The sequence below is a fragment of the Triticum urartu genome, chromosome 2, assembly GCF_003073215.2.
Source record: "Triticum urartu cultivar G1812 chromosome 2, Tu2.1, whole genome shotgun sequence".
Taxonomy (NCBI): Eukaryota; Viridiplantae; Streptophyta; class Magnoliopsida; order Poales; family Poaceae; genus Triticum; species Triticum urartu.
In genome coordinates, this window is record NC_053023.1 from 365,086,998 (window position 1) to 365,158,489 (window position 71,492).

The 71,492-nt window shown below is 47.5% G+C and overlaps 3 protein-coding genes and 1 pseudogene across 5 annotated transcripts; 1 reads left to right on the plus strand and 3 right to left on the minus strand.

Moving 5' to 3' along the window:
• The first annotated feature begins 16,912 nt into the window (after positions 1-16,912).
• LOC125537324 (vacuolar protein sorting-associated protein 32 homolog 1-like) lies at positions 16,913-25,419 on the plus strand. Of its 2 annotated transcripts, XM_048700622.1 has the most exons (3): positions 16,913-17,081; positions 18,318-18,544; positions 25,357-25,419. In XM_048700622.1, exons 1-2 carry the CDS (start codon positions 17,019-17,021, stop codon positions 18,537-18,539), a joined length of 285 nt encoding a protein of 94 aa, XP_048556579.1. In that variant the 5' UTR covers positions 16,913-17,018; the 3' UTR covers positions 18,540-18,544; positions 25,357-25,419. The 2 variants fall into 2 exon arrangements, with proteins under 2 accessions (XP_048556579.1, XP_048556578.1); XM_048700621.1 differs by lacking the exon at positions 25,357-25,419 and having other exon boundaries at positions 16,914-17,081; positions 18,318-18,750.
• On the minus strand, positions 22,766-23,977 carry LOC125536741 (formin-2-like). The gene is made up of 2 exons (XM_048699988.1): positions 23,433-23,977; positions 22,766-23,326 (listed from the first exon to the last, which is right to left on the minus strand). Exons 1-2 carry the CDS (start codon positions 23,975-23,977, stop codon positions 22,768-22,770), a joined length of 1,104 nt encoding a protein of 367 aa, XP_048555945.1. The 3' UTR covers positions 22,766-22,767.
• Positions 25,420-28,302: 2,883 nt separating the features above from the next.
• On the minus strand, positions 28,303-32,579 carry LOC125537325 (COP9 signalosome complex subunit 7-like). Of its 2 annotated transcripts, none has more exons than XM_048700624.1 (9): positions 32,256-32,579; positions 32,057-32,132; positions 31,534-31,622; positions 30,830-30,919; positions 30,487-30,531; positions 30,319-30,389; positions 29,802-29,934; positions 29,436-29,544; positions 28,303-28,604 (listed from the first exon to the last, which is right to left on the minus strand). In XM_048700624.1, the coding sequence occupies exons 1-8, from the start codon at positions 32,421-32,423 to the stop codon at positions 29,470-29,472; spliced, it is 747 nt and encodes a 248-aa protein (XP_048556581.1). In that variant the 5' UTR covers positions 32,424-32,579; the 3' UTR covers positions 28,303-28,604; positions 29,436-29,469. The 2 variants fall into 2 exon arrangements, with proteins under 2 accessions (XP_048556581.1, XP_048556580.1); XM_048700623.1 differs by having other exon boundaries at positions 29,436-29,524; positions 32,256-32,575.
• Positions 32,580-58,532: 25,953 nt separating this feature from the next.
• LOC125536743 overlaps positions 58,533-71,492 on the minus strand; it is an 88,275-nt pseudogene continuing 75,315 nt past the window's right edge.

A 71,492-nucleotide genomic window follows, 5' to 3' on the forward strand; every position in this document is an offset into this window, starting at 1 on the left:
ACCAACCCTACCTTTAGCTCCTTGTGGATTCGACACTCCATACTTATCACCTCCATCTTTAAAAAGTGCAGAGATTTGTGTTCCTTGTCAAGGACCGAGTCATCATATATATGTGGTATGGTTTTGGTTATTGGGGCCAAATGGCTAATATATGTCAAACTGGTCATATATCATGCATTGCCCGGTCTTAGGTGTTGGGATAAAAAATATGCTGCTAGTTATGGTTCATGTATGTTTGACCGTTTCGAACCCCTGATAAGTACTCCCTCCGTCCCAAAATTCTTGTCTTAGATTTTTCTACATATGGATGTATCTATTCATATTTTTAGTGTTAGATACATCTGTATCTAGATAAGTCTAAGACAAGAATTTTGGGACAGAGGGAGTATATATGAAACATAACAAGCGTTGTGTATAGGAAATTAATGGACATGACCATCCAATAATTACAGTTTGCCCTGAAATAATTTGGTTATCAGCTCCCATAGTGAAACCTTGCAATAAATTAAATAACACTGACTTAGATTTACAACCTAGTGCATATGCCATTGGAGATCAGTGTATAAAATTGACATGTGATTGTACAAAATACAAACTTAATCCACAAAACATTAACTTTTGAAGCGCATTATCTGATTATTAGCCCATAACCTGATTCCCATGTACTATTGTACATCTTCCCGGAATACTTCTACTAGTGATGGGAAGGCATGAATTTTGACCTACTTCCAAAATCAAAGCAGAATGAAATGAGGCTGAGATCATTTGCTTGAGCTTCCTTGCTATCGTGAGGAGAGTACCGACGTAAGAACAACATTGGTGTTGAGAGGTGGGGTGCGTGGAGGAGATAATGGAGAGATGGTGAGGGAATACCTAGCTTCCTGAAGGTTAGCTGTCTGAGAGATTCATCGGTGGACGGACGACGACGAGGGCGAGTGTATGCGGCAATTGCGGTGTTGCAATTACTTGGGCTAGACCACGTCACCCCGTGCAGATGGTATGCTTCCTTCTGGTATGGTTCCAATACATAGCAAGGAAGCGCCATCGGAAATGATAGTCGAGGCCCCGCAAGGATGGGAGACGGGGGTGATGGAGCTCGAGCCCTAGTGTGGCAGCGCAATTCATCTACATGGGAACCCTAATGAATGAGAGAAGAGAGGGGGTCGAGCGAGGAAGGGGCCAACCACGAAATCACGAAATAAATTGACCCACACTGTCTGACCTAGTCAAAATCAATGCCACAAACTAAATCCATCGCCTTGATCGCTCCTGGGAGCTCTTGTCCCAGGGAGTTTAGTTATTTAAAAGATTTTTTCTCAAGTTTTCATCAGGATGTTGTGTGCCTTTTGATGTGTCATGGTATATCCATGTCTGGCCAACTTTTAGGAGACCTTAATGTTGTTATTATGTATTCTATTCGTCCATGTGTGTTGGGCACCTAAAAGAATTCAGGAAATCCAAAAGTTAATATTCCTCGTGATCTATGCATCCCCTTGTTTGGCTCTCTCATGCAGCCTCCTTTATCTTCTTGGTTCCCTTTTTCATGCATTCACAACTCATTCCACCCATTCTCATGCATGTACAATTAAATGTTTCTGTCAAATGTATTTTTTAGGAAACACGATAGGCTCATTTCCAAAACATTAAACATAATGCTGACCTATCATGGTGCATCTTGGTCACAGTGCAACTCCTTAAACGCCATATGCACGTGGATTGATTGAGAATTGTAAGCGGCTAAAAACTTACACATGTTCGAATTTGTGTTAAGGTATATCATATAGAACTTGCAAATGACATTTGCTGTAGCCCCTTCACATCCTTCAGATTTTTCTGAACATCATTTCTGCAATATTGAAATCTTGTATGGTATGCATTCACACGACCTCACTATCGAAGCATCAAGTTTTGACGGTTTTATTCCTCCTAGTTTGTCAACATGATACTCATGGGAGATAGAGTAGAATCTTAGAGCATGTATAATTAGACCCCTCAAACCTTTCCTATATGTCCGGGCGGATAGGCCGGTCACTGTCCGATCACGAAAACAATGCGCAACTGGACCCCTTAAACATGCCTTATACGTGTGTCGGAGTGGCGGCGACCGACACTAGCCCAGCGTCGCATCGCATGCATGGCATATGGGGTTGTGTGGATCGCGAGTTTAGTATGGAGCGCATGAGATGGGAGGGAGACCGAACCAAGTCGCTTGCAGCGACGAGAAAGAAAAAACTGTGAGGACAAACCTGAAGGTAGGAGGCGAGAAAATTAAAACAGGGAGGTTGAATAAAGCACTCTGTCAGAAAAAAGTTATTTTTTGAAGTAGCAGAGAAAAGAAAAGAAAATGGAAAAAGTGGGAGGTGAGAAGAACCAAAATAGGGAAGTTGGATGAAATCGAGAGGTTGGACAAAGCACTCTGCTACAAGATAGAAAAAGAAATACTATTTGCTGGAATTTTGTCTATTTTGGGCCTAGCCCAATAGCAGTTTCAAAAATTCCTAATAAATCCTAGAGGCTCACGTAGCCCATTCGTGCAAGGCAAGAGGTGGAACAAAAGTTTAGTCCCACATTGCTAGTTTAGAGGGAGTTGGACCTCTTTATAAGGGAGGTTCTTTCCCCACATGTATGAGCATGAGAACAAGAGGGACATCCACACGCGCTCCTCCTCCACCGCCTGCCTTGCCACGCCATGCCACGCCTCGTCACGACGCGCCGTGGGTTGCGGGAATGAGCTGAGCCGATGTTTAAATTTTTGCCACGCACGACGGGTATACGAAAGGTCACGTGGACTTGAAACGTTTTCTATAGTGGACACTAAATTCGGACGGCGCGCCTCTTCGGTCGCTGCCTGTTTGCTTCGTCTCCCTTCGTTGCTTCACCTCCCGCCGCAGCCTCTTCACGTCCTTCTCCTGTGCCTATATAAGAGAGGTCGCTCCTCTCTAGAGAGACACAACAGAAGCTCCTCTTCCTCTCGCCACAAAGTTCCACCCACTGCGCTGCTACTACATTCTTCCCCATCCCATCTTGCGGCGTGCACCGCAGGTCAGGACAGTAGGCCTCCAGAACCACAACTTTTGAGTCTTGTACGGGAGAAGGGTGATAAGGTTTTTGGGGAGCGCTCCGCGCGACTACTGGCTTCTTCATCATGGACTCCGACGACTACTTCCCCGACGACGACTTCTTCCCCGACGTCCACGACCTCCTCGACGACATGACAGGCGAGGACACTGACCCCAAGTCCAGCGCTTCTGCTGCTATCCCGTACATGTTCTTCTCCTTTCTGTTAGAGGTCCTGCTACAGTTCCTTGTTCTAGTATTTTCCCTACATATGTTAGACTCTATTTCATATATGCAACTTGCTATACTGGTTGCTCTATATATGTTCAGTTACAGTTCATATGTTCAGTTACATTTCATGAAGGATGCTGGGTATGGTATATTTCCCACTATTATTTCAGTATGTCATTCTCCGGACTGGTTGATTGACACGGGTGCTAATGTGCATGTATGCGGTGATATTTCCATGTTTTCATCTTATCAGACCGCAGGGACTTCAACCGTGCTGATGGGCAATGGTTCAAGTGCTTCTGTTCGTGGTGTTGGCACGATCGATCTGAAGTTTACTTCGGGGAAGATCGTGCGGCTGAAGAACGTGCATTATGTCCCCTCCGTCAATAAAAATCTTGTTAGCGGATCTCTTCTGTGTAGAGATGGCTACAAGCTTGTCTTTGAGTCGAATAAATTTGTAATATCCAAGTATGGAACCTTTGTTGGTAAAGGCTATGAGTCAGGAGGCTTGTTTCGTTTATCCTTATCAGACGTTTGCAATAAAGTTGTTAATCATATTTGCAACCATAGTGAATCCAATGTGTGGCATTCACGTCTTTGTCATGTTAACTTTGGTTGCATGTCGCGACTAGCGAAGTTGAACTTAATCCCTAGTTTCACCACCGTCAAGGGATCTAAGTGTCAAGTGTGTGTGCAAGCTAAGCAACCTCGTAAGTCTCACACGACTGTGGAAATAAGAAATCTTGCACCACTAGAGCTCATACATTCAGATCTATGTGAAATGAATGGTGTGTTGAAAAAAGGTGGAAAGAAATATTTCATGGCGTTAATTGATGACTCCACTAGATACTGCCGCGTGTATCTTTTGAAATCTAAGGATGAGGCTTTGAACTTTTTCAAGATCTATAAAGCTGAAGTGGAAAACCAACTTGATCGAAAAATCAAGAGGCTTAGGTCCGACCGTGGTGGAGAGTATTTTTCCAATGAATTTGATGCTTTTTGTGCGGAACATGGTATAATCCATGAGAGGACGCCTCCCTATTCACCTCAGCCAAACGGGGTGGCCGAAAGAAAGAATCGTACTCTAACAGATTTGGTTAACGCCATGTTAGACACTTCGGGTCTCTCCAAGGCATGGTGGGGGGAGGCGATATTGACGGCATGTCATGTCCTAAACCGAGTTCCCACAAAGAACAAAGAGATAACTGCATTCGAGGAATGGGAGAAGAAAAGGTTAAAACTCTCTTATCTACGAACATGGGGTTGTTTGGCGAAAGTCAATGTTCCAATTCCAAAGAAGCAAAAGCTTGGACCAAAGACTGTGGATTGTGTTTTCCTGGGATATGCTTTTCATAGCATTGGATATAGATTCTTTGTTGTAAAATCTGAGGTACTTGACATGCATGTCAGTACGATCATGGAGTCGAATGATGCAACTTTCTTTGAAGATATCTTTCCCATGAAGGATATGGCTACCTCATCTAATCAGGAGATGCCTAGTTCATCGAATCAGGAACCAGTTACAATTACCAAACCTGCCATTTCGATAGAACAGTTTGAAAGTCTTGTGGAGGAAAACAATGAAGCTCCTACTAGGAGCAAGAGACAGAGGACTGCAAAGTCCTTTGGTGATGATTTTCTTGTGTATCTCATAGATGACACTCCCAGTTCTATTTCAGAGGTTTATGCATCTGAAGATGCTGACTACTAGAAGGAAGCGGTTCGTAGCGAGATGGATTCTATCTTAGCGAATGAAACTTGGGAGCTAACTGATCGTCCTTATGGGTGCAAACCTATAGGATGCAAATGGGTATTCAAGAAGAAGCTTAGGCCTGATGGTACTATTGGAAAGTACAAGGCTCGGCTCGTGGCTAAGGGTTATACCCAAAAGGAAGGTGAAGAATGTTGGGAAACATAGTAATTTCAAAAAAAATCCTACGCACATGCAATATCATGGTGATGCATAGCAACAAGAGGGGAGAGCGTGATCTACGTACCCTTGTAGACCGACAGCGGAAGCGTTGTGACAACGCGGTTGATGTAGTCGTACGTCTTCACGATCCGACCGATCCAAGCACCGTTACTCCGGCACCTCCGAGTTCTTGGCACATGTTCAGCTCGATGATGATCCCCGGGCTCTGATCCAGCAAAGCGTCGGGAAGGAGTTCCATCAGCACGACTGCGTGGTGACGATCTTGATGTTTTACCGTCGCAGGGCTTTGCCTAAGCACCGCTACAATATGATCGAGGTGGAATATGGTGGAGGGGGGCACCGCACACGGCTAAGGAACGATCACGAAGATCAACTTGTGTTCATGGGGTGCCCCTTGCCTCAGTATATAAAGGATGGAGGAGGAGGAGGAGGCCGGCCAAGGCAATTGGTGCGGCCAGGATGTGGAGTCCTACTAGGACTCCAAGTCCTAGTAGGAGTCCACCAAGAGGGGAGGAAGGGAGAAGGAAGTGGAGGAGAAGGAAAGGTGGTCGGCCCCTTTTCCCTAGTACAATTCGGACCAGAGGGGAGGGGGCGCAGCAGCCCCTTGGCCCTTTCTCCTCTTCCCACTAAAGCCCATCAAGGCCCATTGCTTCTCCCGTAACTACCCGGTACTCCGAAAAATACCCGAATCACTCGGAACCTTTCCGATGTCCGAATATAGTTGTCCAATATATCGATCTTTACGTCTCGACCATTTCGAGACTTCTCGTCATGTCCCCGATCTCATCCGGGACTCCGAACTCCTTTGGTACATCAAAACTCATAAACTCATAATATAACTGTCATCGAAACCTTAAGCGTGCGGACCCTATGGTTCGAGAACAATGTAGACATGACCGAGACATGTCTCCGGTCAATAACCAATAGCAGAACCTGGATGCTCATATTGGCTCCTACATATTCTATGAAGATCTTTATCAGTCAGACCGCATAACAACATACGTTGTTCCCTTTGTCATCGGTATGTTACTTGCCCGAGATTCGATCGTCGGTATCCAATACCTAGTTCAATCTCGTTACCGGCAAGTCTCTTTACTCGTTCCGTAATACATCATCTCACAACTAACTCATTAGTTGCAATGCTTGCAAGGCTTATGTGATGTGCATTACTGAGAGGGCCCAGAGATACCTCTCCGACAAGCGGAGTGACAAATCCTAATCTCGAAATATGCCAACCCAACATGTACCTTTGGAGACACCTGTAGAGCTCCTTTATAATCACCCAGTTACGTTGTGACGTTTGGTAGCACACAAAGTGTTCCTCCGGCAAACGGGAGTTGCATAATCTCATAGTCATAGGAACATGTATAAGTCATGAAGAAAGCAATAGCAACATACTAAACGATCGGGTGCTAAGCTAATGGAATGGGTCATGTCAATCAGATCATTCACCTAATGATGTGATCCCGTTAATCAAATAACAACTCTTTGTCCATGGTTAGGAAACATAACCATCTTTGATTAACGAGCTAGTCAAGTAGAGCCATACTAGTGACACTCTGTTTGTCTATGTATTCACACATGTATTATGTTTCCGATTAATACAATTCTAGCATGAATAATAAACATTTATCATGGTATAAGGAAATAAATAATAACTTTATTATTGCCTCTAGGGCATATTTCCTTCAGTATCCCACTTGCACTAGAGTCAATAATCTAGATCACATCGCCATGTGATTTAACATCAATAGTTCACATCATCATGTGATTAACACCCATAGTTCACATCATCATGTGACCAACACTCAAAGGGTTTACTAGAGTCAATAATCTAGTTCACATCTCTATGTGATTAACACCCAAATGGTACTAAGATGTGATCATGTTTTGCTTGTGAGAGAAGTTTAGTCAATGGGTCTGCCACATTCAGATCCGTATGTATTTTGCAAATTTCTATGTCAACAATGCTCTGCACAGAGCTACTCTAGCTAATTGCTCCCACTTTCAATATGTATCCAGATTGAGACTTAGAGTCATCTGGATTAGTGTCAAAACTTGCATCGACGTAACTCTTTACGACGAACCTTTTTGTCACCTCCATAATCGAGAAACATATCCTTATTCCACTAAGGATAATTTTGACCGCTGTCCAGTGATCTACTCCTAGATCACTATTGTACTCCCTTGCTAAATACAGTGTAGGGTATACAATAGATCTGGTACACAGCATGGCATACTTTATAGAACCTATGGCTGAGGCATAGGGAATGACTTTCATTCTCTTTCTATCTTCTGCCGTGGTCGGGCTTTGAGTCTTACTCAATTTCACACCTTGTAACACAGGCAAGAACTCTTTCTTTGACTGTTCCATTTTGAACTACTTCAAAATCTTGTCGAGGTATGTACTCATTGAAAAAACTTATCAAGCGTCTTGATCTATCTCTATATATCTTGATGCTCAATATGTAAGTAGCTTCACCGAGGTCTTTCTTTGAAAAAACTCCTTTCAAACACTCCTTTATGCTTTGCAGAATAATTCTACATTATTTCCGATCAACAATATGTCATTCACATATACTTATCAGAAATGATGTAGTGCTCCCACTCACTTTCTTGTAAATACAGGCTTCACCGCAAGTCTGTATAAAACTATATGCTTTGATCATACTATCAAAGAGTTTATTCCAACTCCGAGAGGCTTGCACTAGTCCATAAATGGATCGCTGGAGCTTGCACACTTTGTTAGCTCCTTTTGGATCGACAAAACCTTCCGGCTGCATCATATACAACTCTTCTTCCAGAAATCCATTCAGGAATGCAGTTTTGACATCCATTTGCCAAATTTCATAATCATAAAATGCGGCAATTGCTAACATGATTCGAACAGACTTAAGCATCGCTACGGGTGAGAAGGTCTCATCGTAGTCAACCCCTTGAACTTGTCGAAAACCTTTTGCGACAATTCTAGCTTTGTAGATAGTAACACTACTATCAGCGTCCGTCTTCCTCTTGAAGATCCATTTATTCTCAATTGCTTGCCGATCAGTGGGCAAGTCAACCAAAGTCCATACTTTGTTCTCATACATGGATCCCATCTCAGATTTCATGGCTTCAAGCCATTTTGCGGAATCTGGGCTCACCATCGCTTCTTCATAGTTCGTAGGTTCGTCATGGTCAAGTAGCATGACCTCCAGAACAGGATTACCGTACCACTCTGGTGCGGATCTCACTCTGGTTTACCTACGAGATTCGGTAGTAACTTGATCTGAAGTTACATGATCATCATCATTAGCTTCCTCACTAATTGGTGTAGTAGTCACAGGAACAGATTTTTGTGATGAACTACTTTCCAATAAGGGAGAAGGTACAATTACCTTATCAAGTTCTACTTTCCTCCCACTCACTTCTTTCGAGAGAACCTCCTTCTCTAGAAAGCATCCATTCTTAGCAACGAATGTCTTGCCTTCGGATCTGTGATAGAAGGTGTACCCAACAGTAACTTTTTGGGTATCCTATGAAGACACACTTTTCTGATTTGGGTTTGAGCATATCAGGATGAAACTTTTTCACATAAGCATTGCAACCCCAAACTTTAAGAAACGACAACTTTGGTTTCTTGCCAAACCACAGTTCATATAGTGTCGTCTCAACGGATTTAGATGGTGCCCTATTTAACGTGAATGCAGCTGTCTCTAATGCATAACCCCAAAACGATAGTGGTAAATCGCTAAGAAGCATCATAGATTGTACTATATCCAATAAAGTACGTTTATGACGTTCGGACACACCATTATGCTGTGGTGTTCCAGGTGGCATGAATTTGTGAAACTATTCCACATTGTTTAATTGAAGACCAAACTCGTAACTCAAATATTTGTCTCTGCGATCAGATCGTAGAAACCTTATTTTCTTGTCACGATGATTTTCCACTTCACTCTGAAATTCTTTGAACTTTTCAAATGTTTCAGACTTATGTTTCATCAAGTAGATATACCCATATCTGCTCAAATCATCTGTGAAGGTCAGAAAATAATGATACCCTCCGCGAGCCTTAACACTCATCGGATCGCATACATCAGTATGTATTTATTTCCAATAAGTCAGTTGCTCGCTCCATAGTTCCGAAGAACAGAGTCTTAGTCATCTTGCCCATGAGGCATGGTTCGCAAGCATCAACTGATTCATAATCAAGTGATTCCAAAAGCCCATCAGCATGGAGTTTCTTCATGCGCTTTACACCAATATGACCTAAACGGCAGTGCTACAAATAAGTTGCACTATCATTATTAACTTTGCATCTTTTGGTTTCAATATTATGGTTATGTGTATCACTACGATCGAGATCCAACGAACTATTTTCATTGGGTGTGTAACCATATAAGATTTTATTCATGTAAACAGAACAACAATTTATTCTCTTGCTTAAATGAATAACCGTATTACAATAAACATGATCTAATCATATTCATGCTCAACGCAAACACCAAATAACACTTATTCAGGTTCAACACTAATCCCGAAAGTATAGGGAGTGTGCGATGATGATCATATCAATCTTGGAACCACTTCCAACACACATCGTCACTTCACCCTTAACTAGTCTTTGTTTATTCTGCAACTCCCATTTCGAGTTACTAATCTTAGGAACTGAACTAGTATCAAATACTGAGGGGTTGCTATAAACACTAGTAAAGTACACATCAATAACATGTATATCAAATATACTTATGTTCACTTTGCCATCCTTCTTATCTGCCAATCACTTGGGGTAGTTCCGCTTCCAGTGACCAATCCCTTTGCAGTAGAAACACTTAGTCTCAGGCTTAGGACCAGACTTGGGCTTCTTCACTTGAGCAGCAACTTGCTTGCTGTTCTTCTTGAAGTTCCCCTTCTTCCCTCTGCCCTTTTCTTGAAACTAGTGGTCTTGTCTACCATCAACACTTGATGTTTTTCTCGATTTCTACCTTCGTCAATTTCCGCATTACGAAGAGCTTGGGAATCGTTTTCGTTATCCCTTGCATATCATAGTTCATCACGAAGTTCTACTAACTTGGTGATGGTGACTAGAGAATTCTGTCAATCACTATCTTATCTGGAAGATTAACTCCCACTTGATTCAATCGATTGTAGTACCCAGACAATCTGAGCACATGCTCACTAGTTGAGCGATTCTCCTCTCCATCTTTTAGCTATAGGACTTGTTGGAGACTTCATATCTCTCAACTCGGGTATTTGCTTGAAATATTAACTTCAACTCCTGGAACATCTCATATGCTCCATGACGTTCAAAACGTCTTTGAAGTCCCGATTCTAAGCCATTAAGCATGGTGCACTAAACTATCAAGTAGTCATCATATTGAGCTAGCCAAACATTCATAACGTCTGCATCTGCTCCTGCAATAGGTCCGTCACCTAGCGGTGCATCAAGGACATAATTCTTCTGTGCAGCAATGAGGATAAACCTCAGATCACGGATCCAATCCGCATCATTGCTACTAACATCTTTCAACACAATTTTCTCTAGGAACATATCAAAATAAACACAGGGAAGCAACAACGCGAGCTATTGATCTACAACATAATTTGCAAAATACTACCAGGACTAAGTTCATGATAAATTTAAGTTCAATTAATCATATTACTTAAGAACTCCCACTTAGATAGACATCCCTCTAATCCTCTAAGTGATTATGTGATCCAAATCAACTAAACCATGTCCGATCATCACGTGAGATGGAGTAGTTTCATTGGCGAACATCGCTATGTTGATCATATCTGCTATATGATTCACGCTTGACCTTTCGGTCTCCGTGTTCCGAGGCCATATCTGTATATGCTTGGCTCGTCAAGTATAACCTGAGTATTCTGCGTGTGCAACTGTTTTGCACCCGTTGTATTTGAACGTAGAGCCTATCACACCCGATCATCACATGGTGTCTCAGCACGAAGAACTTTCGCAACAGTGCATACTCAGGGAGAACACTTCTTGATAATTAGTGAGAGATCATCTTATAATGCTACCGTCAATCAAAGCAAGATAAGATGCATAAAAGATAAACATCACATGCAATCAATATAAGTGATATGATATGGCCACCATCATCTTGTGCTTATGATCTCCATCTTCGAAGCACCGTCATGATCACCATCGTCACCGGTGCGACACCTTGATCTCCATCGTAGCATCGTTGTCGTCTCGCCAATCTTATGCTTCCACGACTATCGCTACTGCTTAGTGATAAAGTAAAGCATTACAGCGCGATTGCATTGCATACAATAAAGCGACAACCATATGGCTCCTGCCAGTTGCCGATAACTCGGTTACAAAATATGATCATCTCATACAATAAAATTTAGCATCATGTCTTGACCATATCACATCACAACATGCCCTACAAAAACAAGTTAGACGTCCTCTACTTTGTTGTTGCAAGTTTTACGTGGCTGCTACGGGCTTAAGCAAGAACCAATCTTACCTATGCATCAAAACCACAATGATAGTTTGTCAAGTTGGTGCTGTTTTAACCTTCGCAAGGACCAGGCATAGCCACACTCGGTTCAACTAAAGTTGGAGAAACTGTCACCCGCTAGCCACCTTTGTGCAAAGCACGTCGGGAGAACCGGTCTCGCGTAAGCATACGCGTAATGTCGGTCCGGGCCGCTTCGTCCAACAATACCGCCAAACCAAAGTATGACATGCTGGTAAGCAGTATGACTTATATCGCCCACAACTCACTTGTGTTCTACTCGTGCATATAACATCAACACATAAAACCTAGGCTCGGATGCCACTGTTGGGAAACGTAGTAATTTCAAAAAAAATCCTACGCACATGCAAGATCATGGTGATGCATAGCAACGAGAGGGGAGAGTGTGATCTACGTACCCTTGTAGACCGATAGCGGAAGCGTTGTGACAACGCGGTTGATGTAGTCGTACGTCTTCACGATCCGACCGATCCAAGCACCGTTACTCCGGCACCTCCGAGTTCTTGGCACACGTTCAGCTCGATGACGATCCCCGGGCTCCGATCCAGCAAAGCGTCGGGGAGGAGTTCCGTCAGCACAACGGCGTGGTGACGATCTTGATGTTCTACCGTCGCAGGGCTTCGCCTAAGCACTGCTACAATATGACCGAGGTGGAATATGGTGGAGGGGGGCACCGCACACGGCTAAGGAACGATCACGAAGATCAACTTGTGTTCATGGGGTGCCCCTTGCCTCAGTATATAAAGGATGGAGGAGGAGGAGGCCAGCCAAGGCAATTGATGCGGCCAGGATGTGGAGTCCTACTAGGACTCCAAGTCCTAGTAGGAGTCCACCAAGAGGGGAGGAAGGGAGAAGGAAGTGGAGGAGAAGGAAAGGTGGCCGGCCCCTTTTCCCTAGTCCAATTCGGACCAGAGGGGAGGGGGGCGCAGCAGCCCCTTGGCCCTTTCTCCTCTTCCCACTAAAGCCCATCAAGGCCCATTGCTTCTCCCGTAACTACCCGGTACTCCGAAAAATACCCGAATCACTCGGAACCTTTCCGATGTCCGAATATAGTTGTCCAATATATCGATCTTTATGTCTCGACCATTTCGAGACTCCTCGTCACGTCCCCGATCTCATCCGGGACTCCGAACTCCTTCGGTACATCAAAACTCATAAACTCATAATATAACTGTCATCGAAACCTTAAGCGTGCGAACCCTACGGTTCGAGAACAATGTAGACATGACCGAGACATGTCTCCGGTCAATAACCAATAGCGGAACCTGGATGCTCATATTGGCTCCTACATATTCTATGAAGATCTTTATCGGTCAGACCGCATAACAACATACGTTGTTCCCTTTGTCATCGGTATGTTACTTGCCCGAGATTCGATCGTCGGTATCCAATACCTAGTTCAATCTCGTTACCGGCAAGTCTCTTTACTCGTTCCGTAATACATCATCTCACAACTAACTCATTAGTTGCAATTCTTGCAAGGCTTATGTGATGTGCATTATCGAGAGGGCCCAGAGATACCTCTCCGACAATCGGAGTGACAAATCCTAATCTCGAAATACGCCAACCCAACATGTACCTTTGGAGACACCTGTAGAGCTCCTTTATAATCACCCAGTTACGTTGTGATGTTTGGTAGCACACAAAGTGTTCCTCCGGCAAACGGGAGTTGCATAATCTCATAGTCATAGGAACATGTATAAGTCATGAAGAAAGCAATAGCAACATACTAAACGATCGGGTGCTAAGCTAATGGAATGGGTCATGTTAATCAGATCATTCACCTAATGATGTGATCCCGTTAATAAAATAACAACTCTTTGTCCATGATTAGGAAACATAACCATCTTTGATTAACGAGCTAGTCAAGTAGAGGCATACTAGTGACACTCTGTTTGTCTATGTATTCACACATGTATTATGTTTCCGGTTAATACAATTCTAGCATGAATAATAAACATTTATCATGGTATAAGGAAATAAATAATAACTTTATTATTGCCTCTAGGGCATATTTCCTTCAAAGACTTCTTTGATACTTACTCACCTGTGGCTCGACTGACCCCTATTCGAGTTCTACTTCCACTAGCTGCCTCGCATGGTCTTCTTGTTCATCAAATGGATGTTAAGACTGCTTTCCTAAATGGAGAGTTGGACGAGGAAATTTATATGGAACAAACAGATGGGTTTGTACTAGATGGTCAGGAAGGGAAAGTGTGCAAGTTGCTGAAGTCTTTGTACGGACTTAAGCAAGCACCCAAACAGTGGCATGAGAAGTTTGAAAGAACTTTAACAGCTGCAGGCTTTGTTGTGAACGAAGCTGACAAATGTGTGTACTATCACCATGGTGGGGGCGAGGGAGTTATTCTGTGCTTGTATGTTGATGACATACTGATTTTTGGAACAAATCTGAATTTTATTAAGGAGGTCAAGGATTTCCTATCTCATTGTTTTGAGATGAAGGATTTAGGAGTGGCTGATGTCATTCTGAACAACAAGTTGTTGAGAGACGATGATGGTGGGATTACATTGCTTCAATCTCACTATGTGGAAAAGATCTTGAGTCGCTTTGGCTATAGTGACTGCAAGCCCTCTCCAACACCATATGATGCGAGTGTGTTACTTCGAAAGAAACGAAGAATTGCTAGAGATCAATTGAAATATTCTCATATTATTGGCTCGCTTATGTACTTAGCAAGTGCTACAAGACCTGACATCTCTTCTGATGTTAGCAAACTGAGTCGGTTTGTCTCAAAACCAGGAGATGTGCATTGGAAAGCTCTAGAGAGAGTTTTGCATTACTTGAAAGGCACTGCAAATTATGAAATTCACTACACCGGGCATCCAAAGGTGCTTGAAGGGTATAGTGACTCAAACTGGATCTCAGATGCTGATGAGATAAAGGCCACGAGCGGTTATGTATTCACTCATGGAGGTGGCGCTGTTTCTTGGAAGTCTTGCAAGCAGACCATCTTAACAAGGCCAACAATGGAAGCAGAACTCACAGCACTAGATACAGCTACGGTCGAAGCAGATGGGCTTCGTCGGCTCTTGAATGACTTGCCGGTTGTTGAGAAACCTATACCGGGTGTCCTTATGAACTACGACAATCAAACTGTGATCACGAAAGTGAGCAGCTCAAAGGACAACATGAAGTCATCAAGACATGTTCAGAGAAGGTTAAAGTCTGTCAGGAAAATGAGAAACTCCGGAGTTATTACATTGGATTATATCCAAACGTCTAAGAATCTGGAAGATCCTTTTACTAAGGATCTATCACGTAATGTGATAGATAATGCATCGAGAGAGATGGGTATGAGACCCACAATATGAGTTGTTCACAGTGGTAACCTATTCTTTGTGATCGGAGATCCCGTGAATTAGATGTGGAAGACAAGTTGTTGGTCAACTGAGAGGAGAGTATCCTTACTATTCACAATACCACTCCATGAAGATGCAATACTCTCCTAATCTGCATGGCAGGTTGATGTATATCTTAATGTGTTCTAAGTGGCTTATTTAAGCAGAGATGTTATCCTGCAGAACATCTTTTGAAGAACACACCTATATGAGTCTGATTGTCAAACGTCGCAATCTATGAGAGTAGGGTTCTCTCTAGTAAATTCATGAAAGGTCACGGAGTATGACGCATAAGCTCCACCCGCGGGGAAGACCCACGGTAGCCACGTATCGGTCAAGGCTTTATGTGAAGCTAGATTCGCAGAAAACTTGCAGTTCAAGGCCCAGTCCACTGTTCAACTTGCTTACTAGTGTAGCATAGAGTTCTAGGTGGAAGTTCAACTTAACAGTCTCCACTGCAGTACCGGTATATAAAACAGTGTTTTGGAACCAAATGCAAATTTTGTGTGCCTCTGGGATCTGGTGGGGGATTGCTGGAATTTTGTCTATTTTGGGCCTAGCCCAATAGCAGTTTCAGAAATTTCTAATAAATCCTAGAGGCCCACGCAGCCCATTCGTGCAAGGCAAGAGGTGGAACAAAAATTTAGTCCCACATTGCTAGTTTAGAGGGAGTTGGACCTTTTTATAAGGGATGTTCTTTCCCCACATGTATGAGCATGAGAATAAGAGGGACATCCACGCGCGCTCCTCCGCCGCCGCCCGCCTCGCCACGCCACGCCTCGTCACGACGCGCCGCGGGTTGCGGGAATGAGCCGAGCCAATGTCTAAATTTTTGCACGCACGACGGGTATACGAAAGGTCACGTGGGAGTTGAAACGTTTTCTATAGTGGACACTGAATTCGGACGGCGCGCCTCTTCGGCCGCTACCTGTTCGCTTCGTCTCCCTTCGTTGCTTCACCTCCCGCCGCAGCCTCTTCGCGTCCTTCTCATGTGCCTATATAAGAGAGGTCGCTCCTCTCCAGAGAGACACAACAGAAGCTCCTCTTCCTCTCGCCACAAAGTTCCGCCCACTGCGCTGCTGCTACATTCTTCCCCATCCTGTCTTGCGGCGTGCACCGCAGGTCAGGACAGTAGGCCTCCGGAACCGCACCTTTTGAGTCCTGTGCGGGAGAAGGGTGATAAGGTTTTTTGGGAGCGCTCCGCGCGACTACTAGCTTCTTCATCACGGACTTCGACGGCTACTTTCCCGGCGACGACTTCTTCCCCGACGTCCACGACCTCCTCGACGACATGACAGGCGAGGACACTGACGCCAAGTCCAGCGCTTCTGCTGCTGCTGTCCCGTACGTGTTCTTCTCCTTTCTGTTAGAGGTCCTGCTGCAGTTCCTTGTTCTAGTATTTGCCCTACATATGTTAGACTCTATTTCATATATGCAACTTGCTATACTGGCTGCTCTATATATGTTCAGTTACAGTTCATATATGAAGATGTTGTTTACCTTCTCTTTATCAAATCGCATGGCTTGTTTTGTCACTGTTATATTAGTCATGTTTTATCTAATATTTCTGCTAATAAAATCATTTGATAAATTGCTCATATTTCCAACACTATTCTTTTTGCAATCTAAGTGTAAGAAGAAGAAAATAGAGATAGAGATTTTAAGATGCTTTCGGATATCTTTTTTGTAAAAAATAAAAATACAAGCTTTTTTGGGGAAGGCGCCAAGGTTCGAAGGCCCATACAAAGTGGCCCGCTGAGTCCATATCCAAAAATAATACCCCGTCGCCGTTGCCACCGCCGCTTTTTTTATACCTAATAAAATAATACTCCGTCAAAAAAACTGCCGCTTTATCATTTTCATTTTCATTTTCGGAAGGCGTTTTTACCTTTCCTCCGAGTAGCCGCTGCCGCCGCCGCTGACAGGGTAGAACCACCGCATCCGCGATGTTGTCGTGGATCCTCCGTGGCTGCCGCGACGAGTGCTCCGCCACTGACCAGCTCAAGCAGGTCTGACCACCGAATCCCTCTCCTTATTCCCAACAATTCGAAATTGGCAGGTGGACTGTATCATGCCTGTTAGCGAAAACGCATCAATCTGTGATTATTTTTCTCCTGTGCGGAAGAGTTCGCTGGTTGTGCGTATTTCCCCATAGATTGATGGGGCACAGAATTTTTCTTTTCTGATTTCCTGCTCTTTTTTGGTTTTGAATGTGGAGCAACCCATGTAAACTGGCAGCGGATTGGCTTTGTTTTGGTTCTCATCTTAGACTTGTTGCGGGATCGAGGCATATCAAGCTGTGGAAGGTCTAGATTTGCTAACTTAGAGGACTCAACAATGTCTCAGATGATGTGCATTTTCTCTGGGTGTGAATCTAGTCCATCTCGAGGCCTCTCTGTTGACATGGCGTGGAAGTACAGTGGTCAGTAGGTGGGGAGGACGCAGCGTGTGTGAACGTTGTTGTTTTGTTTGTCATTTTCTTCTTTTTGTTGATCAAATGTGGGTGCTTTCCTCCTGTTCTGTTTGACTATTTAAGCGAAGAAGACTTGTCATGTTTGATCCAGCACCCTGTTTGGAAGGGATGAAGATTGGCTACATTGCTAACCTAGTGCAAAACCAGTGAGGCATCGCCGTCATTGCATATCCTGATACCGACTTGGGGAATTGGCACGTCATCGTGATCTTATTTCTAATTGACTTTGGAACCTAAAAAAGGAAACTTTGGAGTGCTTCTGCGGTGATGGGAAATCACAGGGCAGATGTGAAGAAACTAAAGCTGTAGGGTTATTCAAGTAAAAAAATCTTGCATAGTTGCATGTTCAAGTAAAAACATTAAGAAAAGGAACACAGGGTTATTCTGCAGTATAAACAATGCATACCATGCAGGCACCTCAATACAGTTGTAGGGTTTCCCATGGTTGGGACAAGGCTTCTTCCAAATTATTTTCTCCTCCCTTTTTGAGTTACATAAATAAGTTGTTTTCCTTTTCTCTTTCAGTCTCTAGAAATAGGGAACTTAGTTAGAGCAAACTTCTGCACTTGTGGTTACTTATTTAGAACGCAACAATTTGGAGTTTCCCTGGCAGCTATTTTCCTTCTCATTTTTTGTCCTCTTGGCCTAATCACGAATTCGACAGTATTTAACTGAGTTTAAAGGTTGTATGATATGCAGGACTGTTGTTGCTAACTCGATTAGCATATCATGTTTCTTACCTACTGACTTGATTACCTACACTATACTCTAGGCTCGTGATGTCTTTGTGGCAAAAGAGGCAGTCTTGCAAAAGAAGATATCACAAGAGATGGAACGTGCCAAGTTGTTCACAAAATCAGGAAACAAGCAAGCAGCAATGCAGTGCTTGAAGAGGAAAAGGTACTACGAGAGCCAAATGAACCAGGTTGGAAGTGTCCGGTTACGCATTGATACCAAGGAAAAGATGATCGCTGATAACATGGTGAACAAATAAGACAAGTGAGACCATAGCTCTGCACTATATCTCTTTCCATAAAATATTTTTGCCTTGCTCAGATACGTAATCTTGTGAAAAGAGCATTGTTGTTGTCATCAGAGTAACATTATGATTCTCTATAATGTACATAACACTAACGGGCCATTTCTTAGTGTAAGAGATTATTGAATTAGATCTTGAAGAGTGCGTAATGTCACAAATTAGATAAGACCTGCGTTGTCTTTTTACTATATTTGGACATGACATATTTATTTCCTACGCAAACTTGCCGTCATCGATTGGTAGGACTAGGGTTCCTACCAGGCCTCCGGCGCAGGTTGTATGGGCAAGGAGGAGGGGGACGAGGGCTGGAGCGGGCGCGCCGGCGGACAGGCGCCGTCGCAGCTAGGGTTAGAGGCGGCGGCTAGGGTTCCGGCTCCTCAGGGAGCCGGGCAACAGAAGATTATAATATCTTTATTGCTTGATCTCAACGGTGTCTTACAACTAGTATTTATAACTTTAGCCTAAGATAACTTGCCTAAGATAATTTGTGGGCCAAGCCCCTAATACTAATGCCCGGTGGGCCTCTTCCTAGTACAGACCAAGCCGGTCATAACATCTCTCCCCGCCTGCGCAAACAGCTCGTCCTGGAGCTGAAAGTCTGGATAGTGTTGGCGAAAATCCTCACGCTGCTCCCAAGTAGCCTCCTCCTCCGGAAGGCCTGCCCACTGAACGAGGACGAACCAGACGCCACGACGGAGTTGTGCCTGCAACACCTTTGTTGGCTCTGGAAGAATGCGACCATCGGCGGTTGGCGGAAGCGCCGGAGGAGCCGCCGGTGGCTCGCCACGAAAAGGCTTGAGCAGCCCCACATGGAAGACGTCGTGGATGCGAGCGCGGGCTGGAAGCTGAAGACGATAGGCCACCTTCCCAATGCGCTCCAAGATAGGGAAGGGCCCGGCGTAGCGAGGCCCGAGCTTGCGCTTGGCGTGCGGGTCAAGCGACTACGTAGAGCGGTGGAGAAGACGCAGCCACACCCAGTCACCCACCGCGAATTCCGCCTCGCGGTGATGATCGTCGTAGTAATGCTTGGCCAGCTGCTGGGCCTGAAGGAGACGCTGACGGACCTCAGCAAGCATCTCGTCGCGGGTGCGGATAAGGTCACCTGCAACCGCTGTCCGAGCCGTCTCCGGGTCCACCGGTAGTATAGGCGGGGGTGGTCGACCATAGACCACCTCAAACGGCGTAGCGCGCAGGGCGAAGTGATAGGAGGTGTTGTAGCAGTACTCCGCCCAAGAGAGCCAGTCCACCCAAGCGCGAGGCCGATCACCTGTCACACAACGCAAATACATGGCAATGACCTTGTTAACCACCTCGGACTGACCGTCTGTCTGAGGATGGAACGCCGTACTCAGGCGGAGCTGGACACACGCCATCCTGAAGAGGTCGCGCCAGACATGGCTGGGTCCCGATCACTGACGATCGAAGCAAGGAACCCGTGTAGACGGACAATGTCGTCGAAGAAGGCCCGGGCCACGGACGCCGCCGTGTACGGATGGCCGAGCGCGATGAAGTGGGCGTACTTGGAGAAGCGGTCGACCATCGTGAGGATGACCGACTTGCCGCCCACCTTGGGGAGGCCCTCGATGAAGTCCATGGAGATATCCGCCCAGACCTGAGACGGCACCTCCAAGGGCTGAAGTAACCCAGCCGGCCGTAGGGTCTCCGTCTTGTTGCGCTGGCATGTCTGACAAGACCGAACCCAGTCGCGGACCAGGGCGCGATCGCCAGGGATGTAGAAGTCGACGCGAAGACGATGGAGGGTTTTCTGCACACCCTCATGACCTGCCGAGTGGGCGAGCTGTAACACCTGGTGACGGAGATCATCATGCGCCGGAACAAAGATCCGGCGCCCATGGAGAAGCAGTCCGTCAGAGAAGCGCCACGGCTCCTCCAGGTCGCCGGCCATGAGCTGCTGCCGAAGAAGGACGGCGTCGTCGGCCGTCGCAGTTGCGCGGCGGATGTCGGCGAAGAGACCGAACGTCGGCCCGGAGCGGATGCACAGGACCGCCCCGGCGGACTCGTCGACGGAGGCGATGTCGGAGTCGCGACGGGACAGCGCGTCGGCCACGGTGTTAAGGCGGCCCGGCCGATACTCGACGGAGAAGTCGAAGCCGAAGAGCTTGTTGATCCACTGGTGTTGTGGCACGGTCGACAGCCGTTGGTGCAGCAAGAACTTCAGGCTGTAGTGGTTTGTGCGAATGTGGAAGGACCGTCCCCACAAGTACGGCCGCCAATGACGAACGGCCTGCACAAGGCCAATGAGCTCCCGCTCGTATGCCGCCAACTTGAGATGGTGAGGAGCGAAAGGCCGGCTGAAGAAGGCGAGGGGTCCATCGCCCTGATGAAGCACGGCGCCGAAACCAGCGCCCGAGGCGTCACAGTCCACCACGAACGGGCGGTCGAAGTCGGGCATCTGGAGGACGGGGCCCGTCGTGAGGGCCCCCTTGAGGGCCTCGAACGCCGTCGTCGTCCCAAGCGAAAGCGTCGCGGCGAAGCAACCGCGTGAGGGGCGTCGCGATGAGCCCGAACTCCCGGATAAATTTCCGGTAGTAGCCGGCGAGGCCGAGGAACCCGCGGAGAGCCCGCGGCGAGCGAGGTGTCGGCCATGCGGAGACGGCCGCCACCTTGTCGGCGTCCATAGCCACCCCGTCGGCAGAGATGACATGGCCGAGGTAGGCGACGGTAGGTGTCCCGAACGAGCACTTCGAGCGCTTAAGGTGGAGGTGGTGCGCCCGAAGCTCGTTGAAGACGATGGCGACGTGCTGGAGGTGCTCAGCCCAGGTGACGCTGTAGATAAGAATGTCATCAAAGAAAACAAGCACAAATCGCCGTAAGTAGGGCCGGAGGACGTCGTTCATCAGGGCCTGGAAAGTCGCTGGGGCGTTGGCGAGGCCGAAGGGCATCACCAAGAACTCGAAATGGCCATGGTGGGTGCGAAACGCCTTCTTGGTGATGTCGTCTGGATGCATACGCACCTGATGATAGCCTGACCGGAGATCGAGCTTGGTGAAGAAGCGCGCCCCATGTAGCTCATCCAAGAGCTCGTCGACCACCGGTATAGGGAACTTGTCCTTGAGCGTGAGCGCGTTCAGGGCGCGGTAGTCGATGCAGAAACGCCAAGTGTCGTCCGACTTGCGGACGAGCAGCACCGGGGCGGTGAAGGGTGACGTGGAGATCCGGATGATGCCCGCGGCGAGCATCAGGGCACACTGGCGCTCCAACTCATCCTTCTGCAGCTGAGGGTAGCGGTAGGGCCGAACCGCCACAGGAGGGGTACCCGGCATGAGGTGGATATGATGGTCGTACACCCGGGCGGGCGGAAGACCCCATGGCTCGTCGAAGAGGTCGCTGTGCTGCTGCAGAAGGGAATCCAGCAGGGGTTGCTCGGCCTCCGAGGACGCGGCGACCAGCTGGAGATGGGGCACGGCCGGCGCAGCGCCCCCAAGGCCGTCCCACCGGACGCGGAGGCCCAGCCGCCATAACGTCATCGTGAGCGCGTCGAAGTCTCATAGGATGGGACCGAGGGTCCGTAGAAAATCCACCCCGAGGATGAGGTCGAAGCAGCCAAGGTCGATCCCTACACATGTAATGGAGAAGTGTTCGCCACCAATGGAGATGGGAACGTCACGGGCGAGCCCATGACACCGGAGGCGATCGCCGTTCGCCACCGTGATCCGCAGGCGCTCCCCGCCCGTCGTCGGAAGGGCTAGCCGACGCATGGTCGCCTCGGGCAAGAAGTTATGGGTGGAGCCAGTATCCAGCAGGGCCACCAGTCACTCGCCATGGATCGTCACCGGCAGCAGCATGGTCCGCTCGCCACGGATGCCGGCGAGGGCGTGGAGGGAGACGACGCACGCCGTCGCCGTGGGATCCGCGGGCGTGTCCGCGGTCGCCTCGGGTGGTGGTGTCGCATCGGTGTAGTCGACTGTCTCCAAGTAAAAGAGGCGGGGGCAGACATGGGTCGGCGTGTAGGGCTCATCGCAGTTGAAGCAGAGTCCCTGACGGCGACGCTCCTGCTGCTCGGCCGGTGACAACCGGCGGAAAGTCCGTGTGGTGGCCGGGGGCGTGGTCGTCACGGCTGGAGGAGGCCGGCCCGGTGCTGGAGGAGTCGGCGCTGGTCGACTGGGCTGGCGGCCGCCCCGTCCGGGCTGTTGCTGCAGTGCCTGGGCCCGCTGCTCGAAAGCTAGGGCGTAGTACATGGCCGTCTGGAGGCGGGGGGATCCCGGAGCTCGACGTCCGCGCGAATATGGTCCGGCAGACCGCCCACAAATAACTCGGCACGCTGAATCCCGGAGACGCTCGGCGCGTGGCATGCCAGGGCCTGGAAGCGGTCGGCGTAGTCCTGAACCGTGGAGGTGAACTGTAAGCGGCCGAGGGCCGCCAGGCGGCTCCCGCGGATAGGAGGCCCGAACCGGAGAAGACAGAGCTCCCGGAAGCGCTCCCATGGTGGCATGCCGCCCTCGTCCTGCTCGAGGGCGTAGTACCAGGTCTGCGCCGCGCCGCGGAGATGATAGGACGCGAGCCAGGTACGATCTGAAGCGAGCGTCCGCTGCCCGCGAAAGAACTGCTCGCACTGGTTGAGCCAGTTGAGAGGGTCCTCCGTGCCCTCGTAGGTGGCGAAGTCCAGTTTGGCGAAGCGAGGGGGTGTCGGACCATCGTGCCCGGGGTGGCTGCAGTCGGCGGCAGCGAGTGTGCCGGGTCGGGGATCTCCGGGGCATAGGTCGCCGAGCCGGAGGGACGGTCAAACCGGAGGGAGGGCGTCGGGTGCTCCGGCGTGGTATACACCCGGGCCGGCGACGAGCCGGCCGCCCACGCGGGAATTGGCGATGGCGATGGAGGAAACTGCACCTGGTGCAGGGGCCGACCCGTGGGCCTGGGCGCGGGTGGTGATGTAGTCGACGATGGCGGCGCCGGGAGGAGCTGCGGCGCCGCAGCCAGCGTCGAAGTAGCCGGCGGGGGCGCCTGAAGAAGCTGCTGGGAGGGTCCCCCAGCGGTGCGGTGGCGGCCGGCCACGCGGGCCAAGGGTTCCCCTTGGTTGGGTAGTGCTGCAGCAGCAGCGGCGGCGGGGGCAGCCCTCCGTAGGGCGACTGGAAGGTCGGGGCGGCCCATGGAAGAGGCGGCGGCCCGTAGGCGGTGGTGGTGGCGCTCGGCGGCGGGGGCTGGTTCCCGGCGAGGTAGAGGCTGATGCCTTTGACCGCCTGGACGAGCTTCCGAAGGGTGCCCGAGACCTCCTCGAGCGAGAGGATGGGGGGTGGCTCTGCCGCGGTGGCGATCGGCGCTGTCGGGGTGGCCGTCCCGGATGTGAGCGCCGGCATGGACGCGGACGGGGCTGGCGGCAGCGTAGGTGAGGCGTTGGTGTTTGGCAGCAGCGGCGGTGATGGAGGAAGCGACATGATCGAGTTGGTGTCTCTGAATACCAAATTGATAGGACTAGGGTTCCTACCAGGCCTCCAGCGCAGGTTGTACGGGCAAGGAGGAAGGGGACGAGGGCTGGAGCGGGCGCGCCGGCGGACAGGCGCCGTCGCGGCTAGGGTTAGAGGCGGCAGCGGCTAGGGTTCCGGCTCCTCAGGGAGTCGGGCAACAGAAGATTATAATATCTTTATTGCTTGATCTCAACGGTGTCTTACAACTAGTATTTATAATTTTAGCCTAAGATAACTTGTGAGCCAAGCCCCTAATACTAATGCTCGGTGGGCCTCTTCCTAGTATAGACCAAGCCGGTCATAACATCGATACCTTTTTTTTTCTCTCGAACAGCCATTGTCAATACTTATACTTGTTAGTTTCAGCTATTTGAGGCCTTGTACAATGCAAGACGTTTAGGGGAGGTGCTTAGAGAAATAAACTAGTCTTTCTTTAAGCACCGATGCTTATTTGTACAGGGTAGACGCTTATTAGGCGTCTTTTCTGTAGAAATAGGTATTAGTCTTTTTCAAAATAGGCTAGTCATTGGCAGTGTGTATGATGTGATCCATTATCATTAAATTACGCCCCCCCCCCCCCCCCCCCCCCTCTTGTACTCTTACTCACAGTGGTGGAGCTTCCCTATGACCAACGGGCCATCCTAATCTAGAAATATGCTTAGATTTCTCAAATTTTAAGCATACCTCATCAGTTTGGCCCCCTCAACATTTTCCTTCAACCTCTGTCACTGCTCTTACTGTAACTCAACTGGTAGAAAATTCATTTGACATTATAGCTTTGTGCACTTGATGTTGCATGACTCTCGAGTTGTAAAAAAAAACTTGAATTCGGATAAAGAGCATCTATCTTCTGTGTGATCTATCTTTCGGCAGCATGAAAATCTGTGTATATCACTAGAGTGAGGTGATTCTTCTCATAACCGAACTGATGACAGCCTTTGGATAGATATGGAGCATGTCAATGCGCATCTGAATGGATCAGTTACTGTCTTCCTTTTTCGTTCCTTTCTTTCTCTGTAATTATGTTATTGCTGTTTCTTAAGCATATAACTTAACTGTTTATAACTTGTGGCAATGTGGCCTTGATTTCTGCTTCACATGTTGATAATGTCTTAATGGCTCAAAATCTAGTTCTTTTTTGGCGAATAAAAATGTACGAAGTTAAATAGTAAGAAATGTGCAACACCGTTTTCTGTTTTGATATTGATTGCGCGTAAAAAATAGTATGTGCTGCACCCTGCATTTTTTGTTATTTGTTTGATTCCCAATTTGCATGTGCTTTTTAAACTTTTGTTGTTCTACTCTCTTTTCTAGAGCGATGACATGTCCGATTTTTATTTTATCTGCAGAGTGGAAGACAAGCTATTTTCAATCTGAGCAGCCACCTTAGGCCTCCTTTGGTTTGGACGAATTTTATAGGAATTCGCCCTATAGTGAGTCGTATTACAATTCACTGGCCGTCGTTTTACAACGTCGTGACTGGGAAAACCCTGGCGTTACCCAACTTAATCGCCTTGCAGCACATCCCCCTTTCATAGGAAATAAAAATAAGGCTAGACTTAATGAAAAAATTCCTTTGATGTCAACCAAATGACATCTTGTTCCCTATTCCTACTCATAGAATTTGAGATACATGTCATCTCATTTTCTATAAGATTCCTATTCCTATAATAATTCTATCCTATGAACCAAAAGAGGCCTTAACATCTGTAACAGCAAGGAAGGAATGGTGGCGACTTTTTAAGATATCTGCCATTTGTATATAATAGTGATAGCCTTGTTTGTTTTCTTTTGTCATCGTTGGTGAACACTCTGCAGTGATCATAGTAACTTCCCAGTCTCTTTTTGCATACTCTGGATTGTTTATCACATGTGTCACGTGGTGTAAGAGCAACACTAACGGGGCGACCCAAACGGACGTGTGTTTTGTCCGCTTTTTGTCTATTTGGGTCGGCCAGGCGGACGTGCGCGTCCGCATTTTAAAATAGGTCGGTTTGACCGCCCAACGGGGAGGCCGACCCAAATGTGCCGTCGTGGAAAAATAATAATTAGTTACATGAAATAAATATAAATAAACATAATTAAACATAATGCGTCGCGTTGGAGCATGACGTTGTAGCGCATCTGCTCCTCGCCGTCGGCCTACTCCTGGCAAAGCCAGTGCTCCTTCCATCGCTCGAGGTGGGCCGCCTCCTCCTCCGGCGTCGCGGCGAAGTGGACGGGAGGCGCGCTCACCCACTCGCGGTACTAACCCGTCCACGAGTAGGCCTCCTCCGGCCAAGTGGGTGGAGGTGGGGAGCGCTTATGCGTCGGCTCCGGCTCCGGCTCCGGCTTGGGCTGGACGGGCGGCGACGGTGGCGGCACGAAGAGCGGGGTGTGGACAGAGTCCCCCGCTGCCGACAGGGCAAGGGCTTGCTCCAGCCCATCCCAGTGCGCGTCCTCCTCGAGTCGGCTAGCCTTCAGCGCGTGCTGCAGGGCCTCCTCGAGGGCGGCTTGGTACTCCGCCTCCGCCTCCATGTCCTCCGGCTTTACCTGCGGGGGCGGCGGTGGGAACGGCGGCGGGACGGCGTCGACACCCGAGCGTCGTTGCTCCTCGTGTTCGAGGGCGAACCACGCCTCCCAGTTGGGGGAGTCGACGGCGTACTCTGGCAGCCGACGCCGCTCCGGCGTGAGCTGCGCGCGGCGCCTGCGCACCTCGTCGTCGTGCGCACGTTGGGTACGAGGAACCGCCGGCACCGGGATCCGCTGCGGATCCAGATGCCAACGGTGCGGCAGCGTGACATCGGGGTATGACAATGGCTGCATGTACTCCCAGCGCCACCGCGCTTGGTGCACCGGGATGTGCAGGCGCCGGCGACCAGGGCGGAAACGCGTCGCCGCCGGAGGAGGAGGAAGGGGGAAGGGGAGCACGGGAGGACGAGGCACCGGGGATGCCCTTGCCCTTGCCCTTGCCATTGCTGCTGCCGAAGAGGCCCATGGCTAGGGTTTGCGGTCGCCGGCAAGGAAGCAAAGGGAGTGGTGGGGGGAGGCAGATGTGGACGGGAGAAGTGGATGAGGTCGACCCCGCCGCACGCGTGGTTAAAAAAAGATGCTTCCACTGGCTGACGCGTGGGCCCGCTGTCGGTGGTCGTCATAAATAAGATGACCGGTGGCGGTTGGGTGGCCGCCAGGTGGGGACGCGGCGGACCAGGCGCAATTTTGGGCCGGAAATGAGTCGGCGCGAACGACAGGCATACACGATTTGAGTTTGGATCGGCGCGTTGGGCCGCTACTTTTGTCCGCGCCAATCCAAACAGACGCGGGCGGACGAAATGGGTCGCCCCATTGGAGTTGCTCTAACCTCCCAGTCTCTGATTTTGTGTGAATTACCTTTTGTGGATTGTTTCGGCATCCGTTTGAGTGTTTTTGTGCTGCCCACCACAACCCTGCAATCTTCTATATCTAAATAGCTAGTCCCACTAATAATTTTAAAGCACATACAGCTAGCTACCATCATCCCAATTGCAAACATGTGTGTGTCCTTCATACCCAATTTTCTTCTTCCACACTTTTGCCGGGTTTTTTTTTAATAAACCCCCTAACGATAATTGGGTGTACATATGATGTTTTCAAAGCTATGCAATATATTACTAATTCAAATATTCATCTTCATACAATCAAATATCAATGAAGATATATGGCAGCCAATTTCTGCAGAACACATGGGGTTTCACCTAGTTCCTTCAATTTTCCAGCCTCATTTTCTACATATTTAAGCTTTGGAAAAGGTAAAATCTGAACGTTTTTTTATGGCAATTTTAGTTGACACAAGGGTTGACAAGTTTAGTTGGCAAGCACAGCAATTTCGTGGCAAAAGCCAAATTGAGGGTGGATTTGTCATGCTTACCGACTAAACTTGTCATGGTTAACAAATAATTGCCACAAAAAACATTGGTCAAATCCCAAGCGGTTCAGGACTTATCAATGTCATTAACTTATCAGATCAGGGTCAACCCGTCAGAAAATGAGAAATTTGAGGTGCAGGTTAGGCCACTATCAGCTAGCATGTGATAGACGGAAGATAAGACGTCGCACAGGCTATAGCCGAGACTAGCTGAAACGCAGAGACAAAAGGCAACACGATGTCATATTCAAAATTAGAGAAATTAGCTTTAGCTAGGCTATAGTGGCGTTGTCAAACTTTCGCTTAACGTTCAAAATTACAGAAATTAGCTTTGGCTAGGTTGTAGTTGCGTCAGTTTGATTTGTACTATTGGCTATCAGTTTCAAAGGCCTTCGGGTCAGAGAGCGCAACAAAACCAAACCAAACTGAGCGATCACCTTAGGTCACCAACCTTTTCAGAACCATAATCTTTACAGTGCTAAGTCACCCATATGCCCTTTGTGCTACTTAATAAATGCGGCAGTAAATCATCTCCTTGTAACATCTCATACCAAAAACAAGCGTTTTCTCAACAGACTCGCTTCATGGGAAGCACCCTAATTGACGCTCCTAAACTCCGGTGACAAAATGTCTCAAGAACAGCATTCGGCACTTCTGCGAGCAGGGACCATAGGCGTGATACTTCAGTCAAACTATGCCATTGGTTGTCGCCTCCTGAAATACAAGATTATAACCAAGTTAATCATAATTTGATACTTGTAATTTCTAATAACATGGAAAAGCATCTTTCCTAGTAATTATAAATGCTGAACTTGGTGGTGAATTCGCATGTAGGCCTACTAGGTTTCACAATAAACAAATACACTCCTCCCCACAACCTTCAAAGAGACATAAATAATTGTACTTTGCTCACATGTGAGACCTAACACAAAAAAACAAATACCAGACCCATGGCCTTGTGACGCAATCAACTTACTAATGACTACTCCCTCCGTTCCGAATTACTTGTCGCAGATATGGATGTATCTAGATGTATTTTAGTTCTAGATACATCCATTTCTGCGACGAGTAATTTGGAACGGAGGGAGTACCTTGATAGGATTCAAATTTGCATATGATGTCTCACTTCAAATCTTGCAAAGTACCTACTACGGTCACTTAAAATCCTCTGACGCCTACCACTCCTTATCATATTTTTGCTTTATTTTAATCGTCAATCGTGTAACAGCCTTAGGACACTATCATCTTTTCACCGTCTCCTAAACAAGTGGCTTAACTCTTCGTTTTTTATGACTACGCATGGGCATTGTGCTAGTAGGCAATACAAACTGAGTGGAGCGAGTCCACATTCAGTTATCCAAAATGGATGGTTTCGCTAGAAATTTTTTTTAATAGTCCATAGACTGCATAGCTTTTTTCATAGTGTCAAAAAAGGATCTTAAAGTTTGGAACGGAGGGAGTATAATTTAGTTATTACTAGCCAAAATAGCAAGATACTAATGAAGAACAGATGCAAAAATTCCCAAGTGACCTCTGATGAAATACCTTTTTGGTCGGATGCGGTCCTCCTCAAAATCCATTATTCCTCCAGATTCAGAGAGAAAGTCGTCATGCCCCCGTAAGTCATTGTCTGCCTGCTTACATTGTTCAACTTCTGCTATCAAGTAAGAAAATGGTCCAGCAATTCCACTATTTAATAAAATTAGTTGCTACCATATGAACATTCAACAGTTGATAACTAAAATCAGAAAGCGAACAACTTTAGGTAAAAAATACAGCAGAATGAATATAATCAACAACTTATTGTCATATGAGATATGCAAGACTATATATTGCTACAGATAAAAGGAAAATATTTTATACCTACTAAAAACTATAAATAGTAGGAACTTTCAATTTTATCCAACTGACCTTGACTGACTTCTTGGCTTCTTCCACTCTGTCTTCAAATTCTTTCTGGTGCTTCTTGTTCGATTCACTTGTTGTATCCGCCCACTTGATTTTCTCCTGAATTTGGTGTAATAAATTATCTGATGTTCCCAACCTGTGAAATGTACACATTTGGATCATAATGGTAGCAATATACTTCTGTCGAGCCTCCTTGCGATAGTCACTTCATAATGCACAGTGGATATAAAACCAATATTTTAACTTCTTTAGTTTGTTATTGAAATGTCAGTCGTAGAAAAACAACATGCATACATGTCACAACAGCCAACTGACAGACACTTATCTCCTTCATAACTAATAAGGGGATTCAGACATAGCAGAGAGAAAAAAAAAACATGCCTAGACATGCTACCCACTACAGTTTCAGAACAGAACTGAAAATTACACTAACCAAATAATGGTTATTCAAAACAATATGAAAAGATTCACATTTCTTGAACAGATGGAGATAAACTTGTCGAAACATATAAATACACACCAGTCAGACAAGGTCTCAATCATGTTGGTTAGCTGATCATGTGTGAGGTCCCTTCCAGCTGCAAATTGTACCTGAAATACAAGGAAACAAATAATAAGGGAATATTGCTAGAAAGATGAAGAACAAATTCATCAATGATGTAACATATATAGGCTGCATATGTCTTACTTCAAAGCACCGCCGCAGTTGGTCCAACTTGCCTCTGACAATACCCTAATGAAACATGCAAAATGTTACAAAATTGAAGCAAATTAACTAAATGTTTTGGAAATCAAGAAACACAGTATATTAATCCTAAAGGGTAAAGACAAAACCACACAGCGAAGGCATATCACAATCTAAATCTCACAAATATGAAAAATACTCCCTCCGTCCCATAATATAAGTGCGTTTTTGACACTACACTAAATGATAAATAATAATTTCAAAAGAGCCATTTCTTGCTAATGAAGTTGAAGGATGAGAATATATAGAATGCAAGTGTGTAATAAAAGAGAACACAAGGACTCACTGAGTACATGCACTCATTGATGAGGAAATCTTCAAGTTCTCTCACATTGGAAACGTCTAGCTCTTGCATGAGCTGATCATATGGAAGTACCTAAGAAAGGAATGAGAAAAAAAGTATGTTTACGATTACCTGGCGTGAAACATAGCTCATATCAGAATTAAAAAGAATTACTGCCTACTCCCTCCGTTTCTAAATGTAAGCCTTTTTAGATATTTCAATACAGACTACATACAGATGTATATAGACATATTTTAGAGTGTAGATTCACTCATTTTGCTCCGTACGTAGTCCATATTGGAATCTCTAAAAAGTATTATATTTAGGAACGGAGGGAGTATATACGTTTAATCAAGCTAAAAGGATAAAGATAGGCCCAGAAATTTTGTAACCCTTGATTACACAAACATAATGAAGTTCCTGCAGCTATTGTTTATCAATTTATAAAGGAAAAATACCAGTAAACCTTGCAGACTTGGCTCCCAAACATACAGAAATACACAAACCATTTACAACTAGAGAACTAAGAGGCACTAGAAGATTCAAGAAATCCAGACAACAAATACGCCGTCCTAAAACGACAGGCAGCACTGGAACTACTGCTCGCATGATTACATGCGAGTTTATCAAGTTTCATTCTGTGTCCAAAGAAAGGGGAGCTGCACAGAAATGCTAGGCATATTAGACAAGATAGCTAGAATTTATACCTTGGTTGACTCAGCCAAAGTTAGCACACTGAGTTGCTTCAGCTTCCGGGCTTGATCAGGCAACAATGCAGGGAGGGCGCTAGAATTACCTACAGATAAAGAGTAATTACTCAAGCAATACATTTTCATATTTTCGTATGTTGCAGGGCATACTAATGGTGATGATAGATGAAACAAAGTTCTAGCAATCAAAGACATGCTAAACTAAGTTGTATCAAAGCGTAACACAGGTGGCTATTTGTATTAATTCAACTGAGCATCAAAGCGTAAACATCAACCGTTAATTAGATGAGTAAAATTATGTAGATTTAACGTCCCCAGCAAAGTTGCCCTGTTATGCGTTCATTAGGGCTTCAGGGCAAATGGCTAAATTAATAGCGTACTACACAAACACATGGCAGATCAGATAATGAGTCACAAAGCACAAAATACAACAAACTGGAATAAACAAAACACCGCCTACATATCAAATCAAAAGGGCAATGCATCATGTGTGCACATCAGGCCAAGGGAGATATCTTACTCTTGTAGTCCTTGAGGGTGCCGTAGGCGAAGAGGCGGAGCAGGTCCAGCGACGAGGCGTACTGCGTGCCCGTTAGCTGCACCAGAGGAGCCACACCACGGAACAATAGATCGACTCAGAAACCCCATCGGTGGGAACTGAAAACCCTAACACCTAACACCGCGTCGGCGCATAGACGGGCAGTGCAAGCAGCAGATACCTTGGAGAGGGCTGGAAGGGTGAGGAGCTCGGAGAAGGCAAAGAGCGCCGGGTGGGAGGTGGCCTCGAGCACGAGCGCCGCCAGCTGAGGAGCCGAGGAGAGCGCCGCCGCCTGCGCCGAAAACTGCTCGATCAGCTCCGCCTGCCGCCGCTCCGCGTCCATCGCCATCTCAGCCGGCGACGGGAGGTGCTGGTAGGGTTAGGGTTCGGGGGATCTCTGTCTCTCCTGCTAGTCCTGCGGTTTTGCTTTCGCTTCGCCTCCCTGTGGGCTTCTCGTGTAGTTTTTGGCTTCCGGTGGGGTTTTGGTTTGGATTTTTGTTTCGGGATGGAGTCGACTCGGTGCCGGTGGTGTCCGCCAGGTTGCCGCGTACTTTGCGTGGGTCGCTTCCGTTGAGATTAGTTGTATTTATTTATTTATTTATGTATTGACGAGAGAGATTAGTTATTTTCTTAGTCGCGTTGAGATTAGATTATAATTCTTTTAAACAAATTTATAAAATCTCAAAAATATGGTATCGATTTAGAAAATTTCAGTTATATATAAAAATCCCATCATCCTCCCCTGGACCGAAGAGTGGCTCTTCGTCACGTGGGCCAAAGAGAACTCTACGTTTCAAGAAAGACTGAAGAGAGAATTTTGATCCGTTGCCAAATTCTTACTCCAACTAAATTGTCTTGATGACAAAAATCGATTAAGACAAAGAATAGCTTAAATATAACACCCACAATGCGGCTATATCTCCCACGTGTCGAATCACGACTTAGAGACATAACCGCATTGTAGGTATGTCGCAAGAGGGTAATCTTTACACATCTCATGTACTAAATAAGTAAGAGATAAAGAGTTGACTTACAATCACCACTTCACACAATACATAAAAATAACATTACATCATCCAGATACAATTAAGGTCCGACTACGGAACTAAATAAAGAAAGACAACCCCTAATGCAAAAGATCTCCGATCGTCCCGACCGGGCTCCACTACTGATCAACTGGAAACGAAACAACACAACGAACACGATCTTCATTGAACTCCCACTTGAGCTCGGTTGCGTCACCTGCACTGATATCATCGGCACCTGCAAACTGTTTGGAAGTATCTGTGAGCCACGAGGACTCAGCAATCTCACACCCTCGCGATTAAGACTATTTAAGCTTAAATGTAGTAAAGGGTAGTGAGGTGGAGCTGCAGCAAGCACTAGCATATATGATGGCTAACTTAGGTAAATGAGAGCAAGAAGAGAAGCAAAGCACGGTCGAGAAACTAATAGTGATCAAGAAGTGATCCTGAAGCTACTTACGTTCAAGCATAACACGAGACCATGTTCTCTTCCCGGACTCCGAAAAAGAGACCATCACGGCAACACACGTGGTTGATGCATTTTAATTAAGTTAAGTGTCAAGTTTTCTATAACCGGATATTAACAAATTTCCATCTGCCCATAACCGTGGGCACGACTTTCCAAGGTTCAAAACCCTACAGGGGTGCCCCAGCTTAGCCCATCACAAGCTCTCACGGTCAACGAAGGATATTCCTTCTCCTAGGAAGACCCGATCAAACTCAGAATCCCGGTTACAAGACATTTCAACAATGGTAAAATAAGACCAGCAAAGCCACCCGATGTGCCGACAAATCCCGATAGGAGTCGCACATATCTCGTTCTTAGGGCACAACGGATGGGCAAGACGTCGGGTTGGCATAAACCCTGGTTGCCCAGGGGGCGCCGGACATCGCCCAGTTTGGACCAACACTCAGAGGAGCACTGGTCCGGGGGTTTAGAATAAGATGACCCTTGAGTTTGCAGAACCCAAGGGAAAAAGACTTAGGTGGCAAATGGTAAAATTAAGGTTGGGCCTTGCTGAAGGAGTTTTATTCCAAAGCGAACTGTCAAGGGGTTCCCATTATAACCCAACCGTGTAAGAAACGCAAAATTAAGGAACATAATATCGATATGACGGAAACTAGGGCGGCAAGATTGGAACAAAACACCAGGCATAAGGCCGAGCCTTCCACCCTTTACCAAGTATATAGATGCATTAAAGTAAATAAGATATAATAATGATATCCCAACAAATATCCAAGTTCCAACAAGGAACAAACTTCATCTCCACCTGCAACTAGCAACGCTGTAAGAGGGGCTGAGCAAAGCGGTAACATAGTCAATCAACGGTTTGCTAGGAAAGGTGGGTTAGAGGCTGACATGGCAAAATGGGAGGCATGATATAGTAAGTGATAGGTATCGCGGCATAGCAAAAGAGCGAGCAACTAGCAAGCAAAGATAGAAGTGATTTCGAGGGTATGGTCATCTTGCCTGCAAAGTTCTCTGAGTTGACGTAAGCTTGATCCTCGTAAACGTACTCAACGGTGAAAGGATCGATATGGTTGACTAGAGGGGGGTGAATAGGCAACTACCAATTTTTAGCTTTTCTTTACCAAATTAAACTTTGCATCAAAGTAGGTTGTCTAGATGTGCAACTAGGTGAACAACCTATATGATGCAATAACAACAAGCATACAAGCAAGCAAGAGAAGTAACACTACAAGGCTTGCACAAGTAAAGGTAAGAGATAACCAAGAGTGGATCCGGTGAAGACGAGGATGTGTTACCGAAGTTCCTTCCTTTTGAGGGGAAGTACGTCTCCGTTAGAGCGGTGTGGTGGCACAATGCTCCCCAAGAAGCCACTAGGGCCACCGTATTCTCCTCACGCCCTCACACAATGCGAGATGTCGTGATTCCACTATTGGTGCCCTTGAAGGCGGCGACCGAACCTTTACGAACAAGGTTCGGGTGAAAGTGCAACTATCCCTAGGTGGTTTTGGTAATTCATAACAACATATAGCTCATTGAGCTAATGCTATTCCAAGATGACTATTTCAGGAAAGCTCAATGATTGGCATGGCATGGATGTGAAAGTGGAACCCTCAAAATGCTAAGGACAAAGGATTGGCTCAAGCTCAAAAGCTCAAGACTCTTCATTTTATATTTTAGTGATCCAAGATCACATTGAGTCTTTAGGAAAAGCCAATACTATCAAGGAGGGATGAGGTGTTGCTTAATGAGCCTTTTGCTTCATGTGCTTAGTGATATGCTCCAAAACCCTCAACTACTTTCCCATATCCACATATGACCTAAACCCTAAGCCAAACTCGGTCCTACCGATTCTTTCTATCCGGCGCCACCGAGTTTCACTTGTCATAAGCCACTGCCAAACCCTAGCAATTCGGTTCTACCGATAGGGATCTCGGTCTCACCGAGATGGGATTGCAAACTCTCTGTTTCCCTTTCGTAACTTTTCGGTCTCACCGAAAGAGCGAATCGGTCCCACCGAGATTGCAATGTAAATACTCTAGTGTTTCCCTTTTGTAACTTTTCGGTCTCACCGAAAGAGCAAATCGGTCCCACCGAGTTTGCCTGACCAACTCTCTGGTTAGCTTATTACCAAAATCGGTCTCACCGAGTTTGTGTAATCGGTCTCACCGAGATTACGTTATGCCCAAACCCTAACCATATCGGTCCTACCGAGTTGCATGTCAGTCCCACCGAAAATCTCTAACGGTCACTAGGTTTACCTTTTCGGTCCGACCGAGTTTGTTGATTCGGTCCCACCGAGATTGGAAAACTGTGTGTAACGGTTGGATTTTGTGTGGAGGCTATATATACCCCTCCACCTCCTCTTCATTCGTGGAGAGAGCCATCAGAACACACACATCATTCCAACTCATATGTTCTTGAGAGAGAACCACCTACTCATGTGTTGAGACCAAGATATTCCATTCCTACCATATGAATCTTGATCTCTAGCCTTCCCCAAGTCGCTTACCACTCAAATCTTCTTTCCACAAAATCCAAATCCTATGAGAGAGAGTTGAGTGTTGGGGAGACTATCATTTGAAGCACAAGAGCAAGGAGTTCATTACCTACACACCATTTGTTACTTCTTGGAGAGTGGTGTCTCCTAGATTGGCTAGGTGTCACTTGGGAGCCTCCGACAAGATTGTGGAGTTGAACCAAGGAGTTTGTAAGGGCAAGGAGATCGCCTACTTCGTGAAGATCTACCGCTAGTGAGGCAAGTCCTTCGTGGGCGATGGCCATGGTGGGATAGACAAGGTTGCTTCTTCGTGGACCCTTCGTGGGTGGTTGCTTCTTCGTGGACCCTTCATGGGTGGAGTCCTCCGTGGACTCGCGCAACCATTACCCTTCGTGGGTGGAGCCCTCCGTGGACTCGCGCAACCGTTACCCTTCGTGGGTTGAAGTCTCCATCAACGTGGATGTAGGATAGCACCACCTATCCGAACCACGGGAAAAACATCCGTGTCTCCAATTGCGTTTGAATTCTCCAAACCCTTCCCTTTACATTCTTGCAAGTTGCATGCTTTACTTTCCGCTGCCAATATACTCTTTGCATGCTTGCTTGAATTGTGTGATGATTGCTTGACTTGTCCTATAATAGCTAAAATCTGCCAAGAACTAAAATTGGGAAAAGGTTAAGTTTTATTTGGTCAAGTAGTCTAATCACCCCCCTCTAGACATATTTTCAATCCTACAAGTGGTATCAGAGCTTTGGTCTCCATTTGCTTTGATCTCCATAGCTTTTGGTGGTCATAGTTTTGGTTTCACAACCTAGGAGAGTATGTCATCTAGCGAGGGAAATTATCACCATAGAGGTCCTTACTTTGATGGTACTAATTTTGCTAGTTGGAAGCATAAAATGAAAATGCATATTCTTGGACATAACCCCGCCGTTTGGGCTATTGTGTGTGTTGGTTTGCAAGGTGACTTCTTTGATGGGAAAGAACCAAACCGTGAAGCTACCGCGTATGAGTTGAAGATGTTGCAATACAATGCTCAAGCTTGTGATATTCTCTTCAACGGATTGTGCCCCGAAGAATTCAACAAAATCAGTCGTCTTGAGAATGCAAAGGAAATTTGGGACACTTTGATTGATATGCATGAAGGTACCGACTCCGTCAAGGAATCCAAGTTGGATGTGCTTCAAAGTCAACTTGACAAGTTCAAAATGAAGGATGGTGAAGGTGTCGCTGGAAAATATGATACCGTGTGCACATTGATCCAAATGATGCCCAATTACAAAGATCTCAAGCCAACGGAGGTGATTGGAAGAATTGTTGCTCATGAGATGTCACTTAAGGATAAAGAGGAACTTCACAACAAATCAAGCGGTGCCTACAAAGCCTCATGTGAAGCCCCTACATCATCAAGTGAGAAACAAAACTTCAATGAAGAATTGAGCTTAATGTTGAAGAATTTCAACAAGTTCTACAAGAGTAGAAGCAAAGATAGAAGCTTCAAGTCAAGGTCCTACAATGACAAAAGATCTTCTAGTCGAGAGTGAAACTGCTACAGTTGTGGAAGACCCGGACACTATTCCAATGAGTGTACGGCTCCCTACAAGAGAAGAGAAGATTCTCCAAAAAGAAGAAGCAAAGAATCACCACCAAGAGAGAGAAGGAGTAGAGATGATCGCTATGAATGAAGATACTCACGGAGAAGCAAGGATTCGGAAAGGAAGGAAAAATCATCAAGGAGCTACACAAAACGAAGACATCAAGCTCATGTTGGTGAATGGGTATCCGGCTCCGACTCCGACAGCCACTCCGAGAGAAGTTATCACTCCGACTCCGAAGATACTCAAGATGAAGGTGTTGCCGGTCTAGCACTTGTGTCAACCAACTCCTACGACATATTTGACTCACCAAATGAAGGAATTGGAAGATGCTTCATGGCCAAAGGTCCTAAGGTAACACACCCCGAGTATGTTGATTTCAATAGTGATGAAGATGACTTGTTAGGTGATGATTTGCTATTGACAACTCTAGTGATGAATACTATGATGAAACGTCAATTAATCATGCTAATCAAGATAAAATGAATGACAATGATAAGGAGAAGATTGAGGCTCTAACTAAAGAACTAAACACTCTTAAGTTAGCTCATGAAACTATCTTCGAAGATCATCGAGAACTTTTAAGAGTTCATGAGAAATTACGCTTTGCAAAGCTCAATCTTGAGCAAGAGCATGAGTTCTTAAAAGCAATCAATGATGATCTCCGCAAGAAAAGTTCTTCTTACATTGCCAAGCGTTTACTCTTATCCACTTACATGCCTCAAGTCAAGTCTAGTAACAAGAACAAGAAAGATTCTTCCTCTAGCAGTAACAATGATCATGCTAAATCCAATATTGTTGCTTCTAGTAGTTCTCTTGATTCCACTAATGATTCTCTTAGCCAAGTTACACTTGAGCAAGAAAATAGCTTATTGAAGGGAATTATAGAGAAAGGAGTGTACAAAAGCCTTGCCGGGAGTAAGCAATTCGAGGAAATTGTGCGCAAGCAAGGAATGCACCGGAAGAATCAAGGTGTTGGTTTTGAACGAAAATTCAATGCCAATGGAGTTGAGTGGGAAGAAAATCAATACCCCAAGACAAAGTTTGTTCCTCAACAAGAGAAGTCTGATACTTCTTTCAAGGGGACACAAGCTCAAGATGATCTTCCACCACAAGACTACAAGCAAAAAGGCAAGGACAAGCTTCAAAAGGAAATTGATGCATTTGAAGAAGCTCCTAAGACCTTAGTCAAGTGAATTTCCAAGACTACTTCAAGTTCCACTTCATCAAGTACGACTACAACTCCAAGGATTCCCATCAAGATGGTGTGGATCCAAAAGAAGAAGAATTAGAGAGTTCTTGAGGGTGACTCCGCCAACATACTTCACTCTTATCATTTTGGCAAGAACAAGTGCAATCAACTTCCACATCTTGCACTAGTTCAAGGAGTCACAAACCCTCTTGTTGGTAAGACAAGGGACAAGGTAACCTAAAAGTTTTCTTGGACATCATCTTGTGTGTGCATCACTCTATGTCTATGGATATCCTTGTTTGTTCCTTGTGGGACTAACCCATGTAGGTATTGAAAGTGCAATTCACTCAAATGGATAGCTCCAAGTGATCTACATCAACATTGAGCATCCACATCTTCAACATCTACATGAAGTCATCATCGACAAAAACCGAGGTTAGTTCATCCCTCTAAGGGGGGATATCACATCTAGGGGGAGCTTTACTCTAAGACTTGAGCTAAAGCAACTCTAAAGATGTGAACACAACAATGCTTTATGTAAAAGTGGTAACCCCACTTGAGCTTAAACGATGAGTATGACCTATGATCAAGTGTTCTCACTTGACTCCTAAGTCAATATACTCATGTATAGATGACCTTGTCATCGCAAATTGCTTGATAGATGCTAGAATTGGTTGTGCGTACCTTGTCACATATTTCATTTGCCATCTTATTGTGTGAGCATGCTGGTTGCATATTTTACTCATTCGAGGACATCCACTTGTTGTTTTGATTGTTTGGTTTTATTTCCTTTTGTCAAGTGGATGGACAAGAATGCCTAAGAACCTCCTCTAGCTATCTATACTTTTCTCGTCTCAAACTCTATTCATGCTACATCACAAAATTTGATCAAGTCAGATTCGAACCACTCTGTGTGAGGAGCGCTCGGAGTCCCCGATTCGTCATAGACTTAAACTTCCAAAACCTCTTTATGATTCTCGGTCTGACCGATACCCTACTTTCGGTCCTACCGAGATCATTAAGTTGATCTAGGTTTTCGATCTCGGTGCAACCGATTTGAACCATTCGGTCACACCGAGTTGCAACAACTGTATATAGTTTTGCATCTCGGTGCCACCGAGTTGTTCCACTCGGTCACACCGACAGGGTCGGGCTATATATAGTCACGGGTAAAAATTTGGAAATTTCTCCGAACCCCTTCGCCCGCGCGATAGCCTGCTCTGCCAACTTGGTCTCTGGATCGTCTCCTCGCCGCCAGCCGCCTCCAGTCGCTGGTCTCCGTCGCCGTCAACGGAAATTCAACCCCGCCGTTGCCGCCGTAGCGAGTCTCCGCCGAACTAGGGTATGGACTCGATCTTTGTGCTATTCCCCAATCCGATTCTTAGCACATTGTGATCATCATGATTCTTGCCACGTTTGTTAAACTTCTATCCAGTCAATGAACTCGTAGATTAGGTTTAATTCGAAAATTTTAGGGTTAGGTTTCCGCCGAAACCATCTTGGACCACCGAGTTGAAAAACTCGGTCCCACCGATTTGGCTCATGCCATTGCACAAGTGAGACTCGGTCTGACCGAGAATTACTTATCGGTGTGACCGATTTTGGAACTCTGTGAAACCCTAGCAGTCTCGGTGCCACCGAACTGTGACTCGGTCTGACCGAGTTCACTAGTTTAGGTGCCAAAACTGCTTCGGTATCACCGAGTTTAGAAATCGGTAGATCCGAGATGCTTTCAGTGGGAAACTAAAACTAAGTTTTTGAATTATTCTTTTGCAAAAATCTCTGCATTTTGTGATGCTCATCCACTCTATCTCATCTATAACCTATTCACAGGGTCAGCAGTCAGAGTTTGCATCATGTCAGACCAAAGTGATAGCCAGAACTTGTCAGAGCAGCAAGTGCAGATGAGTGAGGGCACTAGTCCCTCAAGTTCCTCAGATGATGGCAGCAGGAGCACCCCTAGCAATCTGCCTAAAGCTGCCACAAGATAGAGAAAGAAGAGAACCTCAGACTCAGAAGATGAGGATTATGTGGCAGAAGAGGAAGCAACTTCCAAGAGAGTTGAGCCAGCACAGGGCATAAAACCAGGGATGAAGATCAAAAGGCCAGCAGGTAGGCAGCCTATGCCAAAGGCCAGAGCCTCAACTCAGATTCCTGAAAAGCCTGCAACCATAGAGCCAGTTGCTGCTGAAGGAAAGAAAAGGAAGGAAAGGGTCAAGAAGACCGTAGCCAGAGTGCTTGGAAAGGCTTCCATCATGGAAGAAGAGGAGGAAGAAGAAGAGGTTACTGTACCAGCACCTAAGGCACCCAAGTTAATGGGTGATGCTATCAAATCAGGGGCTACTGCATCTAAGCCCAAGGAAGCACCCAAGGCTGCATCAAAGGTCAAGACAGCTCCAAAGAGAAATACGAGGAGCATACCTACAACTAAAAAGAACAAGGCCCCAGTGCCTGAAGCTGCAGAAGAAGAAGAAGAGAATGTTCTTAGAAAGCTCAAGCCCAAGATCCCAGACCACAATGATGCTCATCCTGTGGCTGAGGATATGAAACTTAGGAGAGATTCAGGGCTCCGGAAGTGGAGAGAAGCAGACCGTATGCTTCAAGGAGAAGGACTGCAGTTGACTACAGGTTTCACACCAAGGAGCAGCAAGACTTTTATGAGACAGTGCTGCTAGACAAGAAGCCAATTGTCTGTGATATGAGATGGGTTGATTGGCAATACATCAAGGACAACGAAGAGTACTACCCTGGAGTGCAGGACAGCTTCAAGGCATGTGGAGTAGAGGACTTTTTTGGGCAGAAGCTCACAAAGTGGAACGAGGAACTCATCATGCAGTTCTACTCCACAGCCCATTTCTATCCAGATGGCAGGATTGTATGGATGTCAGAGGGTACGAGGTACCAGTCTACAGTTGCTGAATGGGCTCAGCTGATTAATGCCCCAGAAGAGCATGAAGATGACTTGGACATTTATGCCAAGAAGAAGATGGACCACAACTCAATGTCAAACATGTACAAGGAGATTCCAAATGAAGCACTTGATACGTTCAAGTTTGGCTCAGTACACTATCTTCTGTCAGGGCTGCCAACCATCAACTGGATCCTTAGGCATACACTTTTGCCCAAGTCTGGAGATCACAGGATGATCAGAGGTCATTCCATTAACTTGCTACATATCTTTGATGTGCCTCAGAAATTCAAGGTCATGAGCCTCATAGTAGAGACTATCAAGAGGACTGAAGCAGATCAGAAGAGGAGCTGTGGATATGCCCCTCAGATCCAGATGTTGATTAACTCAAGAATGGGCACAGACACATACTTGTTGGACAAGGAACATTTGCCTATCTATCCAAAGTTCGAGGACAACCAAGTTGTGATGACCAAAGATGAACCATCTTCAGCCCATGCACAAGCCAAGAAGGAGAAGGCAATGAAGGAGAAAGCTGCCAAGATGCCTACTCAAGAGGAGGCATCTGAGTATTTCTTGAAAACCAAACAAGAGCAGCTTGGTTACTTGATTGCATCCACACTGAGGATTGAGCAAGGACTGGCCACCCTCACTCAGAATCAGCAGAGCTTAGAGAGGATCATGGAACAAAAGTTCTATGACTTGGATGTCAAAGTAACAGAGATTCAGTCTGCAGTGGAACAACTTCAGGATGACATGCAGGAGAGGAGAGGCAAGACTACAACTGATGCATTTGCCAGAGTGCCAAGAGCTCAGAGATCACATGCAGTGCCAGTTGCTGACACCAGAGCCACCACTTCTGCACCAGCTACAGCCTTAGTTCCACCAGCTCCAGCGTCCACTTCAGCCTCGACTCCGACCACGTCTACAGAAGGCTTCGTCCTTGGAGTGCTCCGGACTCCACCACCACCTGAAGATCAAGCCTGAGTGTCGACTTAGCACTATGCATTTTCTAGGAACTTTTTGGTAACTTGTTGCCAAAGGGGGAGAAAATGTATAGATCATAGGCTTCGAGAGAGAGTGTTGCTTTTATTCTCTCTTGTTTTATTTGATGGTTTTTTTCGAACTTTGTTTGCTTTTGTGTGAGATACTATGTCATTGCTCGTGAGACATTGATGATCATGTGTTTGATCATAAGCTACACTTAATGTTTGCTTAATATTATCATCTTATCTATCTTATGCGATCATTCACTATTCTTGGTGATGAGTGCATGTATTTCATTCTTATCATTTTAAGCGCTCCACCAAGATGTATGTGACATGGAAGAGTAACCCATGACTCTAACTCTTTGTGCATTTGCAGTCCAAAGCAAATTTTAAATATGCACAAATTTAGGGGGAGCTCTTACTTGTCACATACTTCTCAAAGCGACGATATATTTCATGCTTATTATCATTTGTCGAAGCTTTGATATATATGTTGTCATCAATTACCAAAAAGGGGGAGATTGAAAGTGCAACTATCCCTAGGTGGTTTTGGTAATTCATAACAACATATAGCTCATTGAGCTAATGCTATTCCAAGATGACTATTTCAGGAAAGCTCAATGATTGGCATGGCATGGATGTGAAAGTGGAACCCTCAAAATGCTAAGGACAAAGGATTGGCTCAAGCTCAAAAGCTCAAGACTCTTCATTTTATATTTTAGTGATCCAAGATCACATTGAGTCTTTAGGAAAAGCCAATACTATCAAGGAGGGATGAGGTGTTGCTTAATGAGCCTTTTGCTTCATGTGCTTAGTGATATGCTCCAAAACCCTCAACTACTTTCCCATATCCACATATGACCTAAACCCTAAGCCAAACTCGGTCCTACCGATTCTTTCTATCCGGCGCCACCGAGTTCCACTTGTCATAAGCCACTGCCAAACCCTAGCAATTCGGTTCTACCGATAGGGATCTCGGTCTCACCGACATGGGATTGCAAACTCTCTGTTTCCCTTTCGTAACTTTTCGGTCTCACCGAAAGAGCGAATCGGTCCCACCGAGATTGCAATGTAAACTCTATGTTTCCCTTTTGTAACTTTTCGGTCTCACCGAAAGAGCAAATCGGTCCCACCGAGTTTGCCTGACCAACTCTCTGGTTAGCTTATTACCAAACTCGGTCTCACCGAGTTTGTGTAATCGGTCTCACCGAGATTACGTTATGCCCAAACCCTAACCATATCGGTCCTACCGAGTTGCATGTCAGTCCCACCGAAAATCTCTAACGGTCACTAGGTTTACCTTTTCGGTCCGACTGAGTTTGTTGATTCGGTCCCACCGAGATTGGAAAACTGTGTGTAACGGCTGGATTTTGTGTGGAGGCTATATATACCCCTCCACCTCCTCTTCATTCGTGGAGAGAGCCATCAGAACACATACACAATTCCAACTCATATGTTCTGAGAGAGAACCACCTACTCATGTGTTGAGACCAAGATATTCCATTCCTACCATATGAATCTTGATCTCTAGCCTTCCCCAAGTCGCTTACCACTCAAATCTTCTTTCCACAAAATCCAAATCCTATGAGAGAGAGTTGAGTGTTGGGGAGACTATCATTTGAAGCACAAGAGCAAGGAGTTCATTACCTACACACCATTTGTTACTTCTTGGAGAGTGGTGTCTCCTAGATTGGCTAGGTGTCACTTGGGAGCCTCCGACAAGATTGTGGAGTTGAACCAAGGAGTTTGTAAGGGCAAGGAGATCGCCTACTTCGTGAAGATCTACCGCTAGTGAGGCAAGTCCTTCGTGGGCGATGGCCATGGTGGGATAGACAAGGTTGCTTCTTCGTGGACCCTTCATGGGTGGTTGCTTCTTCGTGGACCCTTCATGGGTGGAGCCCTCCGTGGACTCGCGCAACCATTACCCTTCGTGGGTGGAGCCCTCCGTGGACTCGCGCAACCGTTACCCTTCGTGGGTTGAAGTCTCCATCAACGTGGATGTAGGATAGCACCACCTATCCGAACCACGGGAAAAACATCCGTGTCTCCAATTGCGTTTGAATTCTCCAAACCCTTCCCTTTACATTCTTGCAAGTTGCATGCTTTACTTTCCGCTGCCAATATACTCTTTGCATGCTTGCTTGAATTGTGTGATGATTGCTTGACTTGTCCTACAATAGCTAAAATCTGCCAAGAACTAAAATTGGGAAAAGGTTAAGTTTTTATTTGGTCAAGTAGTCTAATCACCCCCCTCTAGACATACTTTCGATCCTACATGGGGCAATCTCCACAACTTAATCGGAGGCTCCCAACACAACCACGAAGCTTCACCACAATGGACTATGGCTCCGCGGTGACCTCAACCGTCTAGGGTGCTCAAACACCCAAGAGTAACAAGATCCGCTAGGGATGAGTGGGGGAATCGAAAATCCCTTGGTGGAAGTGTAAATCGGGGCCTTCTCAAGCACTCCCGAGCAAATCAACAAGTTTGATTGGCTAGAGAGATAGATCGGGCGAAAATGGAGCTTGGAGCATTTAATGGAGCTTGAGCAATAAATGGAGTTTGGGGGAGGAAGAGGTAGGTCAAAGAGAAGAAAGGGACTCCCTTGTATAGTGGGGGCAACAATCCAACCGTTGCCCCCCATCAACCAGTCCCGCACAGGGCGGTACTACCGCCAGGACAGCGGTACTGCCGCGCCAGCCAGCGGCACTGCCGCGCAGAGGAGACTAGAAGGAAAGGACCCAACCGCGGTACTACCGTGGTGGTAGGGGCGGTACTACCGCTCCAGGAACGGTACTACCGCCTCTACAACCACGACTAATGCCGCAAAACTCGACACGAGAAAAAAGACCTCTCGAATCGAGGCGGTAGGAGCCAGACTACTCAGCGGTACTACGACAGCGGGGTCACGGGCGGTGCTACCGCTGTGGAGCGGTACTGCCGCTTTGTGACCCTTCGGCCGTACTACCGCTGGTAGTGCGGTACTACCGCTGGGGCGCATAAGAGAGAGAGAGAGAATCTCTCAAAGATGCTGAGGACGAGGCGGAGGTGCCAGGCACCCCAGCGGTACTACTACTGTGGAGCCACGGGCGGTACTACCGCTGTGGAGCGGTACTACCGCTTGTGGCTCCTCGGCGGTACTACCGCTGGGTTGCGCGGTACTACCGCTTGGACCCAGACAGGACAAGGAAGAGAGGAGAGAACTCTACAATGAAATGGAAAAGCTCGCAGGGTGAGAAGCTGATGTGTACGTGATGATTCCACCCATGCAATACCCCAGCGGACCCCCTCTTGATAGTACGGTGCCCTCTATGCAACTAGTCCACCGAGAAAGAAACGAAAGAGCTACACCGTCTTGAAATACACTCCGAGGGGAAGAAAGCATCTCGTGCCAGGGGAGAATCTGTGAATTATTCAAAGCACAAGATTAGTCCGCAAACATGTTGTCATCAATCACCAAAACTATCTTGAGAGAGATATGTCGTAACAATCTCCCCCTTTTTGGTGGATTGATGACAACTAAGGATTTGTGCAAGGAAAAGAAATAAAACGAAGAAAACTAAGAACTACAAAATATAGACGGGCTCCCCCAGAATGTGTGCACCTAGATATGGCAAGACACACACATTTGGATCAACACCCCCCCGTATATTTTATAGTCCAACAATACTAAGCACAAGCATGCATCTCATAATAAACTACAGTACTCTGAATAGACATAAGTAATAAGGTAGCGATAGGGAGCATATGTCTCACACCATATGTCTAGAACTTAGGTCTCACACCAAACCAAACCAAATAAAGACACCGAGAGAACACACAAGAAGGGAGCATATGTCTCACACCATATGTCTAGAACTTAGGTCTCACACCAAACCAAACCAAATAAAGACACCGAGAGAACACACAAGAAACCATAAGACGACTCAAAGCACGGCAACAACACAAATCCCTACACTCTCTCCCCCTTTGACAGCGAGACACCAAAAAGGGCAAAGAGTGACGCTACGACTCTAGGTGATGGGAAGATGAAGATCTTGAACATCACATCTCTGCATCTTCATCGTGGGTCGAAAACTGCTCGGCATCGGAGTCGGTCCAAGGGCAGTGCTGATGAATCCACTCCTCCTCTTCAGTGATCTGTCCCTCAGAACCACTGGCAACTGTCGCTCCCAACTGACGCATGAGCTCCTTGTGGCGCATCCTGGCATGCTTCTCCACCACATGAGTCATGTACTGACCATGAGACTCCATGCAGAAAAGCTTCTTCAACTTGTTTTTAAGCTTCTTCGCCCATGAGGGTTCAGCACTAGAGGGGCCAATATCCTCCTCGTGATCATCAGTGGCTGCCCCACCCTCGGTCTCCATGGCAGCAGCAGCAGCAGACAGATCTCCCATGGCAGCAGCAGCAGACGGACCCCCTGTGGCAGCAGCAGCAGACGGGGTGGACCAATTATCCTTCTTCCTCAGGCGCTTGATCTCATGAGAAACCAAGTCTCCAGTTTCCAGCAACACTCTGGGATAAGTCTGTGCCCAGGCCCTCTCAATGAGCCTCATGATGAAGGGGCCATATATAGGGCACTTGCGCTCAGACACGACAGAGAGAAGTTCAGACCACATGACATGAGAAATATCCAGGCTCTGTCCAATGCTTGCTTCCTTCTCATGCTGACAGAAAAGGATCATGTCCACGAGGTAAGAGTGGACCATATCCAGATTCCCGATCCGAGGGAAGAGAGTCTCACGGAAGATGCGATGAAGAATGTCCAGATATGGAGATAGCTCATAGGTCTTCTTCTCAGTTACTGGGTGAACTTTCACAGTGCAGTAGGGCCAAAGGGCTTGCTTGTGGGTGGACATAGCATTGCGGTGAGGGCAGAAACCGACAGGAGTCTCAAGCCCGGTATCCACTACATCAAGTAACTCCATGAAAGCCTTCCATTTGACGGAAAGCAGCTTGCCATTGGTCATCCATGTCAGAGTCCTGTCGCCATCCGTCCCAAGATGGACGGTGGCATAGAATTGAGCCACCAAATCCGCATCAAAATCCTTGTTGAATTGCATGATCCTGAGAATGTTCAGCTGAGTGCACATCTGAAGGGATTCGCCAAAATACTTCGGGTCCTTCTCCATAGCATCAGTGTCAATGGAGCGAACATCAACAAACAGATTCTTCTTGGCCTTGATCACATCAAAGTAGATGGCAAACTGAAAATAGTTCCAGAACGGGCGGTTGACCAAAGTGGGTTCTTGGTCCACCGCATAGGGGTTGCGGCGACGCTTCTCCCAAAACTCCTTGTTGGTCATCTCAGTCACAGTCTTCCCTTTTGGCTTGTTAGCGGATCGCTTTGATTGCTGAGGAGGTGGAGGAACACTTGTAGATGCACTTGCTGGAGGTGGTTGGGTGCTCGAGGAACCACCGGCTGGCTCTGAGGTGCGGTAGCGTTTTGATGTAGCACGCCCGGGGTTGATACGACGACCTTGCTGCTCGGACTGGTCATCACCTGGAGCCAAACACAAGAACACGCAAAACAACCAAAAAGAACGAGCATAAGCCAACAAACACAACAAAAAGATCAAGGTAAGGCAGGAATATGATGGAATCTGCATGCAGCGGTAGTACCGTGGCATGCCCGTGGTAGTACCGCCCCAAGCGGTAGTACCGCCCCAAGGAGAGCGGTAGTACCGCTCGAGGTCAAGCGGTAGTACCGCTCCAACGAGAGCGGTAGTACTGCTCGAGGCGGAGAAACAACAGTTTCCTACAACACGAGGCGGAGAAACAACGGTTTCCTACTACGGTGGTCAGATCCGGCACTACCGGCCTGCCAAATTCAAAAATATTCCTACCAAACTCTAATCGAGATAGTCTAGTTGCCTTCTCCAACCAACTCAATCCTAGATTTAGCCAAAAATCTAGAGATGCAACCACCATTGCCCCTAAGAAACAAGATCTGAAAACGAGACAAAAGGAAAGAAGGAACGGGGGCAATACCGGCATCCATGGCAAGAGAACGGGGTGGGGATCGACTCCACCAAAGGAAATGGAGAGGGACGCCCCGGAGACGGAGATTCGCCGGAGCCCTCCCGCGGCGAGTGGAGGCTGGAGAGAGGAAGAGGAAAGAGGGGGCGAAGTGAATGGGTATGGGGGAGAAGAAACCTCCCCCTGCCCCGACTTATCCCCCTGGTCCCGTCCCTCAGCGGTAGTACCACTCATGAGCGGTAGTACCGCGCACCACCAGCGGTAGTACCGTCCAGCACGCCATGGCAACCAAACCAACACGGCTTTTGCTCGAAGGAACGACAAAAACGGCAAGAAAAAGAGCACGCCAGCAAAACGACCAAGACACACCTCTTCAAAAGAGGCGGTGGCCGAGGCCACCTATGTTTGAGTCAAAAGGTATGGCGCCGCGAAGATTTTAACCTTGGGCCCATGACCAAAACTCGTCTTTGAAGCACAAGTACCATCAACAATGGCTAAAGTGAAAGACTTGATCAATTTATGCATAATGGGGGGAGGGAGAGTTCATTGAGAGAACAACACTCCCTCTATGTCCATGCCTACACCTAAACTAGACAACAAAATGAGCGTGATGGGGTGTGCAAGGGTTCAAGCCACATTGCTCGAATCAATGATATTTAGCTCATGCCTTAACTCGCGAAATCTTGCTTCATCCAAGGGCTTCGTGAAAATATCTGCAAGGTTGTCATGAGTGTTGACATAGTTGAGCTCAATCTCTCCTCGCCTAATGTGATCCCGGATGAAGTGATACCGAATCTCAATATGCTTCGTCTTGAAGTGTTGCACCGGGTTGAGAGAGATCTTGATGGCACTTTCATTGTCACACCAAAGAGGCACTTTGTCACAAGTGACACCGTAATCCTTTAAAGTTTGCCTCATCCATAGGAGTTGAGCACAACAACTGCCGGCGGCAACATACTCCGCCTCAGTGGACGAGAGAGACACACAACTTTGCTTTTTGGAAGACTAACTTACCAAAGAGCAACCAAGGAATTGGCACCCTCCGGAAGTGGACTTCCTATCCACTTTGTCTCCCGCCCAATCGGAATCCAAGTACCCTACAAGCTTAAAGTTTGATCCTCTTGGGTACCACAAGCCAAAGTTTGGGGTATGAGCCAAATATCGAAAGATTCGCTTGACCGCCACATAGTGACTTTCCTTAGGTGCAGCTTGAAACCGTGCACAAATACCCACACTCAACATGATGTCCGGTCTAGATGCACAAAGGTAAAGCAAGGATCCAATCATGGAACGATATACCTTTTGATCCACCACTTTACCACTGGGATCTAAGTCAAGTTGGCACTTGGTGGGCATTGGAGTGGAAGCCGTCTTGACGTCACTTAGCTTGAATCTCTTGAGCATGTCTTGAGTGTATTTGGATTGATTGATGAAGGTTCCTTCTCTTCTTTACTTCACTTTGAACCCTAGAAAGAACTTTAACTCTCCCATGGAGGACATCTCGAACTTTGAGGTCATGAGAGCGGCAAATTCCTCATTGAAAGCTTTGTTAGAAGAACCAAAGATAATATCATCAACATATAATTGGCACACAAACAACTCCCCTTTGACCTTCTTAGTAAAAAGAGTGGGGTCGATTAGCCCGACTTCAAAACCACGGTCTTGTAACAACTCGGTAAGGTGGTCATACCACGCACGTGGGGCTTGTTTAAGGCCATAGAGTGCCTTATCGAGTTGATACACATGGTCGGGAAAGTAGGGATCCTCGAACCCGGGGGGTTGCTTGACGTAAACCAATTCATTAATAGGACCATTAAGAAAAGCACTCTTCACATCCATTTGTTGTAATTTAAAGTTATGATGAGAAGCATATGCAATCAACATGCGAATGGATTCAATACGAGCAACGGGAGCAAAGGTTTCACCGTAGTCGATACCCTCGACTTGGGAGTAGCCTTGTGCTACCAAACGAGCCTTGTTGCGAATGATAATCCCATGGGCGTCTTGCTTGTTCTTAAATATCCACTTGGTTCCTATGACATTGTGATTCCCGGTTGGTCTTGGCACTAATCTCCACACTTTGTTGCGCTCAAAGTTGTTGAGTTCTTCATGCATGGCGTTGAGCCAATCTGGATCTTCTAGCGCTTCATAGACCTTGTGGGGTTCCACACAAGAGACAAACGCGTGATGCTCACAATAATTTGCTAATTGTCTATGAGTGCTTACCCCCTTTCTTAAGCTTCCAAGCACATTCGTCATGAGATGATCCTTGGTGGAGAGCTTGGAAGCAACCTTGGCGGCACGACGCTCTAATTCCTCCTCGGGGGTGAGACGAGGAGTGGTCACTTGATCATCTTGAGCGTCGTCTTGGGCTTGTTCTTATTCTTGAACTCGCTCGGAGGAGAGAACTTGACCTTGGGCATCACTTGAAGTGTCAACACCGTCTTGAGCGTGATCTTGCCCTTGGTCATGTTCTTGAGGATGAGGGCCTTCATGTTGTTCTTCGGAAGCGTGTGGGCCTTGGGTTGGTGATGGCTCCACTTGAGTGGAGCTTTTTCCTTCTCCTTCGGTCACAAGGGGTTCCTCAATGGGTAGGATAAAGCCAACACCCATTCTTCTTATGGCTTGGGGAGGAATTTCATCACCTACATCACAAGTGCCACTTTGCTCCACTTGGGAGCCATTATTCTCATCAAACTCCAAGTTACACGTCTCCTCAATAAGTCCCGTGGATTTATTGAGGACACGGTAAGCATGAGAGTTTGTAGCATAGCCAACAAATATGCCCTCATAAGCTCTAGCCTCAAATTTAGACAACCGAACACCTTTCTTGAGAATGAAACACTTACACCCGAATACCCGGAAGTACTTGAGGTTGGGCTTGTTACCGGTGAGTATCTCGTATGGAGTCTTGTTCAAGCCCTTGCGGAGGTAGAGCCTATTGGATGCATGACACGCGGTGTTGATGGCTTCGGCCCAAAAGTTGTACGGAGACTTGAACTCCGCCATCATGGTCCTTGCCGCATCCATCAACGTCCGGTTCTTCCTCTCCGCAACACCGTTTTGTTGAGGGGTGTAGGGTGCGGAATATTGATGCTTGATTCCCTCATCACTAAGAAATTCATCCAAGGTGTAGTTCTTGAACTCGGTCCCGTTGTCACTCCTTATTGTCAAGATCTTTGCGTTGTGTTGACGTTGAGCTTCATTTGCAAAGTCAATGACGGTTTGTTGGGTCTCGCTCTTCCTCTTGAAGAAATACACCCACGTGTACCTTGAGTAGTCATCCACAATCACCAAGCAATACTTCCTACCTCCAAGACTATCGAAGGATGGAGGCCCAAAGAGATCCATGTGAAGGAGCTCCAAGGGCCTCTTTGAATAAATGATAGTCGTGGGAGGGTGAGCCTTCTCATGTAGCTTTCCTTCGATACAGGCACTGCAAGCACGATCTTTAGCAAAACTAACATTCGTTAGTCCACGGACATGGTCCCCCTTGAGGAGACTTTGCAAAGATCTCATATTGACATGGGCTAAACGGCGATGCCAAAGCCATCCCACATCAACTTTAGCCATTAGGCATGTCGCGGTCTTAGTGGGTCGCTCCGAAAAGTTAATCCCATATAGACCGTTCTCGACATGCCCAACAAAAGCTACTTTAAGAGTCTTGCTCCACAAGAGGGCCACGGTATCGATATCAAAGAAAGTGGCAAAGCCCATGATTGCAAGTTGACGAACGGAAAGTAAATTGTATGCAAGGGACTCAACAAGCATGACCTTCTCGATCATGAGATCATGAGAGATGACCACCTTGCCAAGTCCCAATACCTTAGAAGATGATGCGTCACCCCACTCGACATTGGTGGGCATAGATGGAACTTTGTGCACGTCCACCACCAAGTCCTTGCTTCCGGTCATATGATTTGTAGCTCCGCTATCCAGCAACCATGATCCACCACCGGAAGCAAACACCTACAAGAGATCAATGCTTGGTTTTAGGTACCCATTTTGTAATGGGTCCTTTGATGTTAGTAACAAGGGTCTTTGGAACCCAAATAGACCATTCAATGTACTCATGAAGAGAACCAACAAATTTGGCATAAACATGCCCATCACTAGCACGACATAACACATAAGAAGGATTAAAATCGCCGGCTTTGTTGGGAGGGGTGACATTGCCCTTCTTGACATTGTTCTTCTTCTTCTCGGAGGCACTCTCTCCCTCCCTCACAAAGGTTTGCATGAGAGGAGGAGGTCGTTTGGTCTTGTCATTCTTCTTCTTGTTCTTGGAGTCGGGCACGTACCCAACCCCTTCCTTGGCCACAACTCCCGTTTGGTTGATCAAGAGATCGTTGAGGTTCTTCTTGCCTTGTATGCAAGTTGCAAGACCTCTCTCAAGTTGCCCCTTTAACTTAGCGTTCTCCTCAACGAGATGCACATGCTCACAACACGGGTTAGTAGCATTTGCATTATCAATTAACATCATGCGAGGGAAAGTGGCTTTTTCCTTGGTTAGCTTTACTTGAAGTTGATCATGAGACTCTTTGAAGCTAGCATGAGTACCCTTCAAGACCTTGTGAGCCTTGTCAAGTAGATCAAACTCCTCTTTGAGTTTAGCAAGATCAACTTCAAGTTCGGCCTTCTCGGAGTTTAGCACATGAGAAACTATGAGGACATGATCATAATTTTTCTTTAACTTAGCATGATCAACGTTGTGTGACTCCTCAAGAGCCAAACGAAGACCACGCTCTTCCTCAAGAGCATTGGAAAGATCCAAAATCTCATCGACATAGTCATGACTATGCCCTTCCATCTTAGTGATGGTGTCTTCGTGAGCCTCGATCATGTCATTGGCTTCACCAAGTTGTTCCAAGAGAGCAACAAAGTGCTTCTTGGATTTTCCCTTGAGTTTGCCCATAAAGGCCTCAAACTCGTTAGCCTCCACATTAGCTCCCTCAAGTTCATTAATGCTATCCGTCGGAGAAGGATGATTAATGATGGTAGTTTTGATGTTGGGGGTTACCTTGTTGGTGGCTTTAGCCATGAGGCACTTGGCGGTGATGCTCTCATTGGGTGAGTCGAAGAGAGACACCCGTGAAGTCGTTGCAATGGCAACGGAGGCCATGGCAACCGACTCATCATCTTCATCATCGTCATCATCCTCATTGTACTCTTCTTGTACAACCAATGCCTTGGGAGGAGTCTTCTTGGTGAAGTTGTTCTTGTTGGGGAACGACTTGGCCTTGTCCTTTCGGATGAGCTTGCCAACATTGTCTTCCCTCTTCTCATACGGGCATTCCGCAACAAAATGACTCACGTTGCCGCAATTGTAGCAAGTCCTTACACGTTGCTTGCCCCTCGTGCCACTCAAGTTGTTTTTGCTAAAGTTTGGCCTCGAGTTTTTCTTGCTCCAAAATTGCCTTGAAGCAAGTGCCATGTGTTCATGATAAGCATACTTCGTATCTTCGGGGTTGCTCTCCTCTTCTTCCTCTTCTTCTTCTTCAACGGTGAGCTTGGCCTTCAATGCAAGGTTAGGCTTCTTTGCCCGTTGAGAACGGAGCACCGCATTGTCGGCGGTCTTGTCCAAAATGTTCATGGCCACAAACTCATCCAACACTTCGCTTGAGGTCAAAGTGTGGAAGTCCGGTCTTTGACGAATGACGGAGGACATGGCCTTGTGATAGGGCATCATTGCCTTGAGGAATTTGCGCTTGATCCAATTGTCATCCGTGTCCTTGCTCCCGTGATCTCGTAATGAGACCGCGAGTTTGGTTACTCTCCGATAAAGCTCACGAGGTTCTTCATCTTCTTTCATTGCAAACTCATCGGCCTCATCTTGTACCACTTCATAGTTGGAGCGTTGAATGCTTGCGCTTCCCCGGTAGAGAGAGACGACACAATGCCATGCATCTTTGGCCAAGGCGAAGGGACGAAGATGAGGTAGGTCTTCGGGTGGAATTGCATCTTGAATGATGAAGAGAGCATTCTCATTGAATTGATTGTCCGCGGCTTCTCGAGGAGTGAAGTTGCTTGGATCATGTGGATAGAAACCTTCTTCAATGATTCTCCAAAGGTTAGTGTTCACATGATTTAAATGACGTTTAAAGCGATAAACCCAAGAATCAAAATCCTCATTTTTCACAATCTTAGGGGGAGGACCGGCATGATTCAAATGAGTGGAAGGAACCGGTCCACCATAAACAAGTGGTGGTTCCACATGGGCAAAGATGCCGGTGCCATTCTTACCACTAGAAGAAGGAGCCTTTTCACTACTAGCTTCCCCCTTGTCGGGGATAGCATCTGTCACCTTGTTGGCGGGATCACCCACTTTCAACGGTGCGGTGGATAGTTTAAGCCCCTCAAGAAATTTAGTAAACATGCTTTCAACTTCGGTCGTCATGGAGGTTTTCAATGTCTCCAAGGCCACATTGAACTCCTCACGTGAGACCGAGGTTCCCCCATCGCTCGTAGACGAGAAAGGATTCACATCGGAGTGTTCCTCCACACCGTCTATGGTATCAACCATACTATTTGGACGGTAAAGTCCTTAATAAAGATACAAGGCTCTGATACCAATTGAAAGGATCTATATGGTTGACTAGAGGGGGGGTGAATAGGCAACTACCAATTTTTAGCTTTTCTTTACCAAATTAAACTTTGCATCAAAGTAGGTTGTCTAGATGTGCAACTAGGTGAACAACCTATATGATGCAATAACAACAAGCATACAAGCAAGCAAGAGAAGTAACACTACAAGGCTTGCACAAGTAAAGGTAAGAGATAACCAAGAGTGGATCCGGTGAAGACGAGGATGTGTTACCGAAGTTCCTTCCTTTTGAGGGGAAGTGCGTCTCCGTTAGAGCAGTGTGGAGGCACAATGCTCCCCAAGAAGCCACTAGGGCCACCGTATTCTCCTCACGCCTTCACACAATGCGAGATGCTGTGATTCCACTATTGGTGCCCTTGAAGGCGGCGACCGAACCTTTACAAACAAGGTTGGGGCAATCTCCACAACTTAATCGGAGGCTCCCAACACAACCACGAAGCTTCACCACAATGGACTATGGCTCCGCGGTGACCTCAACCGTCTAGGGTGCTCAAACACCCAAGAGTAACAATATCCGCTAGGGATGAGTGGGGGAATCAAAAATTCCTTGGTGGAAGTGTAAATCGGGGCCTTCTCAACCACTCCCGAGCAAATCAACAAGTTTGATTGGCTAGAGAGATAGATTGGGCGAAAATGGAGCTTGGAGCATTTAATGGAGCTTGAGCAATAAATGGAGCTTGGGGGAGGAAGAGGTAGGTCAAAGAGAAGAAGGGGACTCCCTTTTATAGTGGGGGCAACAATCCAACCGTTGCCCCCCACCAACCAGTCCCGCACAGGGCGGTAGTACCGCTGAGAGGGGGCGGTACTACCGCCAGGACATCGGTACTGCCGCGCCAGCCAGCGGCACTGCCGTGCAGAGGAGACTAGAAGGAAAGGACCCAACCGCGGTACTATCGTGGTGGTAGGGGCGGTACTACCGCTCCAGGAACGGTACTACCGCCTCTACAACCGCGACTAGTGCCGCAAAACCCGACACGAGAAAAAGACCTCGAATCGAGGCGGTAGGAGCCAGACTGCCCAGCGGTACTACGGCAGCGGGGTCACGGGCGGTACTACCGCTGTGGAGTGGTACTGCCGCTTATGACCGTTCGGCCGTACTACCACTGGTAGTGCGGTACTACCGCTGGCAATGCGGTACTACCGCTGGGGCGCATAAGAGAGAGAGAGAGAATCTCTCAAAGATGCTGAGGACGAGGCGGAGGTGCCAGGCACCCCAGCGGTACTACTGCTGTGGAGCCATGGGCGGTACTACCGCTGTGGAGCGGTACTGCCGCTTGTGGCTCCTCGGCGGTACTACCGCTGGGTTGCGCGGTACTACCGCTTGGACCCAGACAGGACAAGGAAGAGAGGAGAGAACTCTACAATGGAATGGAAAAGCTCGGAGGGTGAGAAGCTGATGTGTACGTGATGATTCCACCCATGCAATACCCCAGCGGACCCCCTCTTGATAGTACGGTGCCCTCTACACAACTAGTCCACCGAGAAAGAAATGAAAGAGCTACACCGTCTTGAAATACACTCCGAGGGGAAGAAAGCGTCTCGTGCCAGGGGAGAATCTGTGAGTTATTCAAAGCACAAGATTAGTCCGCAAACATGTTGTCATCAATCACCAAAACTACCTTGAGAGAGATATGCCGTAACAAACGGGTTCCTCGATCACGTAATCGTCTCCCGGCTCTACCCAAAGCAAGAACACAAGCAAAGGAAAACAACAATCAACAATGGTGCAATGCACAAGCAACATGATGCAAAACATGGCATGATATGCGGGATGTGATATGCAATGCATATGCGTGCTCCGGAAGGAAAAGATTGAACTAGGGCTCAACTTGGCAAACCAAGAGTGCCGCTGGAAATATGATTTGATTTCGGTCGAAATCGATATAAGGATCACCGGAATCGGATGCACGGTTTGCAAATGGCAAGCAAAATAAGAATGGCACAATTCTGCGATTAACAACACGATGCCATCTAAAATGCAACAAGAAACTAAGCTACGACACTCCAACATAACAACAAAGCACATGGCAGTGATCTACTCAAGATACTTGACAAAAGATGAACACTGAGCTACGGCTAAATCACACAAGAGCAGGTTCAAACAAGTATGGCAAAAGTGCAAAAGATATCAGCTTCACAGACTTAAGTGAAAATAACAACATGCCAGGAAATAACATCAGGAAGCCGTGTTTAGAGCAAGCAAACAACATGCTACAGGAACAGATCATAGCAATACAAGGCATGGCATGAATCTACTCAAGTCATAGAACAAAAGGCACTTACTGACCATAAGCCAAAAGGGCACAGAAAATATGATGGCACCCATGTAAACATAGCAAGTTTCGTTAACAGATTCAGACTTAGCAGAAAACTGTACATGGCAGAAACAGAATTATGAAGGCCTCTTTGCGAGCTCGATTCACTCACCATAAGGCATTGCATGACAATATAAGCATAGCCATAGCAAGAAGACATGTTCATGAAGCTAACCATGGCAAGAACAATCTCATAGCACACATGGATCAACTACAACCACCTTGGCAAAATTGATTAACACGTAAACAATCTGCCAGGAATATTTTATAGCAAAAGCAGAGCAAGATTGAGTCATGCTAGGGCACTCCATAAATTCAAACAGGGGCATGGATGGATAGAGCACAACCATATGCCCAAATCATCCTTACTGAACATACTCAAAAGAAGCATGAGTCTCGCTATAGCAACATGAATACATGGCATAAAAATAACAGCAGGGAAATGACTTAGTGAAATTCTAAGTCCCTGAAATCAGCAATATTACGAGAGCTACTTTGCATGCTTGTGCTAGTTACCATAAAGATCATAAAAAACATGGCATACACCCCTGTAAAGATGACATTGCATAGCCCAAAAAACATGTAGAGCTCATGCCCATATGCAACACATAACAAATGTAGCAAAAATGACAAATGCTCATACTCTGCTAAGAATCAGCACCTAACATTTTATAGCACTCTTGCATCAACGATTTGGGCATCAATATGGACTCAAACAAGCATGGCACAATGGAACATAATGAAGAGCACATCCTGATGAACATTTTGATATATCATGCGTGCAAAACGGATCTACGGATGAGGAGTTATGACGCAATGAACATGCCATAAAAATGTTACAGATCCGGGGACTTAGAAGAAAATCATCTCTGCGAAAAGTCAACGCGGGACGGGCTCGACCCGGGACGGAGGGATCCGGGATGGGAGCGCGCATTTGGATGAGATCCCGGTGGATCTCGTCCCGATCCACCGGATCTCGTCGGAGAAGACGACGACGGCCGGAGGGAGGGGCGCGGTCGCCGGGGCGCAGCACTGGTCGCCGGAGGCGGGCGCGCTGGCGAAGGGCGGCGCGGGGCCGACGCGGGTCGGGGCGCACAAGGCGGCGCGGAGGTGGAGGCGTGGGCGGAGCGGCGGCGGGGTCAGCGAGCGGCGCGGCGGCGCGGGGCTCCGCGGGGCGCGCGAGCCCGCGGGAGGCGGCGGGGTCCTGCAACGGCGCGGCGGCGGGGCAGCAGCTCGGGGCGAGGTCGGGCGCGGGCGGCAGCGGATCCGGGCTCGCGCGGGCCCCGGATGGACTCCGCGGGCCGCGGCACGGTGGGGAGCTGGCGCGGACGCGCGACAGCGCCTGATTGGACGAGGGCGGCGACGGGATGACGTGGTGCTCCCTGATTGGTCAGAGTGAAGTGGCCGGGCGCGGTGGACATGTCCGGCGGTGGAGGAAGAAATGTCCTGCGGCACGAGGAGAGGCTAGGTCAGGGTTCATCCGCGAATTTTCGGAGGGAGACACATATTTATAGCTAGAAGGAGGTAGGAGTGTCCAAATGAGGTGCGATTTTCAGCCACGCGATCGTGATCGAACGGCCGAGAGGATGGAGGGGGTTTGGATGGGTTATTGGGCCACTTTGGAGGGGTGTTGGGCTGCAACACACACGAGGCCTTTACGGTTCCCTGGTTAACCGTTGGAGTATCAAATGAACTCCAAATGGAACGAAACTTGACAGGCGGTCTACCAGTGGTGTACCAAGGCCGCTTGGCTAATCTCGGTCCATTCCGAGAAAGTTTAACACCCGCACATGAAAAGAGAAAAAAGGGGGCGCCGAAGGACGTTGGAGTGCCGGATTGCAAAACGGACAACGAGGAAAATGCCTGGATGCATGAGACGAACACGTATGCAAATGCAATGCACATGATGACATGATATGAAATGCATGACATGAACAAAATGCAAAATGAAGACAAACCCAACCACGAAAGAAATATAGTATCGCATCTCCGGAAAAGGCAAGAGTCGGAGTTACAAATATGGAAAGTTGCATCCGGGGCGTTACATTGAACCATGTATCATGGAGAATGAATTATGTCAAATTGGTCTAAACAAACCATCGCAAGATTACATCACGCTGGGTGAGAAATATTCCAATTACTCTCACACATTTACTCATCTAGATGATGCCAACTATTGGTATGGGGACCATTGGTTTTACTCGCCCAACTGTACACGAGTCACAGTAGCCTTCTTGTCAGGGAAGGACGCCAAGTGAACGCTTCGTCAAAATAATCTCCCTGAGATATGTGGTAGTATGCAGATCTTTGTCAAGGCCATCACCATGGAGTCCGTGATAACATCCAGATCTTTGTCAAGGCCATCACCATGGAGTCCGTGGTAGCATGCAGATCTTTGTCAAGATCAAATATACCTTCATTATAATTCCACATCAGCAACAAGGTGTGTATCAAGAAGTGTTGTCCAAGCAACATTGCAAGAAACCAAGGCATGGGATGCCCGAGAATCGACCATGGCGTGCTGCAATGTCGTTCCTACCCAATCCACGAAGGATCTGACCCACATTGGCAAGTGGTGGCAACAGGCCACCACATCAAGTACGTGGCGCACCAGTGCTACGCAAACATACCTTTTCCATTAAATGACGAGCGCACGTGTGCATTGGTGGAATTACAGTGATGCAAGTGATGTATCGTCACATGTTTACCATGCGATTGACACATGTACTGAACGTGTATGCGTGTCACACTAATATTAGCTAGATACTTTAAGCGGCGTAGATGTGACGGGTATTCGTTTCGAAGGCCAGAAGATGACGACACATCGCAGGTCATTTAATGCATCTGCCTACTCTATCAGAGCTATGTATAGACTACTGTAGCCCCTGTGGTACCCCTTGAGCTATAAAAGGAGGGCCTGACTACACATAAAAAGGTTGGACTTTAGTTAATACACAAGAGCACACAAATAATTATTACCTTCCTGGTAAAGACTTGTAGCTATCTTCCCACAACATAAAAACTAACACAAAGTAGGAGTACGTTTTTACACAATCATGGAGCCTGAATCTGGGTAGATCCTCATGTGTTCTACGATCTCATTAGGTGTTGATCCTCGTTTTGCGCCCTACACCACGAATCGGCAAAGGAGTCTTTCCGGTCCTTGGTGTCTCGTGTGTGTTCTGCACATGCACGACGACACCAACCTCATAGACACTATCCCTCGTACTATTCTTGTCACTGGCCGCGCACACCATGATCCATGGCATCCGCGGGTGTCGGTGTCAAAACCAGCGGATCTCGGGTAGGGGGTCCCGAACTGTGCGTCTAAGGCGGATGGTAACAGGAGGCAGGGGACACGATGTTTACCCAGGTTCGGGCCCTCTTGATGGAGGTAATACCCTACGTCCTTCTTGATTGTTCTTTGATAATATGAGTAGTACAAGAGTTGATCTACCACGAGATCAAAGAGGCTAAACCCTAGAAGCTAGCCTATGGTATGATTGTCTGTTGCCATACGGACTAAAACCCTCCGGTTTATATAGACACTGGAGGGGGCTAGGGTTACACAAGGTCAATTACAAAGGAGGAGATATACATATCCGTATTTCCTAGCTTGCCTTCCACACCAAGTAGAGTCCCATTCGGACACGGGACGAAGTCTTCAATCTTGTATCTTCATAGTCCAACAGTCCGGCCAAAGGATATAGTCCGGCTGTCCAGAGACCCCCTAATCCAGGACTCCCTCAGTAGCCCCTGAACCAGGCTTCAATGACGATGAGTCTGACGCGATGTATTGTGTTCGGCATTGCAAGGCGGGTTCCTCCTCCGCATATACCATGGAAGAGTTTTAAATACAAGGATAGTGTCCGACCCTGCAAAATAAGTTCCACATACCACTGTAGAGAGAATAATATTTCCACAAATCTAATCTGCTGACACGTTCTGACAACATGACATCACGCCATGGCCCGGTCATTATTCGAACCATTTTTCTCAACCAGCTCCGCACATAACGCGAGGCAGTTTTCTTGCCACGTCTTGTCAAAGCAGAGATCGTGTCCCCCTTATCACGGGATTCTCATCAATACAGACGTGGGTAACCCAACCGTGCCTGTTGGTATGACTCCTAGATCTTAGGCAAGTCCCAAACGGCCATGAGGAGGACGCTTGATATTCACCCTCTTTATAAAGGGGACAAAGCTTTTTCTTTTTTCCCTCCCGTGCTCAATCGAATCCTTCCCCCGCCTCGAGTTCTAACACCCAAAGCTCAGGTCAGGTGCTTCGGACCTTCAACTATGTCCGGATCCAACCTTCAAGGTCGGTGGATGCCTTCCTCCGTCACGGAGGAAGACATCAAGAAGTTGAGAGAGGCCAGATATCTGACCGCCGAAATTTCGCATAGGATGCCTGCCCGAGGGCAGGTCGTCCCTACTCCCGAACCCAGCGAGAGCATCGTGTTCATCTCCCACTTCCTCTGAGGACTAGGCCTCGCTCTGGATCCCTTTGTTAGGGGTCTTATGTTCTATTATGGGCTGGATTTTCACGATTTGGCCCCGGATTCCCTTCTTCACATCTCATCATTTATTGTCGTATGTGAGGCCTTCCTCCGCATTACCCCCCACTTTGGCATGTGGCTCAAGACCTTTGATGTAAAGCCGAAGATGATCGAGGGGCGGCACGCAGCGTGCGGAGGTGCTTTGATAAGCAAAATCGCCAACACTCCATGGCCAGAGGGTTCCTTCCCAGAGGTGTCCGGATTGTGGCAGCGGGAGTGGTTTTACATCACAGCTCCCCGAAGTGCCAAGTGGGTGGCTGCCCCCACCTTTCGCTCGGGCCCCCCATCGCAACTGATGTCATGGATCAGCAGGGGGCTGAGCTGGGGTCCAGCAAAGGATGTGCCAATACTACAGAGCCGTATCCGAGATCTCTTCGAGGGAGATTTCGGTCTGGTTATGGTAATGCAAGTTATGCTTGTTCGTCGAGTCCAACCTTACAAATGCCGCCCCCTCCGCATGTGGGAATTCAACCCGGAAGTTCCGCGAGCTATTCAGCATTTCCTCGGCATGACGCACGAAGAGATGTACAAATCATTCTTCGGACCCCAAATAGAGTGTCCGGACACCACCGAGGATGTGGGTCTGAGCTGCAACCGCCCCGCTGCCCAAGTAAGTAATCCCATGCCGAACCTACTGTCCTTTTATTTATCATGGCATCATTCTAAAGAGCCGCTCTTTCACCAGGACTGGATAACAAAGGCAATGATGATCAGGTGTTCGGCCCCCCTTCCTGAGGGCTTGGACAATCCGGTACTAGACAAGATGCTCGAGCCGGCGCCTTATCTAGTGCCCTCAAAGGAAGATGATGGGGGGAATAGAGAGGGCGAAAGCGGGCCTCACTCGCTACTTATTCCAGCCGGGGGAATGAGCGCCTCCGCGAGGGAGGACAACCAAAGTGAAGAATCTGACATTCTTTCTCCCCGGGGAAGGAAGAGGACTACCTCTGAAGATCTGGAAACTAAGGTTTCCAAACGGGAGAAGAAATCTTCATCAGAGGGTCCTGCCTCGGAGGGTATTCTTGCCGCACAATGTCCGCGCGGGGTTCAGCCCTCTACCGAGCTGTAAGTAATCGGAAAGTACTTAATAGGGGAAACATCCTACCTCACTTCCAAAGACAATAACCGATCCTTATAAATTGTAGTTCGGATCGTAGCCCTTCTCGACAGAGCTCGTCTTCAGGGGATCTTCTTCCAGAGATGATGGAGAGCGAAACGCCTCCCCCTGACACCCCGCCTCATGAAGCGGGCGACCTTGAAGTGTCGTCGCGAAGGGTATCTCCGGATACGCTAAGGCCAGAGGATAACCCTTTGGCTACCCGGGATCCCCAGTATCCGGCTCCTAGGAGAGCGACAACAAGGGTCTGTACAATGTGCGGTCAGATGCGCTGAAGGATCTTCTGGGGCAAGCGGCCGTCTCCGAAGCGCATCGTACAGTAATGGGTACGGTAATTGAAAGGATTTCATCCGCTGAAAGCGGTTTGCATGAAGCCTTCATGAGTCTGCTGAAAGGCTTTGAGGTACGTGAAATAGTGTATGTTTTTGACAGTACCACACACGTTAGGTGTGCCCTATGCAGATAGTAGCCCCTGAGACTCTGGTTGTCGTTGAAAACAACGGCAAACAGAGGATCATAGTCCCAGGTAATAACCAGACCGCCTTTATGTGCAGGTGGCTGAAGCTCCAGTGGCTAGCCGGACTGATGGGTTTGCCGAGCTAAAGCGGCAACTTGATGTGGCAGATGCCGACATCGTGCTTGTCAACAAGCGGCTTGACGAGGCACAGGGTAAGTGATTTTTCCGGTAATCAACACATAGTAAGAGGAGCATGATGCCAGTATCTTTAATATGTTGTGACTACAGATGGAGCTGCCACCGTGGAGATCCTTCGGGCGGAGCTTGCCCGAGCCAAGGAGGAAGCAAGGAGTAGCAATGCGGCCGCTTTAAAGGCGGCCGAAGAGTTAATGGCCGAACAGGCCGCGCATTGCGAGAGCAAGGGAAAAATAGCCAAGACGGCTGCAGAGTTAAAAGATGCCGCTGACCATTACTAGCTTCTTGAAGAAGAAAATCGGGCGAAGGCGATGGACCTGGAGAAGGCCCTGGTGGCTGCCAAGGAAGCCCGCTCCAAAATTAGAGCGACGAAGGAGGAGCTGAATCAAGCTACAGATATTGTGTCTGGGAAGCCCTTCTTGCTGTGGACTAAGTTCGGAGATCCGAAGTATGCACCTCTGGACCGGCTATGGAGTTCTGCGGGCGCCTACGTGGATTTGGCTGCAAGTGCTGCTGATGTGGCAAAGTACTTCAAGGATCGGAAAGATCATGAAGTGGAAAAACTGTTCTGGTCATAGTTTCATGCTCCTGTCCGTCCGCTGCTGTTGAATGAGCGGATGGCCGAGTGGGCCGAGCTCCATAGGTTGTCCGGACTTGCCATGAGGTCCATGGTGGATCACCTGTGGCCGGGAAGGCCAAGGCCGAATAGCTACTTTAGTTTAGTGCAACAATTCCTTGGTGATGTGCCACGCGTCGATGCTGTAAAGAGATCGGCGTGCATAGAGGGTGCGCGGATGGCCTTTGCCCGTGTCAAGACATGCTGGGCGGAGATGGAGGCCACCACTGTTGCGACACAGGGTTCGGCCGTAGGCCGAGTGGCTGCCGAGCACTACTTTGAAGAAGTTCTTGAAGGCGCTTGTTCGATAGAGGCTCAGTGCTCGAAGAATATTATGTTCTAGTGACCTGTATTCCCATTGTAAAAACAATGTTTTATTGAATTATCAAGGCTGTATTTATACTTTTGCCCGAAAGTACTATGATGCCTCCTGTGTGGCTGTTTATGTATGTATATAACCTGAAAGTTTGCAGCCGCCGGCTTCCGCCCCCACGCATATAATGCAGGGGTGTTCGCAGAAAATGCATATCCACACTTGATGCAACGTCTTGGTTCATTAAGGAGGTGATAGCACAGCGAACGAGGCAATCAGACTATATTGCTTTAACACTTTCACTTAGCCATAGGAGTTTGACGGTGGGGCTACTATATAGCCCCTGGTACTTCTGTGCTCGTCCGAATACGGGGCGCATACGTACATGACTGGGAAACGGCCCTTCGTTAATGCGGAGGAATCCCGAAGATTCCGATGAGTCATCGAGTGGTTGACCAGTCTCTCGCTATATCATGACAGTCAGTTTTCGGCTTTCTCCACTGAGGTGCTCATCCAGACGAACCAGGGCACAATCGCAGCAGTTCTCCCAGTGCTACCTTCACTGATATAACGGAACGTAAGGTACCAAAACGTGGGAGCCGGGCAAACCCAACATTTGACCAAAGACATGATTCGGAGTTGATGCATATAGGGCCAAACTCCCGACGCCGAACACTCCCTAAGGTGTTCGGTCTTTATAACGTATATCGGGCTAAAAACGCCCTTAAGAAGAAACCCCATGTGTCTAGGTACGTGCAAAATCCTGACGTGGCCACATGCCAATAACGCCATCATCCTTCTCGGTTGTGTGGAGTATCCGGAGGATGTGACCAACAAGAGATAGTAAAAAAGGTTTACACAGGGTCTTAATATAAAAAGAAACCTTTGGGCGGGTCCCTGCTGCACGTCTGCACCTGTGTCTCTGTTGTGCCATGTCCTGGATGGGTGTAGCACGATTGTCATCTGCGAAAGGAAAGAACTTAGGTGAAAGTTGCCGCGCCAAAAAGAAGAATTAGTTATTATCGATGAACTATCAAAATTCAAGAGAAGCCGAGTTTAGCTGAGCTGTCCTGATTACACGCGGGAAGCCCCTGGTATCGTTTATGAGGGTTTGATCATCAAACCAATCTCATGTATATATGATTGAACGCCGGATTCGTTTAACCGTGTCCAAGGTCTTGATGGCCCGCCATTTTTTCTGGTTGGTGAGGCCGTCTAGTTTGCGGCAGTTAGAACCGCTGCATCCTCCTCCGTATGTAAGAAATGTTCGGTATTTCCGCTAACTGAGATGATGCCACGTGGACCGCGCATCTTAAGCTTAAGAAAAGCATAATGCGGTATTGTGTTAAAACGAGCGAAAGCCGTTCTTCCGAGTAGTGCTTGATAACCACTTCGGAATGGGGCGATGTGGAAAGTTAACCTTTCGCTTCGGAAGTTATCTGGGGAACCGAATACCACCTATAGTAGTAGAGAGCCTGTACAGTGGGCCTCTTGGCCTGGTATTACTCCCTTGAAGGTAGTATTACTGTGGCTTATTTGTGTCGGGTCTATCCCCATTTTGCGGACTGTGTCCTGATATATCAGATTTAGATCACTGCCGCTGTCCATGAGGACTCGTGTGAAATGGTACCCATTTATTATTGGGTCTACCACCAAGGCCGTCAGTCCTTCGTGCCAGATATTTGTCTCGTGATCCCTATGATCAAAAGTGATCGGGCAGGCCAACCAGGGGTTGAACCTAGGGGTGACAGGCTCTATGGCCCGTGTGTCTCGGAGTGCATGCTTGCTTCTCCTCCATGTCACATGGATCACGTTTACTGTTTTAACCTCTGGTGGGAACTTTTTCTGTCCTCCGGCGCTTTGCTGGCGAGGTTCATCCTCGTCTTCGCTTGGTGTCTCTTCCCCTTTGTGTTCGGTGCTTAGTTTACCGGCCTGCTTGAAGACCCAACATTCTTTGTGGGTATGATTTGCAGGTTTGTCTGGGGTGCCGTGGATCTGACAGAGTTTGTCAAGAATTTTGTTTAGGCCAGATTGTCCTTCTCTGCTGCCTTTGAAAGGCTTTTTCCACTGACCTGGTCGGGAGCCCCTGAATCCGGCATTTACCGCTGTGTTATCTGGGCTACCTTCTTTATTTCGACGCTTGTTTTTGTTGCGTCGTGGTTTACCATTGCCATCCCTGACTTCGGATGTGCTTGGGTCGCTGGTGCTGCTACGGGCCAACCAGCTATCCTCGCCCGCACAAAAGCGGGTCATGAGGCTTGTTAGGGCTGCCATTGTTCTCAGTTTTTCTTGGCCAAGGTGTCTGGCGAGCCATTCGTCTCAGACGCTGTGTTTAAAAGCTGCTAAGGCTTCGGCGTCCGGACAATAGACGATTTGGTTCTTCTTGGTGAGGAACCTGTTCCAAAGCCTTCGGGCAGACTCTCCGGACTGTTGGATTATATGATTTAAATCATCTGCATCCGGAGGTCGGACATAAGTCCCTTGAAAATTGGCCCGAAAAGTGTCCTCGAGCTCCTCCCAACTTCCAATTGAGTTTTTGGGGAGGCTTTTCAGCCAGTGCCGAGATGGCCCTTTAAGCTTGAGGGGCAAGTATTTAATGGCATGGAGATCGTCTCCACGAGCCATATGAATATGGAGGAGAAAGTCCTCTATCCAGACTCCAGGGTTTGTGGTCCCGTCATACGCCTCTATGTTCACCGGTTTGAGTCCCTCTGGGAATTCGTGATCCAGCACCTCATCAGTGAAACATAAGGGGTGTGCGGCACCCCCGTATTGGGATGTGCCATGGTGTTCGGACGGTTGTAGTATTCGGTGTTGGTTTTGTACCGTAGCGCGCTTCCTAGATCCGTAGATGGATCTGGTCGCGCCGGATTTTTGACGCAAGTTCTCACGTAGATCGTGTGTTGACTTGTGTGTGACTTTGTTAGCCGCTCTATCACGTTCACAAGGTGGTGGATCCGGCCGGTTGGCCGTATCATTCTTCCGCTGTATGGGCTCTAAGGCCTCATCGTCGAATTCCGGTAATAGCTTGCGCTTTGGGTAGCTATTTTTATGGTAACTTCCACCATACTTTGTGACTTTGTTCCACCTGCTGTTGAGCGTATCTTGTGCGACCTTGAGCCTTTGCTTCTGTTTCTTCAGGCTCCTCGCTGTGGCAATAAGCCTTTTGCGGAGGTTCTCTTGCTCCAAGTGCGTTTTCGGGATGATGTGTACATCTTCGTCCAGACTGTTTTCTTCCCCAGGCGGGGTTTGATGAGGCTTATCCTTGGCGTCGTGTTCGGACGTCGGATCCGTACTATGTTTGCAGTTTGCATCTTGATCGTGCTCTGCCACCGGGGTGGTGCAGTCGTCGTTTCTTCTAGAGTCGACGGGACTGTTATTTCCTCTTGCGCTGTTATCGCTGTTTTTGCTATGGCGGGACTTAGAGCGGCGCTGCTGACGTCGGCGCTTGGGTTGCTTGGAGGGGGCATCCTCCGCTGTCTCTTTGCCATCGCCCTCTTTGGGTGTATCCACCATATATACGTCATGTGATGAAGTGGTGGTCCAGCGCCCTGTGGGCGGTGGTTCCTGTTCGTCTCCTGCATCGTCTTCCATACCGTCGATGTCTTCGGAGTCGAAGTCGAGCATGTCGGTTAAGTCATCGACAGTGGCTACTAAGTGGGTGGTGAGTGGGCAGCGAATTTCTTCGTTGTCCGCATCCCATTCTAGCCGGACATAGTTCGGCCAAGGTTCTCCTGACAGGGAGAGAGACCTTAATGAATTTAGCACGTCGCTGAAGGGCGAGTGCTGAAAGATATCCATCGAGGTGAACTCCATGGTCGGTGCCCAGTCGGATTCGACGGGCACGGATGTGAGCGGCTCGGAGTCCGTGGCCGGAGATGAACCCAATGGTTCGGCGATACGACTCTCGTAAGGGGTGAAGTCAGTATCTGGCTCTATCACCGCTGAGAGGGCAGCCTCCGTGGCGGGTTCTACCCCTCCGCTCTCGGATGGCGCGATTTTCTCCGGATTAACGGCCGGAGTAGTTGCGGATGCGATCTCCAGAACACTGTCCGACGGCAGAGTTATGTCATGCTCGTCACGACTGTGCGGCGCGTCCGACATGGGCTCGAATCCGTAGAAGATCAAGTCTCTGCGGATGTCGGCCGTGTAGTTCAAGTTTCCAAATCTGACCTGATGGCCAGGGGCGTAGCTCTCGATCTGCTCTAGATGGCCAAGCGAATTGACCCGCAGTGCGAAGCCGCCGAATACGAAGATTTGTCCGGGGAGGAAAACCTCGCCCTGGACCGCATCGCTAGAGATGATCGAGGGGGCCATCAAGCCTTATGGCAACGACACAGTGGAACTCTCAATGAAAGCACCAATGTCGGTGTCAAAACCGGCGGATCTCGGGTAGGGGGTCCTGGACTATGCGTCTAAGGCGGATGGTAATAGGAGGCAGGGGACATGATGTTTACCCAGGTTCGGGCCCTCTTGATGGAGGTAATACCCTATGTCCTGCTTGATTGTTCTTTGATAATATGAGTAGTACAAGAGTTGATCTACCACGAGATCAAAGAGGCTAAACCCTAGAAGCTAGCCTATGGTATGATTGTCTGTTTCCCTACGGACTAAAACCCTCCGATTTATATAGACACAGGAGGGGGCTAGGGTTACACAAGGTCGGTTACAAAGGAGGAGATATACATATCCGTATTGCCTAGCTTGCCTTTCACACCAAGTAGAGTCCCATCCGGACACGGGACGAAGTCTTCAATCTTGTATCTTCATAGTCCAACAGTCTGGCCAAAGGATATAGTCTGGCTGTCCGGAGACCCCCTAATCCAGGACTCCCTCAGCGGGCGTGAATCGGATGTTGCCAACTCCAACAATGAACACAATTTTAAGAGGAATAGTGTATAGGATGTTGGTGGCATCTAGATGAGTAGATGTGAGCAATTAATTGAAAATGTCATATCGAGTGCGATGTAGCCTTGTATTGGTCAATGTGGAATGAAAATTCGTCCTCCGCAATGCATGATTAAAGTGGTTCTTCAACTGAATGGATTCTCCTCGTCGATGCGGTCTTGGTGGTGTGAGGGTTTAACTAGGAGAAGTTGTGGTGTATAGGGGATGTGCATGCTAGGTGAATGTCCACTCTTCCTCTCTTACATGAACTCTTCATCTATTAAAGGAACACAAGAGCCACTCTTGGTTTATTACAGGGACGAAGGCCAGCTCCGTCGATTTCCTATGAACGAAGGGTGATCTTTAGCCCAAACTTGAACGGAAAGGGCCTCATCGGCCCATGTGTGGATGAAGAGTCACACTTCGGCCTAGGGGAGGACGGCTGGGGTATAGAACATGAATTTATTAAATCCTATCCACATCTTTGAAATTTCATAAAAAATATTTTAAAAATAGATTACTACTCCATGTGTGTTGTTGCGGGAACTTGTTAAAAGAAATGAAACATATGAAAGGTTGCTAGCCGATGGCTGGCTGTAGGGGAGGAAAAACAATCGCCTCCCTCGCCTTCCGATGCGATGCACCTGACCGTATGAGCATGTTCCCTCTCCCCTGCTCCATTCCATCTCTATCGCGTGATGCAACACCATGTTAGAGCAGTTACGGAACCGCTCGAGCAACTCAGCAACCCTCACGTAGCATTCCCCACAACAACCGTTGGCTCGTAGCACCACGTTGATCCACGTTGCTAAAGGAAATATGCCTTAGAGGCAATAATAAAGTTGTTATTTATATTTCCTTATATCATGATAAATGTTTATTATTCATGCTAGAATTTTATTAATCAGAAACTTAGTACATGTTGGGGATATTACTACTGGACATAAACCGGCTAGGAGAGGCCGGGTTATCCCCATGATGATTACCTTATTTGAAGCCCATGAAGACATGATGATGGCGCTTCATGAAGGCCCAAGGCCCAAAGGCAGGTTAAGGCCTGTAGACATAAACCGATATTGATGTATACTTGTATGATAAGATAGGAGTAGAGACTGAGTCGGAAACGTTTATGATCTGGCCTCGGGACTCTGTAAACCGACGGGCGTCGACCTATGTATATAAAGGGGCGACCCGGCGGCGGTTTAAGGACAACACACAACAACTCGAGAGCCAGGCAAAGCGTATTCGCTCCTTGGTCATCGAAACCCTAGCAATTCCATCACAACTGGAGTAGGCTTTTACCTTCATTGTAAGGGGCCGAACCAGTATAAACTCTCGCGCCCCTTGTCCGCTTTAAACCCCTTTAAGCTAACCCGTAGTGATGGATCCACGACTAAGTCCTTTCACGAGGACATCTGCCGTGACAAGACCACGACAGTTGGCGCCCACCGTGGGGCTATCGCACGATGGTTTTGAGTTCTTGAAGGTCAGCTTCGAAGGACTCAAGGGATACGCTGTGGGCCGGATGACTAAAAGTCGTCGTGACAAGCTCTACATCGACGATGCAGGATGGAGTCCCGAGGTCGGCTCAATTGAGTACGGGTACCGGGTCCCCTTTGGTGGAATTCACGTCTTCATCGACAAGATCAGCGAACCGGGCCCTGAGCGGGACATCTGCACCGACATCATCGAGACGGCT

Excerpts from the sequence above, each read along its gene's own strand:
- LOC125537324 (XM_048700622.1), top strand. The coding sequence starts at position 17,019 with ATGTTGTCGTGGATCCTCCGTGGCTGCCGCGACGAGTGCTCCGCCACT. Across the intron at positions 17,082-18,317 it reads CCACTGACCAGCTCAAGCAG|GCTCGTGATGTCTTTGTGGC; the intron begins GTCTGACCACCG and ends ACTATACTCTAG.
- LOC125536741 (XM_048699988.1), bottom strand. The coding sequence starts at position 23,977 with ATGTCGCTTCCTCCATCACCGCCGCTGCTGCCAAACACCAACGCCTCA. Across the intron at positions 23,327-23,432 it reads CGGGTCGGCCCCTGCACCAG|ACCGTCCCTCCGGCTCGGCG; the intron begins GTGCAGTTTCCT and ends CCCTCCGGTTTG.
- LOC125537325 (XM_048700623.1), bottom strand. The coding sequence starts at position 32,423 with ATGGCGATGGACGCGGAGCGGCGGCAGGCGGAGCTGATCGAGCAGTTT. Across the intron at positions 32,133-32,255 it reads CCCTTCCAGCCCTCTCCAAG|CTAACGGGCACGCAGTACGC; the intron begins GTATCTGCTGCT and ends CCTCTGGTGCAG. Across the intron at positions 29,935-30,318 it reads ATTGAGACCTTGTCTGACTG|GTTGGGAACATCAGATAATT; the intron begins GTGTGTATTTAT and ends TACATTTCACAG.